This window comes from Acinonyx jubatus, chromosome D3 (genome assembly GCF_027475565.1).
Source record: "Acinonyx jubatus isolate Ajub_Pintada_27869175 chromosome D3, VMU_Ajub_asm_v1.0, whole genome shotgun sequence".
Classification (NCBI taxonomy): Eukaryota; Metazoa; Chordata; class Mammalia; order Carnivora; family Felidae; genus Acinonyx; species Acinonyx jubatus.
In genome coordinates, this window is record NC_069392.1 from 51,109,581 (window position 1) to 51,181,669 (window position 72,089).

Below are 72,089 nucleotides of genomic sequence, written 5' to 3' on the forward strand. Positions count from 1 at the left end.
CTCCACCCTGTTCTCCTGCAAATTTCTACTTCTATGTCTCTTTCTACTTTTACAGTTACTTTAACTGGGATGAATGTTACTTTAAATTTTCTTATAAGAAATGGGTATATACAATGGAATATTACCTGGCGATCAAAAAGAATGAAATCTTGCCATTTGCAACATGAATGGAACTGGAGTGAATTATGCTAAGTGAAATAAGTCAGTCAGAGAAAGACAGGTATCATATGATTTCACTCATATGTAGATTTAAGATACAAAACAGATGAACATAAGGAAGGAAAACAAAAGTAATATCAAAACAGAGAGGTAGACAAACCGTAAGAGACTCTTAAATACAGAGAACAAACTGAGGGTTGCTTGTGGGGTATTGGGTGGGGGGGGAAGGGCTGAGGGCATGAGAGGCATTAAGGAGGACAGTTGTTGGGATGAGCACTGGGTGTTATATTTAAGTGATGAATCACTAAATTCTATTCCTAAAATTATTATTACATTAAATGTTAACTCACTTGGATTTAAATTTAAAAAAATAAATAAAATTTAAAAAAAGAAATGATTACTTCAGTAAATAAATAAATAAGCAATGGGTAAAAAAATCCACAGTATTGTTTAATTTTCTACAATACCATTTCTCCTTTGTAATCATTATTTTCCTGTTTCTATATCTTTCCTCCTATTTTCTGATATTCAGGAGATTTAAGGGATTAGGCTACCTTTTAACCTCAGTTATCCTTCTGAAACTTTCTAACAATTTTTATGTGGAACTAGTCCATCCAGACAATGTGTACATTATCTTGTTCATGCCTTTAATACCTTGACTGGATAGTGATACTTGGAAGAAAAAAAATAATAAGTTTTGTTCCATTACACTTTATTGTATCTATACACTTTATTAGCTATATGACAGATTAAAACAGCCTTTCTGGATTTCTCTAGGAACTTAAACCCATTAATGATACAATGCTTGATTAGAATACAAATTGACAAACTGGGAGTTGAAATTTTTAGTAGGAGATTTTAAACCAACCGTTAATTAATAGTCTTATCAACTTTCTATTTTAAAGACAACAAAAGATCTGGGTTTTTAGTATTAAAAGAGTATCTTACACTCACTCCCTAAGTAGGAGCCTATTGACACTAAGAAGCTCATAACATGGTGATGATGGGTTTTATTCTTTCTTTGAAAGTCATGGTTTTCTGTCTGTGTACAACTTATTGCTAAGAAGTTTCTTAGAATCTAACCCTATAGCACTGTAGCTGCTGAACTAGTATTATGATCCAAAAATAATACCTGAGAATTACTTATCCTTGAACAGCAAAAGCTTACTTTATCACCTGCTTTACGAAAAGGAAGAAAGGCACAAAGGATTGGTGAAGTCACTAGACTATAATGACCTGCTTTAAATTTTCTATGATCTGGCTTAGTTTATGGATTCTATGATTTAATTCTTCATTAAAGGGAAACAAAACTGAGCTTTAGCCACATACCAGGAAGGACTCAGGGAAAGTTGAGTTGATTTGCCCGAGAGCTTTGGCAGAATCATGAGGAGCTAAGAAATGTAACTTAATTATGCATGAGTAAGGAAGAGCCAGAATTCACAGTAAAATCACGCGTCAGTGATTTAGCTCTGGCTGAAAGTTTCAGGGTCTTGGAAATGATAACTTTATGTAGGCATTTCTTTCCTCAGGACTTTTCTTTCAAGTTTTTATAGATTTGAAAAAAGTATTCAGCTGCTAAAGTACTATTCACATTTAGAGAAGAAGGATCTTAATATAACTACTGATATGGAACTATCTTCTTCACCTTAGCAGTGAAATCTCCTCATGGAAGAATCCACTGTGTTGGGGGCTGAGGAGAGTGGGGCGGTTATTTTGGTAGGCATACACAAAGACTGTGTCTCCGTTTCCTGGCCCTGGGGTAATCTTTGATAAACCTGAAAGAAAGCCTTTTCTTTGTTCCAGAAGGGCAGATGTTCACAGGAAGTACAAAAGGGATGGAGGGAAGGGGGCCTTTGAGGGAACTTAGGATTGTATGTTTTGTGTGACCTAAATTCTTATCCTTTGTCTCCCGATAATTCTTTAGTAAAATCTACATCATTCACTAGCATGTTGCAAAATCAGTTTTTTTTTAATGTTACAAAAATGTTGTTTCAGTATTGGCACAGAGGGGAAATAGAGGCTGCCTCCAGGACAGCCAACCACAACTGGATTAAATGTAGCATGAAATAAAGAGGTTGTTAAAAAGCAGCAAAGATAAATCTTAAGTCTCAAACTTGTTTGCCTGGATTTGTGGGAAAGCTGATAGCTGGAATGCTCTCTCAGCTTGGACAATAAGAATATTAAGAGCTCCTCTTATGGGTGCCTGGGTGGCTCAGTCAGTTCAGCATCCAACTTCAACTCGGTCATGATCTCATGGTTCCTGAGTTCGAGCCCCGCATCAGCTGACTGCTGTCAGTGCGGAACCCATTTCAGATTCTCTGTCCCCCACCCCTCTCTCTCTCTCTCTGCCCACCCCCCCTCAAAAATAAATAAACATTAAAAAGAAAGAGCTCTTCGGGGTGCCTGGGTGGCTCAGCCAGTTGAACTTCCGATTTCGGCTCAGGTTGTGATCTCACTGCTCATGAGTTCCAGTCCCGCGTCGGGCTCTGTGCTGACAACTCGGAGCCTGGAGCCTGCTTTGGATACTGTGTCTCCCTCTCTATGCCCCTAACCCACTCACGTCCTGTCTCTGTCTCTCTCCAAAATGCATAAACAAAGAAAGAAAGAAAGAAAGAAAGAAAGAAAGAAAGAAAGAAAGAAAGACCAAAACTGCAAAAAACACTCCTGAGAAGGTTGCAGATACATCAAAAAACGTCAGGATGATGGTGATCGAGATGGTCTTCAAGGTCCTCTCAGCTTGACTAAACTTTAGACAGATTTCTTTCTGACTATAACCCCTGATCTCCCTTTTCTTAGAGCATTTACTTTAGAAAACTTACAGTTGTAACTTCTCTCTCTGCCTCTTTGAAATATATGTAAATCTTCTCCCCATCTCTTCCAAGTTTTACAACTCAGGAAACACCTTTCTCAAAGACCTGAAAACCATCTCGTTAAATCATAAACATTATGAAAGGACTTAACACCCTCCCAGTCTCTGTGGGAGGTCAGAAGCCTACCTTGGATGAGAGTCCGTTAGCAAACACAGATGACCTAGTCATAAACACATTTACAAACTCAGGGAAAACTCAGTGCATTCCACTTATACCATTGATCAACTTCCCCACAATGTATTCCAGGTCTTTTCCACTAACTCACTTCAGCACTTAAAGAAACACTCCACCCTTTGTTTCAGCAGAATTGACTATTCAGACTTGGTCTGTGTTCTCTCCCCTCTTGCTGGCAATAATACTGGAATAACATCAACTTCTGCATACTCCTCTTTTCTGGTGCAATGTTTTCTTTAACAATGGGTAATTAGCTCTGGAAAGATACCAAACACTGAAGAGAAATGTGCTGAGAAAAAAAGAAGTGAGAAAATAACCAGCTATTTATAAGCAAGCCTCCTTGTTTTTAAATACTTGCTATAAGGCAATGTTATATTACATAACATCTTTAGAGATTATCATTTAAAAATTGTTCAAATACATTCAGAGATCTAATTCTATAGAAAGAAAATAGATGTATTTCTGACCCACCAACTTCAGAAAAGTTTAGTTCCTATCCTAACATAGCCCCCTGGGTAACACACCTGAATTGTAAGACTGAGCTTCCAAGAAACACATTTAAAAAAATAAATAAAGAAAGAAAACCATATCTAAGGACATTTAATATAGCTCAAGTCTTAGAAATCATCATTTTAAATAGTGGATCTGAGTATTAAATTTAATGATGCAGGTGAAATTTTTAGCACAGTGCTTGGCATCTAAAAGATGGTGAGAATTTAGGCAGTCATCCATCATCTATGAACCTCAGTTTCTTCATCTGTTAAAAGGGGATAGTAATAATGGCTATTTCATGATAATCATGAGGAATAAAGGAGATAGTGTGAATAAAGTACTTAGCAGATTGTTAGGCACATACTAAGGGTTACCAAATTTTTCATTGAGTTGCTATTATTAATAGGACCCTTGGACCAAAAGGAAACCAAGTCCATAACACCCATGTAGACTTAGAGATTGCTACTCCAAGCTACTTCTTGTATGAAGCAGCTCTGTTACTGGATTTGTTTTCTAACCTTATCCACCAGAGTCCATTGATACTTTCAAAAATCCTTTTATGACCCTGAGGTTCTAGGAGAGACCAAGCTACAATGTTCTTCATTCATAACTTTCTCAAAGGAAATCACAGAGCGAGGTTTACTGGGGTAAAGAAAACATATTCTCCAACTATTTCCTCTTAGAGGATAGGGATATTCAATCACTTACTCTAAAGTTCTTCCACTTTCCTTAGGTCTCACCTGTACTTAGGGATGGAATCTTACTAAGAAGAATAACTTCATTTTTCTTTACCATCGCCTTAATATTTCTTTCTTTCTTAAATATTTGTTTTTTAAATATCTTTCTTAAATATTTTGAGAGACAGAGAGAACACAAGCAGAGGCGGGGCAGAGAGAGGGAGAGAGAGAATCTCAAGCAGGCTCCATGCTATCAGTGCAGAGCCCAATGGGGGGGGGGGGAGGGGGAGCCTCAACTTCACAAAGTGAGATTATGACCTGAGCTGAAATCAAGAATTGGGCATTTAACTGACTGAGCCACCCAGGTGCCCCTGCCTTAATATTTCTGATGAAGGATTATTGGTCGCATGAAATTTTTCACCTGAGTATTTCTTTGATTCAGGGGTTCCTCATATACACCTAGAAATATGTCTATTTCATCTAGCACAGTGTTGCTTAAGCAGTGTAGGGGGTGACAGGATGGGTAGGCAGCTCCTTCTGAGCACTACAGAGTCTCCCAGAATGCTACCATGATGACAGTGTCCCTTTGGTGACTTCTGTGGTTTTAGCCACTTACAGTGCTCTGACAGCAGCATGTGGTAAAGTGGGGGAAAGGAATGCTTGGTTTCTACTTTCCCATAATGGTTTATTAATGGGCCCTCATGGTTGTATTTCTTCTGCTCCCACAGTACTGGTCATAGGCCAATAATTCAATAATACCGAAAAGGATGTACTTGAAATATCTATTCTTTTCAGAAATTCATGTTTAGTATTTATGGCTTATTCTTCCCTCTGGTTGAATGAATTTTCCTCAGAGGCTCCTCATTCCTCATGTAGCTAGAACACTGGCAACAAATCAGGATTCTGGTCTCGTCCATTTTGCTAGACATACCCAGGCCCATCTGATTTTCACTTGGTCTCCAGAGGGGTGTCTGATACTTCAAAACTAAAATTATGGAATTTTTACCTGCTGCATTTAAATGTAAAGTATTGGTCACCTTATTTTCAAACTATCTTTCATTATATCATTTCGTGTTTTAATTTAAATTATCTAAACTTAATAGATTTCATCACTTAACCAATTTTTCTTATCAATCACTTTCTTACATTCTCTACTCAATTACAGCTCAACTTGATTGTTTTAATTTCAACTTTAAAAATATGTTTATAGGGGTGTCTGGGTGACTCAGTTGGTTAAGCATCCCACTTTTGATTTCAGCTCAGGTCATAATCCCACAGTTCATGAGATGGAACCCTGAGTTGGGCTCTGTGCTATCAGCAGGGAGTCTGCTTGGGATTCTCTCTCTCTCCCTGACTCCCTGCCCCTCCCCCACTCTCTAAATAAACATTTTTTTAATAAAATAAAATAATAAAAATACATATATACTTTTGACTTCAACCCAGACACAAAAATGATAATATTAAAACTCATGTATGTGCTAATAATATTGTGCTAGTAATAAAGATGAACTCTCTAAAAACAAAAAAATATATATTGCTAAAGCCCTCTTTTAAGATATGTTTTGTTCTTTTTTTTCCTACGGGGTACTGTATAAGAACTTAAATATATTTGCTGTTAGCAAATACTTCTTTATATTTAATCATACTGATATTTGACCAGATTACTCTTCGTGTAAATATGCATAAGTGACTGCACTCTCAGATATTATATTTGTGCCAGACAATCAGAAAAAAATTGAGGCAGAAATAATTTATAGTTTTCAAAAATAGTTTATTACATAAACATATCTTGAAAATATGCTTATGGGCTCTCTCTCGGACAGTGTTTATTCGGCATCTCCAGGGCAGGGGTTCTAATTTGCTTGGTGTATCTAACCATGTGTCTAATGCTCAAGAAAATACACTCTCTAGAAGGTGGAAAAGTCCTCCTTTATTGTATCAGAAAATGTTAGCATCTTCCAATATGTGGTTAGAAATGAAATTGGTATTTTATATGATATTTTCAAGTTTTATGGAGAAGAAGGGTTTTAAGAATCAATTAATGCTGCATCCTCAAATACAACTTATCACTTTGCTTCTCTATCAGGTAAAATCAAGTGTTTGGATTAAAAATAAATACAAAATAAATAAAAGGAAAACCTCTAAAGAATAATACCGTTTAGTAGTTCTAAATCAAATCTATTTTGTCACCAAGGAAATAACATGCTTTCAACTTGTTTTTCATACCAGATGTCCATTAGGCCCATTTCCAATTTTACATAAATCTGAGACATCAATGGATCCTAATTAATCTGATTCCACACACAAAGGTGAGCATCCATGTCATAAAAATTGAAGGAACTCAACAAATAAAACCGAAGTGTAAATACTTAAAATGACATGAAGGAAAAGAAGTGCTGAAATTAAAGAAGTAAATCCTGCAATGTTATCCTAAATCCAAAATCAGCAAAGCATGAAATCCTAGGTCTTGGAAGGATTTTGAAAATGTATTTAACCCAGCAACATTCCTTGAGCTCCATTCAGACCTACTTTTGCTCTCTGGTTTACACTGTGCTAATCACATAATTTCATTTTATCTTTGCAGTAACCCACGGAAAAAGATATTATAATTACTTAGCAAGTTGGTACAGCAAGGCTGGAACATAACTGCAACCTTCAGTATCATCTTCTGCATTCTTTCCATTATATAACATAAGCAACGATTTATCCTGTCTTTATTCGGCTTCAGTGACCACACTTTAATTATCAAGGATTATTATGCACCATCTGTTATAATAAATATGTACAGATTTAGTCATGGAGGAAAGGTAACCCAGCCTAAGGGGTTTTGTGCAAGCTTGACTGTTGAAACAGGACCTGAACTCACTGAAGAATAAATAAAATATGATTAAAGGGGAAAAGAGTCTAATGAAGTTTGGGACTGGAAACTTGGAATCAAAATCAGAAATTTCTGCTAGTAGCCTTTCGTCCCTACTCTGCTACTATTAATTTGGGCTATACTTATGTAAAGGCAAATGCAAATTAAAAATAAAAGGCTTTATTCTCCCTGATAAAAATAAGGAAAGAGATTCCTCACCTCCCATATCATACCACTTATTTTAGAAAACTTATAATAAGTTCTTACTCTGTCTCTTTGAAAAATTTGTAAATCCTTTTAAAAGTTAAATTAGGCTTTTGCCACCTTAAGGACCCAAAAATGTCTTTTTCAAGGACCTGGGAAATATCCCATTAAAAAGTAAACACCAAGAAAAATAGCACTGTAGTCTCCCAGTTGCTGTGGAAGGGCATTTATTTTAATAGTTACATACTTATTTTATTTTTCCATTAGAGCAATGATAATTACTACCTCAAAACTATGATTTTATGGGCATTTGTCCTTGATTTGAGAGTTCCCCTAACTTGAGGCTAAAACAATATAGTGAGTTGGTTTAAGGTAAATTTAAAGAAAAATACAGCTATCTTTCAATGGGATCAAAAGATTTGCAATTTGGTAAACTATGGTCAATAAATTTGAAATCACATTTGTATGTTCCTCAAAACCCTAATTAATACATTTAGAGAAAAAAGGGGAGCCTGGGTGGCTCAGTTAAGTGTATGACTTAGGCTCAGGTCATGATATCAGGGTTGGTGAGTTTGAACCCCACATTGGGCTCTGTGCTGATATTTCAGAGCCTGAAGCCTGCTTGGGTTTCTGTGTCTCCTTCTCACTCTGCCCCTCCCCGTTCGGCTCTGTCTCTTGCTCTCTCTGTCTCTTGCTCTCTCTAAAAAAATGAATAAATATTTAAAAAATTAAATATATATAGAGAGAGGAAAAAAAGACGAAAGAGGAGAAATAAAATATTCTTGTAATCTTTGTATAGAATCTATTATTTTTAAATTTAGGTTAGACTTGTTTCCAAATATTTAAATTACTACACACAAAACCTAATTAAATATTATCATATGAGAGAGCTGTTTTGATTCTACCTAAAAGTCACCATAATTCATAGAAAGCTGGTGTATACAAGACGGTGTACAGGTCTTTTATTGAGCACAAAACAGTAGGTCTTGTTATTTTTACAATTGTTTAATATTCATTCATTAATTCATCCATTAATTAATCAACAAATATTCATTTTTTTAAAACTTCTCTTACACACATATAAATGTATGCAAGTCACAAGTTTTACAGCTCACTGAATTATCACAAAATAAACACACCATGGTAGCCAACGTCCAGACCAAGTACCTTTGAAGTTCACTACCTCTCCTTCCCAAAGTCATCACTGTCCTAATTTCTGACCCCAGAAGTTACTGTTTCTTGATTTTTGAGTTTTACATAAAGGGAATCACAATATGTAATTATTTTGTGTCACGCTCGCTTTATGGTAGTCCATTGTTTGAATACACCACAATTACTCCATCCAATCTACTGTTTTTGGAATTTGGGATTGGTCCAGTTTGAGACGATTATGAAGAATGTTCTTCAGACATTCTTGTATATGTCTTCCGGCGCACACATGTATACACTTTGGGGGGCACCCCTAGTTGTGGAACCGTTGGGTTTGCCAGCGTCAGCTGTAGAGAAAGTGCAGGCAGCGTTCCGAAACGGTCACACGTTCACACTCCCACCGGAGCTTCCAAAAGCTGCTCCAGATCCCGGCCAGCTCTGCAGTTTTTACTGCTCTGGCTGTGCTCGGTGCCACCTCCTGATGCTTCCGGTACGGTTTTCCCTGATGAGGAGGTGGAACACCTGTCCATCTGTCAGTGGCCTTTCTGGTACCCTCGTTTGTAAAGTGTTTTCTAGCCTTTTGCCCATTTTTTTAAATTGGGTTGCTAATTTATTTTATTTTATTTTATTTTATTTTATTTTATTTTATTTTATTATTTTTTTACTGATTTGTAGTCATTCTTTATACGCTTTATATGTCTGGATGCGAGTCCTTTGCCACTTACATGTGTTGCCAGTTACATGTGCCTCTCGCAATCTGGGTCTGGTCTTTTCATTGCCTAAATGTGTATTTTGATGAACAGAGCTTTTAATGTTAACGTTGTCCACCTTATCAATCTTTTTTATGGCTGACGCTTTTTCTATTCTGTTTAAGAAACCTTCTTTGAGGAACCTGCATGGTTCAATCTTAAGGGTAAGTATTTGACTTTTGATTTCGGCTCAGATCATAATCACACCATTCCTGAGTTGGAGCCCCCACATGGGGCTTTGTGCTGACAGTGCAGAGCCTGCTTGAGATTCTCACTCTCCCCTCTCTCTCTTCCCCTACCCCACTTGCTCTCTCTCTTAAAATAAGTAAATGGACTTAAAAAATAAAATAAGAAAGGAAAGGAAAGGAAAGGAAAGGAAAGGAAAGGAAAGGAAAGGAAAGGAAAGGAAAAGAAATCTTCTACCTTAAAATTTTAACCCCCTTCCCCTATTTTACCCATCTCCCCCACCTCCTCCTCTCTGACAACCACCAAATTATTCTCTGTATTTATGAGTCTGTTTTGTTTCAGTGAACAAATATTCTTATGTAGTTATTATAAGCCAGACACCGATCTAGTGTTAGGAATATAATGATGAATGAGAAAGACATAGAATCCGCCCACATTCTAGTATGGAAGGCATGAAATAAATAACTGAATGTCTACTTTGTTATAAAATACTACTGGGTTTTGAATTATCTATAGATTTTATACTTATATTCATTCTATTCTTGTCATTGGAATGGTTATCATGTTAGTAAATTTTTTTCATAAATGTTTTGATATAGATAATGCATTTTTGGTCAATAAGGTCAATCTGAAAGATTCAAACATGTGGGCATAGACTGTTTTTTAATATATGTATTTGTAAAATATAACAGTTAATGTGGGTTTTCAGTATTAGAATTTCAATTGTGTTAACTCAAGGAATACTAGCTACATCTGTTTCTTCTTATCAATGTTGCAACCACTTTTGTTTTAGACCTTCTATTTAAGTCATCTTTTAATCAGTTCTTATTTAAAGAGCAGAGAACACTTCATTTGTAGTCTTATCAAAAAAGCACAATTTCTTTCTTCTAAAGAGCTCAGAACAATGATCTTTTAGTCCTGTGTCACTCTGATATAACTGTTTAATTTTGATTTTAGACTGCCTCTTTTCAGAATGAATACAAAAGTTAGAAAAAAAAACAATTTTTTATAAACTCATCTTTATTTTTTATTGTCCTTAAAAAAAAAGAGGCTCAACCACTGCCCCAAATTTAAACTTAGAAAAATAGGTGGGACACAACTTTGCACATATAAATCCTGATTTGGTAGAATTGATTAGTGAAAAACAAACATTTCAGAGCATTTCAGAGAACTGATGGACATATGTAGTGCCACACTACTGCCTTAAATTCAAGTAAGGAAAAGTAATTTTCTTTAAAGAGCTATCTGTCATAGAAGTGAACATAGCCAATGAATTATTTTCTTAATTGCCACTATTTCCACCATTAAGATTTTGTTGCCAAGAAACCAATTTTAGGAAAGCCTAAACTTTGATCAGATGAAGTTATTTTCTTCAGCTCACCAACTTCAGGTTACCTTGATGTCCTGGATGTATTTCTTCAATTTGCTCACTACAGTAATTGGGATTTTTGTGATAATTCCAATACAAACTAAGAGCTAGACAAGGAGCTTACAGTATTGATTTCACTCAAGAGAATTATGATAATGTTGGGCAAAGAAGTACTATTTCTGTCAGAAATTGCCAATGTAATGACTTGAGAGATTGATTTATAGAACTCTTCCAGAAAAATCAGTAAGACAATTGATTATGCGTATGTGGAAGTTAAGGCACTTTTTGTTTAGCAAAGGTAGGAAGATTGTGCTGAGTCTTCTGAGTTTTACAACATGACGCACTGTATATTAAAATCTAAATCGGTGTGATCCGGAGAGCTTTAGTCATTTAGGAGATCTTCATGGAGAAGGTAAGACCACATATGGCTAAAGAAGAAGCAGGAGATGGGGGGCAGGTAGGTGAAATAGATAAAGGAGCTTAAGAGGCACAAACTTCTAGTTATAAAATAAGTCACAGAGATGAAAACTACAGCATATGGAATATAGCCGATAATGTGGTAATAACGTATAACAACAACCACTGCACTTATAGCGGCGAGCCCTGAGTAATATATAGAGATGATGAATCAATATTTGTACACCTTAAAACTAATATAACCTTGCATGTTAATTGTACTCCAATACATTTTTAAATAAAAATTAAATGATCTTAAAGAAAAAAAAGAATCAGTAGACCAAAGTATTCTAAATATCAGAGGACATAGCAATGGTAACAAAATGTGAAAGCATAAGAAACCCAGAGCATTGGGTTTGTGTAGAAAAGTGGTGGTTGTTTTAAAAACAGGGTTAGAATTCTGCATAAAATGCTAAGAAACTTAATGTAATACATAGGAATAGAAAACTTGATTTTTTTTTATTTTTTGGCTGGGGAATTAATTTAGAAGATAAACGTGTGTTAAAGAATATCAAAGTGATACTTCTAAATAATGACTCATGACCAAAAGTTTATTTTTTTCTATTTCTCTAAGAGTATGTAGTAACTGTCCTCTTTGCCTATTGGGAGGACCGCCATATCGTGATGGAGCCAGCTAAGTGGGCAGGGTCACATTCTGCCTTTTGGAAAGCAAATTCATTGGGATGAACAAGTTCTATTTCGGGCTTGAGCCACAGGCTAAGAATTTGGGTATCCTGAGGATGGGCACATGGACTCTGTCTGGGAACTCAGAGCTTGGAGCTGCAGTGCAAAGTCCTAAATCCACAGCACAGTCATTGTCCGCTCTGGCATTCAGAAAGCAAGTATTTTAGAATAAATGCTTCAGTCAAAAATAAATTTGGCGAGGGCTCATGCGTCGCTCAGTCCCTTAAGCGACTGACTGTTCGTTTTGGCTCAGGTCATGATCTCATGGTTTGTGAGTTTGAGCCCTGCCTTGGGCTCCACGCTGACAGCACAGGGCCTGCTTGGGATTCTCTCTCTGCCTCTGTCTCTGCCCTTCCCCTGCTCGCATACACAAGCTCTCTCCCTCTCTCTCTTTCTCTCTCTCCCTCCCTCCCTCAAAAATAAATAAACTTAAGGGGCGCCTGGGTGGCTCAGTCGGTTGGGCATCCGACTTCGGCTCAGGTCATGATCTCACGGTCCGTGAGTTTGAGACCCGCGTCGGGCTCTGTGCTGACAGCTCAGAGCCTGGAGCCTGTTTCAGATTCTGTGTCTCCCTCTATGTCTGACCCTCCCCCATTCATGCTCTGTCTCTCTCTGTCTCAAAAATAAATAAACATTAAAACAATTTTTTAAATAAATAAATAAATTTAAAAGTTTTGGAAAAAGAAGCAATCAATACGAGTGAAAAATCCAGAGATTTTAGAGAAGAAAAAAAAAGTCCCCAAACATGAACAGGAATATGAAAAATATGGAGAGGTTTGACAGCACGTGTGCAGAAACGGATAGTGGAGACAAACTCTGCTCAATACAATGCTGGTGAACTAAAGGATAAATAAATCTTGTTAACTTAGAAACTTTCACAGATAGGAAAACCTTTCTTGCCAGAACAGTATTTCTACACTGCTCTGATATGTTAAACTGGTGAAAAATATTCCTGATCTTGTATCCCCAGAGTGGAATGAAACCAGAAGAAATCTCTAAAAGGCAATGTCTCCATCTCCATAATAGCTATGCATTTACAATTTCACCATTTTCTGTTCATCAACGCAGTCAGAACTTTATATTAGTTCATGCAGAGAGCCTCATTCCCCTCAAGTCTTGGCACAAGAATCTGGACTTATCTTTGTGTTGCATAAAGGTTTTCCTGACAGACTGTTACCCTAGGGGAATCCAATATTCCAAATGTAAGGCCCTGGATTGAACCACCTGGTCTCAATTTCAAAACCTTCAAGTTAATATCTGTAAAAAATTCAAAGTTTTGGATAACAAATTGTACAGGCTAAACTTTCCAAGATCCAGAAAGGAAATAAGAAAAGGGAAAAAAATCATTCATTTAACAAATAGTTGTTGAGCTTGATTCGCATAGAAATAGTCCTCCCATATAAACCTCATATGTATCTCATCTTACAAGTTTTCTCCTCTGGTCAGTTTTTGATATTTGCTATTACATGCCAGAAATATTTGCCTGATTACATGCCAGAAATTTCCATTTAGGTTGAAACAGAATTGTATAAATATGACTCGTGTCCATGACCAATTTGGAAAGCAGGGAGTAATACATCCATAGGGGAAAATTTTTCACGGGGCTATAGAGGGAAGGAAGTCACTAAGAGGTAGCACAAAGGTTCACCTTTCAAGATGCATGGCCTACCTCAGAGGTGAGGACAGGACGTCCCAAGCCATCTTGTAGACTGAGATATGGAATTGAGCATCCTTTCAGTTACTTCGCTGCACGTCTCTGAAGTGTTCAAAGAAATAGCACATCTGAAAGTTATGAAGCTGGAGATTTGGGGACTGCAACGCTACCCTCGGGCATTGAGACTGCAGGAGAGACGTAGAGGAAGCTCTCCTCCCGTCTGTCACCCAGCACACAAGAGAAATGAAGGAGCACATTTCTCATTTCTGATGTAGAGACCAGAAAAGAAATACTTCAAATTTAGATCATTGCTTCGTGTTTAGCATTCCTGCACGTGTATCACTTTGGTCCTATCAAACCTGATTGAATACTCAAAAATAAAATCCTCAAGTATGACTAGTCGAGAATGTCTAGTTAAGGAAAAACAATTTATTGTTTACCTCAGTCTTGCCTGTATGCAGAACTAAGTTTAGATCGTGTTTGCTTTAATAACTTTTAAACTTTTAAGCTTTAAGGTTTAAACTTTAAACTTTTAAACTTTTAACTTCTGAGTTGAAATATAGTTAAAATGTGATGAATGTAACTGACTATACAGTTATTGACGATGCAGATGGAATGAAATTATTAGAAATTTTCCAAAATGGTAGAAACATCCTGAATTAAGAAAATGTAGGACTTCTGGGAAAGGTGGCAGTGTAAGGGAGGACCCTACACTGACCTTTTCCCATGGATACAACTAGATAACACCCACATTAGCATAAATAACTTAGAAAATGACCCAAAGGCTGGCAGAACAGACTCTCCACAGCAACATAGAGAGAGGTCACATCAAAAATGGTAGGAAAGGCTGAGACACAGTCGGGAACCGAGCTGACATTTTATTCAACATAGTACTGGAAGTCCTAGCCACAGGAATCAGACAACGAACAGAAATAAAAGGCCTCCAAATTGGTAAAGAAGAAGTAAAACTCACTATTTGCAGATGATGTAATACCATGTATAAAAAAACCCTAAGGAATCACCAAAAAGCTACTGGAACCACTAATTGAATTCAGTAAGGTCGCAGGATATAAAATCAATGTAAAGATATCGCTTGCATTTCTATACACAAATAATGAAGAAGCAGAGAGAGAAATTAAGAAAGCAATTCAATTTACAATTGCACCAAAAAGAATAAAATACCTAAGACTAAACTTAGTCAAGGAGGTGAAAGACCTGCACTCTGAAAACTATAAAACATTGATATAAGAAATTAAAGATAACACCAACAAATGGAAAAATATTCCGTGCTTATAGATTGGGAAACAAAATATTGCTAAAAAGTCCATACTATCCAATACAATCCTTATCAAAATACAAACATCATTTATCACAGAGCTAGAAAAAATAATTCTAAAATTTGTATGGAGGCACAAAAGATCCCAAAAGTCTTGAAAAAGAAGAACAAGGGGTGCCTGGGTGGCTCAACTGGTTAAGTGTCTTTCTCTTGATTTTGACTGAGCCCATATTGGGCTCTGGACTGACAGCACAAAGCCTGCTTGGGATTCTCTCTCTCCCTCTCTCTCTGCCCCTACCCTGTTCTCTCTCTCTCTCCCTCTCTCTCTCTTTTTCAAAATAAATGAAAAAAAATTTAAGAGGAAAAAGGAGAGCAAACATAGAGGTATCACAATCCCAAATTTCAAGGTGTACAATAAAGCTGTAGTATGGTATTGACACAAAAATAGCACATCGATCAATAGAACAGAATAGAGAGCTCAGAAGTAAACCCACAATTAAATGTTTATGTTTGTTGGTCAAATATGTTTATATTTGACAAAACAGGAAAGACTTTCCAGTGGGAAAAAGTCTCTTCAACAAATGGTGTTGGGAAAACTGGATAGCTACCTGCAAAAGAATGAAACGAGACCACCATCTATCACCATACACAGAAATAAACTCAAAATGGATTAAAGACCTAAATATGAGACCTGAAACCATAAATCCTAGAAGAGAGCACAGACAGTAGTTTCTGTGACATTGGCCATAGCAAAATACTTCTAAGCATGTCTCCTGAGACCAGGGAAACAAAAGCAAAAATAAACTGTAGGGACAACATCAAAATAAAAAGCTACTGCACAGCAAAGGACATAATCAACAAAGCATTAAGACAACCTACTGATTTCTACCAAACATTTAAAGAGGAGTTAATACCTATTTTTCTCAAACTATTCCAAAAATGGAAGGAAAACTTCCAAGTTAATTCTATGAGATCAGCATTACTCTGATACCAAAACCGGACAAAGACATTATAGCAGAAAAGAGAGTAATACAAGCCAATATCTCTGATGAATATTGATGCAAAAATCCTCAACAAAATAATAGCAAACTGAATCCAACAATACATTTAAAAAAATTAATTCACCATGATCAAAAGGAATTTATTTCCAGGATGCCAGTGTAGTTCAATATTCACAAATCAATCAGTGTGATGCATCGCATCAACAAGAGAAAGAATAAAATCCATATGATCATTTCAGTAGAAGCAGAAAAAGCATTTGACAAAGTACAACATCCATTCATGATAAAAAACACTCAACGAAGTAGGTTAAGACGAAACATAGCTCAACATAAAAAGGTTTTATATGAAAAACCTATAGCTAACATCATTCTCACTGGGAAAAAATAAAGCTTTTCCCCTAAGGTTTTTGCATTAAATTAACCTAACACTTAGTGGCTTAACATAACATTTTTACTGCACCATTTCTGTGAGTCAGGAATCTAGGCATAGTTTGTCTTATTCCTCTGGCTCTGGGCCTCTCACAAGGCTGCAATGAAGGTGTTGGACAAAACTGTAGTCTTACTTTTAAAATTATTTTTAGTAGTTTTATTGAGGCACAATTTACACACAACTGTACATATTAAATGTGTACAGGTTGATGAGTTTAGACGTAAGCAAACACCTGTGATACCATGATTGCAATTAAGGTAAATATACACATCACCTCCAAAAATTATCTCATGTCCCTGTTTCTGTTTTTATTTTTGTAGCAAGAACAGTTAACACGTGATCTACCCTCTTAACCACATTTTGAAGCTCACAATACCTCAATTGCGAACTGTAGGTACTGTGTTGTATAGTAGAATTCTGGAACTTAGTCATCTAGTATAGCAGAAACTATGTCCTTTGAAAAGCAGCTGTCCATATCCGCCTCATCTCAGTCCCTGTTACTATTGTCTTCTCTGCCTCTATGAGTTTGACCATTTTAGATACCTCACACAAGTGGAATCATACAGTGTTTGTCCTTCTATGCCTGGCTTATTTCACTTACCGTAATGTCCTCCAGCTTCATCCGTGTTGCTGAAAATGGCAGGATTTCCTTCTTTCCTTCCTTTTTTATGCCTGAAAGATATTTTATTGTATGTATATACCATATTATCTTTACTTATTGGTTGACACATACAAGTCATTTCCATATATTGGCTATTGTGAATAATACTGCACTGAACATGGAAAAGAGACATGGTGTCTCTTTAAGATTTGATTTCAGTTCTTTTGAATATACACTCAAAAGAGGGATTATTGGATCATATGGTAGTTCTATTTTTAATTTTTTAAGAACCCTCCCTACTGCCTTCCAAGGCTGCCACAGCATTTTATGTTCCCACAAACAGTATACAACTGATTTACAATAGCATCAAAAAAATATGATACTTAGGAAAAACTTAACCAAAGAAGTGAAAGATTTCTAAACTAAAAACTATAAATATTTATAAAAGAAATTAAAGGAAACACAACTGAATGGAAAGATATTCCCTGTTTATGAACTGGAAGATTTAATATTGTTACTGTCCATACCACCTAAAGCGATCTATAGATTCAATGCTACCCCTATTAAAATCCCAATGGTATATTGTACATAAATGAAAAAAAAAGTACAGAATTCATATGGAATGATAAAATTCCCAGTGTATCCAAAGTAATCTTGAGAAAAGCTTGAGGCAGCACACTCCCTGATTTCAAAGTTATAGAGCTATAGTAATTAAAACAGTATGGCACTGGCATAAAGATACACATAGAGCCCAATGGAACAGGTTAGAGAGTCTAGGAATCAGCTCATCCATATAAGGTCAGCTGATCTTTGACAAAAGTTGATCTTTGACAAGAGAGCCAAGAATACACACTGGGAAAGGACGGTTTCCAATAAGTGGGATAGAAAAAACTCCGGATATCCACATGCAAAAATAAATAAATAAACAAAATTGGACCACAAGATTGCACAAAAATCTACTCACATTGGGAGTGCCTGGATGGCTCAGTTGGTTAAGCATCCTACTTTTGCTCAGGTCATGATCTCACAGTTTGTGGGTTCAAGCTCCATATTGGGCTCTATGCTGATAGCTCAGAGCCTGGAGACTGCTTCAGATTCTGTGTCTCCCTCTCTCTTTCTACCCCCCCCCACTCATGCTCTGTCTCTGTCTGTCTCTCAAAAATAAATAAAACATTAAAAAGTTGTTTTAAAACTCAAATGGCTGAGAACTGAAATGTAAGACCTGAAGCTGTAAAAATCTTGGAAGAAAAGAAAAAGTAAAAGCTTCTTGACATTAGTCTTAGCAATGATGTTATTGGAGGACATCAAAATAAATCACAGACAATAAAAGCAAAAATACACATCAAACAAAAAAGTTTCTGCACAGCAAAGAAAACAATAAACAAAATGAATGGCAAACTATGGGATGGAAGAAAATATTTGTAAGCCATGCACCTGATAAGAGATTAATATCCAAAATATATAAGGAAATCCTACAACTCAATAGCAACAAACAAACAAAAAATAGCTTAAAATGGGGAAAAGACTTGAACAGACATTCCTCCAAAAATGGCATCCAAATGGCCAACAGGTATACGAAAAGATGTTCAACATCATTAATTATCAGGGAAATGCAAATGAAAACCACAATAAGACACTACTTTACACTGTTAAGATGGCAATTAATCCTGTGAAGATATAGTCTTGTTTTAAGACTTGAATTGGAGTGAATTCACAATAATGGTTTTGATAAGATTCAGCGCCTCACAAGCTTTTGGCTTCAGATCCTTTTTTCCCTGCCATGGAGAACATACTACTATGTAAGCAAAGGGGAGAGGGAAAATAAGTAACAAGACAGAAGTCACTATATTCTTTAATTTGATCTAGGAACCAACATCCTATAATTTTTGCCATGTGCTATTCATAAAAAGTAGGTCACTAAGCCTATACCTTACACAAGGGCATAAATACCAGTAGACAGAGATCACTGGGAGCTATTTTAGATTCAGCCTACCATATATTAGAAAATAAAACTGTGCTTCACTGAATCTTAGGAATAAAACTATGCATACTTTTTCAAATTGTTTTTTTTTACTGTTTTCTTACTTATTTGTAGGTTTTCTTTAAAAATTACTGCTCAACTACTTTCCACACTTTGGTTCCTGAACTCAATAGTTTACCATTGCTTATTTATTTAGAGTGTATACTTAATCCTGAAAGACAATATCCTTTCTTTTAGGGTAATGTCTCAAACTGGCACATCAGCAGAATATTGAAAAGACCATTCAACTATTTTATCAGGTTGGCAACTTCAGAGTGTGGTATGTGATAGACCAGTGTGGAACCCACGCTCTTCTGCCCATTGTTGTGCCTCTTTGCTAAGAAGTGGATGCCTTAGTTTGAGATGATGTTGTGAAGCATTCAGTGTCAATGGCTGAAAGTCTTATAAGTCCTCAAACAAAGTTCGGGAAGCAAAGGAAAATGCATACTTGGAATGTGTTTTATAAATGTTCGTGTTCCCTCCAATTCATATGTTGAAATATCAACGTGATGGTATTAGGAGGTGGGGCCTTTGAGAAGTGCTTAGGTCCTTAAAGCCATCATGAATGGAATTAGTGACCTTATAGAAGAGGTCCCAGAGACCTAGCTCAATCCTTTCCCATATGAGGACACAACAAGAAGTCACAGTCTACAGCACAGAAGAGGACCGTCACCAGTACCTGACCATACTGTCATCCCAATCTTGGACTTCCAATTTCCAGAACGTGAGAAATAAAGTCCTATTGTTTAAAAATTACCCAGTCTTTTTTATTTTACTATAGCATCCCAAACAGACTAAGACAATGTGTGAATCTCAATCAAGAGCAATTGATTTCAGGGGTGCCTAGGTGGCTCTGTCGCTTAAGCATCCGGCTCTTGGTCTCGGCTCAGGTCATGATCTCACAGTTTGTGGGATGGAGCCCCCTGTGGGGCTCTGCGTTGTGGGTGTGGGGTTTGCTTGGGATTCTGTCTCTCGCTCTCTCTCTCTCTGCCCCTCTCCTGCTGGTGCTCTATTTGTCTCAAAATAAATAAATAAACGAGTTTTTTTTTTTTTTTTAAAGAGGAATTGCTTTCAGGGTAGAAGGGGCTCAAGAGAATATATTGCCACCAAATTGGCCTTCTTAAGATGGTGCCATATCAGGGGCTTACCACTGGTCTCTGTTGCTGGCAATTGGGATAGTCAGCAGTGATGAGTAGCAGTCTTCATGAGGTGATCCAGGCTTTCGGGTTTATGTATAGCCCTCGTCCCTGTCATCATGGTTACTGCATCCATTTGTTTAATTTGCCAGCAATGGTTTGCCAATAGCTAACTACGCTGTACAGTGTAATTTTATCTACTTGGTTATTTAGTACTTCTTCTATTGGTAAAGGTGGATCAATTCTACAAGGCACTCATTTATATGAGTGATACAAAAACTTTACACACTTTGTACCCACTCCTATCTGTCCATCCACACACCTCTTCACAGCCCTCCTTACCCTTATCTTCCAAACTTTATCCTCCAGTCCCCTGACTAATCTGTCTACATTCTTGCTTTAGGCACATCTCTTGCTCCACCATGTTGATGACTACGTGCATAGTGTGGAAACTTTTGTACAGATTCTCCTTCTGCATCATCGTTCAGAGCCACTACTAAGTATGAGTATTGCGCATCAGCATTCCATTTTCAGTTAGCCCCAACACACCAAACTGACATATCTATGAACCAGCCTTGATTTTTTCCCATTTCTGTCAGCTTGTTGTAAGAGAACTCACTCCATTTTGGCATAGGTATAAGATGAAGATAGGCAGATAAGCAGCATGAAACTGTGGTGGATGACTATAGTTAAGGCCTGGCCCATCTGCTAATGCAACTTCTTGTACCTTTTTTGTTTAAGCTTATTTATTTATTTTGTGAAAAAGAGAGCATGCATGCACACAGACTAGTGGAGGAGGGACAGAGAGAGAGGCTGAGAGAGAGAATCCCAAGCAGGCACTGCATTGTCAGCACGGACCCTGACGTGGAACTTGAACTCACGAACTGTGATCAGAACCTGATCTGAAATCAAGAGTTGGACACTCAACCAACTGAGCCACCCAGGCACCCCATCTTCTTGTGCTTTTGACATTGATCATGCTTATCCTAGACATATCACTTTTATCTAACAGGGGATTGCTACTGAGCCTACCTAAATTTACGATTTGATTCATTTTACCCATGATGGATATCTCTGATGGCATAGATGCTTGATGTCTCATGGTTACACAGTTCATCAGTATTAGTTCTTAACAAAACAACAGAATGCTTTATGCTTTATGAGTGGTGCTACAGATGGCATGGGGACTTTCTCTAGAAACACAAAAGTATTTGTTATAACTTTTCTATTACAGCTTGCATGACATCTTTTCCCACCACACATACAAAAAGGCTTCCTATATCTGTGACTCAAGAGACAGAGCTCCTTGCAACATACCTTGGATCTGCCTCAGAGCCATACTGGAAGCTAGTTCTCAGCCTTCCATGTCACTGGGTAAATTAGTTGGAGTAATATTCTCAAGTACACAATATGCTACTTTCAGAACTTGAAGATGCCTAACAAATGTTCTCTGCCTCTTCCTCAAAGTATACCTGAGAGATGTCCTCTCAGCCATAATAACACACACTTATCCCACATGCAAAAAAAAAAAAAAAAAAAAAAAAAAAACCTCATCCCCACTCTATCCAAAAATCCTTGAAAGTCTTAACGAAACATAATATCAGGCTTAAATTCTTGGATCTGGTAAAGTATATCAAGTCTAAACATGTATTCTCTTGATTTAGAGACCTATAAATTTAATGAGAGAGAGAGAAAAGCAAACATACAAGTAAATTTTTTGACCTCATGCATACATCACATAGTTTTGGAAATAGAAACCAGAGAACTCTCTAAAACACACTCCCATTTGAAGAAAAAAAAAGTGCATAGAAGTCACTACTCCTTGGCAACTCAGAATTCCTGCTATGCAAGTGTTTCCATGCCTCTGTCCTCTGGAAGTCAAAAATGTTCTTTGATTAGGTCCCAGTTCTGCTTCCTGGGAGTGGTTCTCAGCCACCTAAGGGGATTAGTCTTTTGTCATCATCTTTCTCCAGTTCTAAAGAGGTTGTTAAAGGATGCGCCCTCTTTCCTTTGACTAATTTCTGCCTGCAAAATTGGGAACCCAAAAGTTATTTTAGATATTAAACAGCTTCAGTCCATTTTAGCCCTGGCTAGTGGTACTTTAGCCAAGCATCCCCAAATCCAGGGGTTTTATTTACTTGATCCCAGTCAACTACATTTACAAAAGAACAAATGTGTGGGCTTTATCATGTATTCTGTTTCCATGAACCGTATTTCTAAGGCCACAGACCTTTGGGTGCTTTGAGTAGTATGGCCCATTAGGAGTCTGCGGGGCTATGCTTTCTAGAGGCCCTTTTATTCTCTGCAAGACATACTAGGTCTCACCCTAAATCTTTTAAATAGTTTAGGAAAGCACAGGAGGACTACTCCTTAGGGTCTACATCCCTAAGCTACATCTTAAAGGCCCTTGATTTTTTCTTTGCCCCCAAACTGCATCTATCTTAATTTGATAATATTTTACTGGTTTGCAGGGTTAGAGAGCCTGAAGAATTTTAAAGAGTTTTATAAACCAGTGCATTGTGGAAACTCTCTATTGCCCCTTCATTCTGTTTACTAACTGGATAGTCCTCTACTGAGCTCATGTCTCACTTTCATTACCTGATTACATCCACCTAAATGAAGTTAGATCTCTCATTCTGCACTCTGCCTGGAGTCCATCTTATCCATATCTACAAATTATTACATGTGATATCAGTCTTCCCAAGAATCAAAAAGGGCACGTTTTACAAACATTTAATGACAGCATCATATGGGCTATCATTTTCTAAGCCTCCTATATCAGCTTCTTTCTCTTGCCATCCAGGCTTAAAATCAGTGCCCCATATTTTAGTTTTTTTATCAGCATTCCACTTCAAGTACCACTTTTTGCATCAGATGACTTTTGCTTTATAACAACCACAAAAATCAGCGAGATACCAAAACAATAATTTACTTCTCACACATCTTACCAGGTTCCTTCTACTTTTGCCAGTTGAATTCATTCACACGTCAGTGGAACTACTGAGTTTGGGTAGTGCTACTTCAAACATAGGTCCCTGGAGTGGCTTTTCTACATGATTCTCACAACCTCGTTGGACCAGCAAGCTAGCCAGGGCATGGTATTCTCATGGAAATAATAAAATTGCCAAAGCATATGTTCAAGCACATTTCAGTCCCTACATGCTGAAAAAGCTCTTGCTTTTAGCCTCCCATTGGCCACACCAAGTTACTTTTATTAGCTAGCCCAGAATCCAAGGGGGCAAATATACTTTGTGTTTTGGGGGAGGATTTGCAAAATTACATGGAAACAATGCCATCTGAGGAAGCAATGATACCTACTTTACTACTAAAGTAGTTTTGCAGAAAAGATAATGAATATGATGCATTTTATACTCAAAAATACATATAAACATCCAGGGTATATCCAGGAGGCAACTGAGGTCAAAGACTTGGTGATATCAAAGCTAGAGAAGTAGATTTGGGCAACACTGGTATATGGATATGCAACAATTTTGCAGTACATACAAAATCATTAGGATAAAAAGATTGTATGTTATAATAAATACAAATTCATTGGGGTAGACAGTAGATGACAAGGCAGAAGAGGATGCTAAAGTGTATAAAGTACAAGTGAGTATATGGTGGGCACCAGAAATAAAAGAGTTTGAGAGAAGAAGTTGTAAGATGTACAGAAAGGTAAATAAGGCTGAAACCCAGAAATAGATAATTACGTTTGACAAGTAAGAGGTCTAATTTCCATGTTACAGACGTATGAAATAATCACATAATTTATACGTGGGTTTAATGATATCTAAATACAAATCATGCATCATAGCATCTGACTTTAGGGCTGCCTGCCCTAAGATGAATTTAATAAACATAAGACCTTGCTCATCATATTCCTAGGGGCAAATTAAATATTAAAATTCTTTGATATCTACATCTAAGAAACTCTTATAATTAGATGCATATGGAAGGAGAGTAATTCAAATGACAAAAGCTGAAAAAAAATTAGTATGGCAATGCCTCTTCAGCCTGTCTCGTTTACAATATGAGTAATAAAAAATATAATTAGAATAAAGCACTTTAGGAAGAACAAATTCCCCAAGCCTACCCTACAAGTTTCAACTCTGTGTTCCAGGGGAACTTATCTAAATGAGCAAAAAGAAAATGCAACCCACAGGGAATAACAAAATCATAAGTAATGTCAGTAAAGTTGTTTGCTCCCCACAAGAGCACACTCAATAATATCAGTTGGAATTCCATACAAGAAGAGATAAAGTGTTAGATTCTGGTCCATTAGGAATAATTTGCTATCTATCCGATTCTAACTTGTTCAGATAGATTAAATAGTTAAAGAATGCTATAATGAAAATGCCTAGCAAAGCTTTATCTATTTTTTTTACAAACATGGCACAAAACAAAATTATTTTGATCACACAGTTTGATTTTGTGTATGCAAGTATTATAAGTTGAACTGTGTGTTCCCCAAAAGGATATATTAAAGTCATATTCCCCAGTACCTAAGAATGTAAATTTATGGGACGGGGGGGGGCACCTGGGTGGCTCAGTTGGTTGATCATCTGACTTTGACTCAGCTCATAATTTCACAGCTTGTGAGTTCAAGCCCCACATCAGGCTCTGTGCTGACAGCTCAGAGCCTGAAGCCTGCTTTGGATTCTCTCTCTCTGCCTGTCCCTTGCTTGTGTACACACATTCTCTCTCTCTGTCTCTCAAAAGGAAGAAAGAAAGAAAGAAAGAAAGAAAGAAAGAAAGAAAGAAAGAAAGAAAGAAAGAAAGTTATTGCAGATGTAACTAATTAAGATGAAGTCATGCTGGAGTAGAGTGGGCCTTCAGTATAACATCACTGTTGTACATATAAGATGGTCCCTTGAAGATGGAGACACAGAGAGAAGACCATGTGAAACAGAGGACTGGAGTGACACATGGATAAGCCAAGAAACATCCAGGATTGCCAGCAAACCACCAGAAGCTAGAAAGAGGCAAGGGATGACTCCTCTATATATTTCAGAGCCAGCATCGTTCTACCAACATCTTGACTTGAGACTTCCAGCTCCTAGAACTGGTAGAAAATAAATTTCTATTGTTTTGAGCCACCCAGTCCATGGTAGGTATTCTGTCATGGCTGCCCTAGACAGCTAACACAGCACGTCTCAATCTGACTGAATATAAGCAACTTACACATACATTTATATCCTATATGAAGATTTGGTGGCGACTTTAAAGGTGCCCATTTCATAAAATAATTAGCCAGACACAAATTTTTAAAAAGCAAGATTAGCAACATTACTGGTGAATATTCAAAAGGGGAGGATGTAGATTAGCAATTGTTTAAATGACTTAACAGAAAAATACACCCTGTTGATAAGGAGGCAAATTTTAATAAGATATGATGTTTGGTGGCTTTAAAGTCAGGCAATCTTGATGTAAAAACATCCAGTTCCACCATTAACTAACTGCTTGAGGTCAAGCAGTTTATTTGATTTTCCCAAGAGCCAGTTTCCTTATGTGTAGAATGAAGATTATAATAATATCTGTCCCACAGAGTTTTCATAAAGACTTAAGTATATTTTCTTTAAAGCATAGTTCCAGTGCATAATGAGGGTGTTATTCTTATTCTCTTACCTGATAAACTTTTGTATCTTTTTAGAAATCCTCATTCCTCACTAATGCAAATGAGAATATTTGCCTTTTATTTTCTTTTTTTAAATGTTTTTTATTTATTTTGAGAGAGTGTGTGTGTGCACAAATCAGGGAGGGGCCGAGAGAGAGGGAGATAGAGAATCTTATGCAAGTTCCACGCTCATTGCAGAGCTCGACAAGGGGCTTGATTTCACGTGTCATTTTATTTTATCATCATATTTCCACATCCTCTAGCCAACCTGCACTTCAAAGATGAAATGTATGCTCTACCCTATCAGTGATTAGGTGTAAAAATGTACAGTCTCTACCGTCAGACAAATCTAGTTTTCCTCCCAGTCCGGGAAGACTCAGACAATGCATCTAAACTCTCAAAGTATCTATTTGTTGTGCTATATAATAACATTATAATAATGTGTACCTCATATTAAGTGCAAAATATACACAGAGTGTCTGAAACATAGAAGCTCAAAAGTTTCTGGGGCGGACCTCTCCAGCCCCTCAATTCATTCGGGCACCAGTTTCAATTCAGGTTATCTCCATGGTTTTTAGCTTTACCAGGGCCTCAGCCCTCATTGCCTCACGACAGAATCACTCAAACACTTTTCTAAACTAACTCCCTCAGCTTTGATCTCTCCACCCAGTCCTACGCATCCAGCATACTAGTAATGGAATGAACTTTATGGTGCTATTATGCCTTAAAAAAAAAAGACACCTGTTCACCATTGATAATCCTTCTTTCTGACTTGCCATAGTCGTTATAATCTAGTTTCACCCCACTGCAATCAACACTGTAATACACCACCCAGATCCCTACCGATGAAGGAGTACATCATTGAAGTTGCCCCAGTTACAGAGTGCTGACAGTAGACAGCTCTCAACTTCCAGGAACATCAGAGATTGCCTTATTGCACAGAGTCACTGCAGATGTTATGCCCCCTTCCCAGGCTTCCCAACACCCAATGGCTCATCAACGAAGGCATACAGAGTCCGGATCAAGTTGGCCTATAAAGCTGAAAGGTCATTCTAGCTCCAGAGCTCTCTCCATGGGTTTGGCAGAGGCTATGATTGGAATTTCATTCTCAACATCTCCTTCTTCCCGCTCCTGCCTGAGTGCCTTTCTTTCACAACTGTGGATCCCAAGGGCTGCCCCTAAAAATCACCCTTCTTAACAAATTCCATCTCACAGTTGACTTTCCAGGATATGAATCTGACACATCCACCTAAGCCAGCTTTGTTTCAAAGAAGCCATCACTATAAATGGTTGTCAAGGTCGGCTTTTCTTCTCTCTTTAGCAAACTAATCACACACATACAATCATTTGTTCATCTATGCCTTCATTTTTTGAAAATGAGTAGAGCATGCTTCCTTCCCTGTAGGCTTCTTTCCTGTAGACTAGGAGGGGAACATAAGCATTTAAAATAAATGTGATGAAAACAGGATAGTAGCTCTTCTAGAGGTAGGTGTGACGTCCATATGAGCGCACATAAGGTGCTAGAAATTATTATTGCTGTGCTGGTTCATAGGTAATTCTGCGGCATCTTTTTTCTTCTCTCTGTTAATGACAAACTCAATATTCACCTCTTTGAGGGAGTTCCTCCTGGCAAGTCTTCTCACGCCATTTATTTAGATTTTTTGCTGCCACTTATGTACATCTTTCTGGTGAAAATATCATTACTTTTACTTTTAATTTAAAACATGTGCCTACAATAGGCAAATGTATAAAGAACAGAGTTTTGCAGAATTGATTGGGGAGATGATATGTGTAAGTTAGGCATTTTCCCAGATACCCCAGCTGTCAGTCTGAACAACTCTCTGGAATGTATGGAAATGGCAATAAGAGATTTCAAGATAAAACATACAGGTTCCATTGAGACAGGGTTCACTATTTTCAAAAATAAAATAATATTGATCTCTACAGCTCTGCTAAAATGTTCTCTCTTTCCATATCTCCAAATAAAGGCAGGGAAGTTTTTTAAAAAGCTGGGAACACAACAAAAGTTAACTTTCACTTTACCCAGGAATTCTTCACTTATTACTCCAATACTAAGATGTTCTACCTATGTCAAAATGACACCCTATCACCTTACCCAGAACCCATAGAACAAGTTAGGAGCTCAATAAACATGTAAAATGAATACTTGATGAATAAATTAGTAAGTTACCTGCAGCTTCTTTTCCATTAAAAATCTGAAAAGCATACTCTTTGAAAAGCATTTTTGCATGCATATACTGTAAAGATATTATAAGGCTTTGCCTCTAAATTTCTAGAGTTAAAGGAATAAAAAATAGAGTGTTAAGATAAAACCAAATAGGCAAGTAAGAAGCCAAGTGACATAGGATTGTAGAATCACTACCATATCCCAAAAGAAAGAGTAACATACACAGAAGTTCTAATTTGCACCTTTTTCGGTGGGTAATTGCATTTTCAGGACTTATATATTTAAAGTTATTCTGTACTATTTGCTTTATAGAATTTTTCAGTGATAATTATGCCAAAAGTCATGTCTAAATCACCACTTTTGTATGAACTTGCTCTAAATTTAATACTGTACTCAATAGCTGTTCCTATGTTTTCTTAGCAACATTTCAATGATTTAAAAAGAGAGTATTTTAAAAAGTTGTAGATATTCTATTTGGGATGAACATACTAATCAATTATTCTTTCCAAGACACTTAAGTATACTTCAAATAAAAATTCTTGACTTTTTCATTATAGGTGTGGGTAACATTAATCGCTTTGAAATAACAAATTGCAGTGAGCTGATTACTTCACCACGATTACACTACCATAAATTACAGGAAGGAGGAACCCAAGGCTTAACCTCCTGCGTGTTTCTCCTACAATGAGATTCTTACTTATTGTCCAAGACTTTTAAGGAAGCACTGATATTAAAATATTTAGTGTGAGCGCTGTAGGATATTGGATCAAATGGAGAATTTAAGGTTGGAACAACACAACTGGATTTGGGATAAAGCAGTAACAGGAGGTGGTGGACTTAAATCTAATTCTAACATTTAAACTCAAATGTGATCCTTCCTAAGCAAAGATGGCAAAAACATTTGCTTGTTTCATGTATGTATATATATATATATATATATATATATATATATGCATGTGTGTGTGTACAATTGCATATACTATGTATGCAATTGCATATGCTGTATATATAATTGCAAATATGTTTTGCATATTCATATTAAATTTCAACCTTCTTTCCACTTCTGAACTTCTGTCCCCCTTTACCCTGCTCTGCTCTTTTGATAGGACTTATCCCCTCCAATTACATAGAATTGACTGGTTGTTGTTACTGATTGTCTGTCTCCCTTAGAATGTAAGCTTGAGGAAGACCAGGATTTGTAGAAATTTGTGTGCCTTTTGTTCATTGAAGTATCCCAAGCACTTACAGCTGTACCTGGCACATAGTGGGTGCTCAATAAATATTTTGTGGGTAAATACCAAAAAAAAAAAAAATCTCAAATGTGATCCAATACTAATCTCTCTGGCATTTTATCACCTACAGTTACATTAACCTAGAAAATCAATCATTAAATGCAACAAAGAAAGGTACATTTCTATATAAACTGGACAAGTTGACAACAATTCATCATATGCTTTTTTATATATTCTGCATTTATTAATTTTAGTACATTTGTATACACAGAAAAAAATCTTACTAAGAGCATCTTCAAGGGCAGAACTGCAAACTGGTTGAGTATATTTAATTTGCTGATGCTTAATTGCAGGAGATGTGAAAGCAGGATGATGAAAGAGAATAGGAAAAATATAAAAAGATAAAGAAAACGCCCTTCCTAAAAAGATTTTAGTCCTTCCTTCCCATTTTTTCATGTCTAGAGGCTGGAACACTATGTTTCATTCTTTGGTTGACCTTTCTTTCCCACTTAATAACTAATGAAGCAAAATCTACAAGGCATGTTTTACAGAATTAAAATTTTGTGAGTATAAATAACTGTGAGTATAAATAACAAGCAAAACATATAAGGAGTTCGCTGTAAATATCTCCCCAAGATATGTTAATCTTGAAAATGAGTATAAAGCGTATTAAATTTTATAAATTCTTTACTCTTGGTATCTCTTTATAGTGAAAGATTTTACACAACACTTAAGTGTTACCTAAGCTCTTCCTGTTATCAAGCCTAAGATCTTTGAGGGAGGATATTATATATGATTTAGTTTGTCCATTTATAATGTGTGTGTGTGTGTGTGTGTGTGTGTGTGTCTGTGTGTGTGAAGTAAAAAGAGAGTAAACAGAGAAAAAGAGTGAAACAGAATAAAAAGAACCAGAAAAAGATCAGGCTTGGGCAGGCTGGTCTCTTTTAGGTAACCATCATAACTGCAGAAATGAAGATAGAAATAATGAATGTTTAGCTTTGGTATAAAAAGTTTAAAAATCAAACTTTTGGCAGATTATTTAGCTTTTTAAGTCACAAGAAGCTAGATCCTTACAGCATCAAAAGCCAAGTTCTTGCTATCAATATAGGCATAGAGTGAATAGATAATTGATCAGTAAGTGATATCTCCAGACACTTGAAACTGCAAGTTGGGAAGAAGTCAGAAGAGTCGGAGAGTGAGTCATTGAAGGAGCACTGAATCTTGCCCTACCTAATGTTAAGTTCACCATGTATGCACACATGAGGGGTAGATTGGTCTCACTGATGCTTCAGGAGGAGACATGTTTCTTGAATGTCAGGAAGCAATCTGAGGCAGTGTCAGGAGAGTCCTCACATGCTCTGATAGGACATAAGGAGCACGCAGTCCCTCAGACCCTTCTATGCTCCTTGGCTGGGAGTGTCCAGGTGCGACACCCGAAGCTGGTTGGCTGAAAAAGATTTGCAGTGGTTACAAAGACATGCGTTGGTGGCCATGGAGAATGAATCAGATGAGAGGTCTCTCAGCACAAGCTAATGGGAAAGATGTCAATAGCAGTGACTGGGTGCCTCCCACTCCTTCAGATATGATGATATTTTTGGTACATCTAGGAAAAATGTCTCCCCCAAAAATGCAAAATTGAGGAAGAACCTAAATTCATTTTTTTAAATCTCAAATTGACTAAGTTTATATGAATTGACTAAGAAATATTATGTTTTCTCTCATCAAATTGAATGGGAACATTTCTATTGAAAAACAAAAATGTCACCATTGAGCACATTTGACTCATAGCCTGGAACTGTGTTCATACTACATACATCTTTCTTTTTGTGAGCTTTCCATGATTCTCTTAGGTTGTCTTTGAAAAAATCTAGTCTAGTCTTTTATTCAATTTACCTGTCCTTGTTATAACTCTGAAATCTTGAATTGGGCTTATGGCATTAAATTGGCACTCAATAAACATACAAGAAGGAAGGAAGGAAGGAAGGAAGGAAGGAAGGAAGGAAGGAAGGGTAGAAGGAAGAAAGCTATAAAACTAATGCCTCCCTATATCTTACTCAATATTTCCAAATGCATTGGAAATTCACTAATTATTTTGCCATCATATTTGTTATATGATCTACTTGTTCCATTTAAAGAATAACAGGTAAATTACATTTGGGAAGGAAAAAGATACTAGTAAAGACAAGTGCTCCCAAGAGAGGGAATTCTGTCCAGGCATCTGACTTAAACTACATGTATTATGGTTTTTCAGGGCTCTAGAAGAATGTTTTAGGTTACTATTTTTTAAATCATGGTGAAGGGGTGAATTTTCTAAAACATGAAACCAATACAGATATCATTAAGAGAAATATTTTAGGTTATATAATAAAATAAGTAATTGAAAGGTAGACTTCAAATAGAGAAAATTATTGTGTGCATAGGACAAAAGATTATTGTAATAAATCTTTTAAGTCAAATAGAGAAATATAAAATTAAAAAGAGAGAGAGAAAGAGGGGAGAAAATAGATAATGAGAATGTGTAGGACATAATTATGAGATCATTTTTAAAATATAGTCATTAAAATATGAGTAATATACAACTTCACTAGCCATTCAATAAGTGCAAATTAAATTAGTTTTTTCTGAAAATAAGATTGGCAAATAAAAAATTGATAATAAAAAACAAAAAGACATAATAAAAATGATAGTAAAAATGATAGCACCCCAATGCCAGTTGCAACATTTTGGAGGGCAGTTTAACAATAGGCATCATGGTATTTAATGTGTGGATACTTTGACCTATAAATGTCACTTCTGAAAATTTAACCTAAATAATCAGACATATTATAAGGAAAGGGTGCAAGGATTTGTACACCTGAGTTGTTTAGAGTAGTGCAAAATAACATTAGCTTAAATGGTCATCAACAGTATTTAGATACATAGTCTAGATGCATACAATAAAAAAATACTCTGTGGAAATTAAAAATGATTATGTAGTTGGCTTTTGGATGTGTTCAAACTATAGTAAGTGAAAAATGAAAGTCCTAAAAAAATGCAACATATGAAGGTTATTTTTGTTTTAGAAGCTGAAGAGGAGGGAAAGAGAAAGGGATGGGGCAGGAAAAGAAGGGGAGAAAGAAAAACAACAGAAACTAGAAAGACATTCTGCAAATATATTGAAAATGATTACTCTTGGATTGTGGGTAATTATAATCTTCTTCATTAAAATTTTTATTTAAAAATTTTATTTAATAGCTTACAATGAAGGTGCATTAGGTTCAATGTCAGAAGAACAAGCTAATAAAGACATTTCTATTCTGGAAAAATAGAATTAATTAATAAGTTAATTGTTTATGGAAAAATAAGGTCCTTGACATCAAAATGACTGCGTCAGAGTAAAGGGTGGCACTGGCAGCTGGAGGTCTTTGGGTGCAAGCTGAAAGCACTCTGAGGCTGGCCAGAGGAGCTCCCATGGGTGGGAGACTGGGAAGTGAATAACCATTATTTGAAGGGCCAATAAGTGCACAGTGATAGGAGGCTCTGGATTCCTGGGGCAGCACGCGGTGGAGCAGTTTCTAGCCAGCTACTCTATCAATGTATTTGATATGCAGCAAGGGTTTCACAATCCCTGGGTGCAGTTCTTTCTGGGCGACCCCTGTAGCTAATAGGATCTGTACCCAACTCTTAAAGGTATAGGACAGTTGTCCACTGTGTGTCACCCCCACCAACCAGTAACAACAAAAACTCTTTTATAGAGTGAATTGCGTTGGCACGAAGAATGCCATTGAAACTTGCACAGAGGCTGGGGTTCAAAACTCAATTTAACCAGAAGTACCAGTGTCATCTTTGAGGGTGTCAACATCAAAAATGGAACTGAAGATCTCCCTTGTCCCATGGAACCCGCAGACCACTACACAAAGACCAAATCTTACAGGAGAGAGCAGTCCTGGGCATCAACAATCCTGAGAGGCATTTCTTAGCCATGGCCACCTGCTGTCATGGCATTTTCAGCCCAAGAGACCCCCATTTGGTCCCCATCCTCATCAAGATGGCTGGGAAAGGCAAGGTGAAGTTTGTGATTGGAAATGGAGAGAACTTGGTGGACCTCACTTTTGTGGAGAACCCAGTGCACAGACATATCTTGGCTGCAGAGTACCTCTCCTGAGATGTGGCTGAGTGAGAAGGCACTTCACATCATCAACCAACCATGAAGTCACCCTTTCTGGACATTCCTGTCCCACATCCTGACAGACCTCAACTATAAGGCCCCCAAGTACCACATCCCCTACTGGGTGGCCTGCTACCTGGCCCCCCTGCTTTCCCTCCTGGTGATGGCAATCAGTCCTGTCATCCAGCTCCAGCCCACTTTCATACCAATGCCAGTCGCATTGGCCAGTACATTCCACTATTACAGCTGTGAGAGCCAAAAAGGTCATGGGCAACCAGCCACTGGTCACCATGGATGAAGCCATAGAAAGGACCATGCAGAACTTTCACAACTTGTGTAAGGTTGAGTGAAGCACCCCAGAGTCTGGACCCTCTCAGTGCATTCCCTGGCTGCTAACTTTCCCGTGTGGACCAACAAACTAACCCTCTTCACATGAGTTTCTTCTGAGCTTAGGTCTCCTCCTGCCAGTTAGATGAGAGCCGACTCAGCTCTTCCGTGACCACAAAGTGGGAGAAAACAGCAGACATTTCTCCTTTTGTAGGCTTGGATTTGAATTTCTTAAAGCAAGCAACTTCATATTCTACTATTTTGTGTTTTCTCCTTCCTTCCTCACTTTTTCTCTCCCTCCTTCCTTCTCTCCCACTCCTCCTCTCTCCTGGGATACTCATCATTCCAATGTCCTTGCATTTAATCAAGGAAGCTATAGGAAAAAAACAACTCATTTGCTGATTAATGATGGGAAACTAAATTTACTTCCAAGGAAACCCACACTAGAGGAGAAGCCTAGTTCAAAGAAACACATATTACAAATATCTTAGAAAAAAAAATCAGAAGTTACAAACACTTCAAATGTACATTTCAAATAGATGCAGAATTTAGAGCAAAAACTTTGAAAAAGTTTCAGTAATTATAGCCACACCACCACCACCACCAATCTCCAGAAGGAAAAGACTGCTGGTTGTTCACCTCCTTCCATGCTTCCAAGTTCCCTCTCATGTACAGCTGGTGTGCCTGCCTGCATTGTTTTTCATAAAGCATTCTCTCACAGACACATCTCTGTTTATCAGTGGAGCCCCATTGTCCTTTTTCATTGCAAGATTGTAGCCTGCCCCAGTGGCCTGCCATTTTAGCTGTATAGCTCCTCTTCTGACATGGGACGTGGGGCTGGTTGACGGTAAGCCATTGAAAAGGTCAGAGAGAAGAACCTCCTTCATCTGCTTGGAGTTTAGGCAGAAACTCCATGAGATGATGCAGAAAGGGCTGTTTCTCTACAGCTCATGCTCACAGAACCCTTCAGGCCAGTTTCCAAAAGGTAAATTACATAAAATGCAGTGTTCTCTATTTTCTGGTGACGATCTGCTTACAGAACGTGGTTTTTTTCCCAGACTAATCAAAATGCAATGTTCAAAAAAATAAAAATGATTTTATTAAAATGATGACTCCATTTGCTATTTTAGCAAATTCACTTCTATATGTTCTTTAAATATTGTTTATGTGTTACAAATATTTTTGGAGTTTGTTGTCTCTTTCTCATTTTCTGATGTGTTTCGGTAATGGCATGTCTATTTTATTGTCATATATTCTTTCTGTAGGAATTTTTTGTTTTATAGTATCTTTAAAATGATAACCAGCACTCAAAAAATGGGAAACTAAATTATGTTTTCTTCTAGCATTTCTATTGTTTACTTATACATGTAAATTGATACAGAGTTAATTCTGATGCAAGTAGCAACATATTTGGGTTATAGCTTTTAATCTGTTATTTAATTGTCCATAAATTGGATAAGATATTTGCAAATGACATAGCAGATAAAGGGTTAGTATCCAAAATCTATAAAACAAACTTATGAAACTCAACACCCAAAAAACACATAATCCAGTAAAGAAATGGACCAAAGACATGAACAGACACTTTTCTAAGGAAGACATCCAGATGGCTAACAGACACATTAAAAGATGCTCAACATCATTCATCATCAGGGAAATACAAACCAAAACCTCAATGAGATGTCACTTTACACCTGTCAGAATGGCTAAAATTAACAACTCAGGAAACAACAGATGTTGGCGAGGATGCGGGAAAAGGGGAACTTTTTCACTGCTGGTGGGAATGCAAAATGGTGCAGTCACTCTGGAGAACAGTATGGACGTTCTTCAAAAAATTAAAAATAGAGCTATGCTATGATCCAGCAATTACACTACTAGGTATTTATGCAAAGGATACAAAAATTCTGATTCAAAGGACCACATGCACCCCAATGTTTATAATGGTGCTATCAACAATAGCCAAATTATGGAAAGAGCCCAAATGTCCAACGACTGATGAAGATAAAGAAGATGTGGTATATATGTACAATGGAATATTACTCAGCAATCATAAAGAATGAAATCTTGCCATTTGCAACAATGTGGATGGAACTAGAGTGTATTTGCTAAGTGAATTAAGCCAGTCAGAGAAAGATAAATGTCATATGATTTTACTCATATGTGGAATCTAAGAAACACAACAGATGAACATAGGGGAAGGGAAGGAAAATAAGACAAAAACAGACAGGGAAGCAAATCATAAGCAACTCTTAAATACAGAGAACAGAGGGTTACTGGAGGGGTGCTGTGTAGGGAATGGGCTAAATGAATGATGGGCACTACAGAGGGCACTTGGGATGAGCACTGGGTGTTGTATGTAAATGATGAATCACTAAATTCTACTTCTGAAACGACTACACTATATGTTAACTAGTTTAGATGTAATAAAATATAAAATAAAGTAAAATGAAGCAAAACAAAGCAAAACAAAATGAAATAAAATAAAATAAAATAAAATAAAATAAAATAAAATAAAATAAAATAAAATAAAATAAAATAAAATAAAATAAAATAAAAACAGCCCATAATATCCCTATTGACTCCAAATGACACACTTATCCAATGTTATGATAAACATAGGCTACTCCTGGGCTTTGTATCCTAATCTGTTGATCTGTCATTTTATTTTTTTAACTTCTTTCAATGTTTATTTTTGAGAGAGAGAGAGAGAGAGAGAGCACGCGCGCGAGTATGAGTGGGGAAGGGGCAGAGAAAGAGAGGGAGACACAGAATCCGAAGCAGGCTCTAGGCTCTGAGCTGTCAGCATAGAGCGCAACGTGGTGCTTGAACTCACAAACCACAAGATCATGACCTAAGCTGAAGTCGGACGCTTAACTGACTGAGCCACCCAAGTGCCTCTCTGTCATTTTTTTTTTTAGCATTCTGTTTTAATTACCTAGTACCATTCTCTCTGTTCTCCTGAATTCACATGTTTATTTCTTATTTTTTATGGTCATTTCATGTAAGGAGATATTTTGAATATGAGCATATTTCAGTAAAAAATTATTCTAATGTAGAAAATTATGTATAGTTTTGCAATGTTGACAACTCTTGCCTATACAAAAGGAGAGCTAGAGTCATAGGACTAATCTATTATTAAACTACTCTTACTAATCAATAATATTTCTTAAATCTCATTTAAAGAAAATGCAAATTATATGAATAACAATTTCACAAAAAATAAAAACAAGATGGGAATAAATTTAGAAACGGTCAGATCATTCACACACATACACACACAAAAAAATATATACTATCAAACAGCAACAATGCCCCATTTCCAAACTGCCAAAATGATACCAGACAAAATATTTTATAAGATCTTATGTTAGTGAAGCTATGACAGAATAGGTATTGTCATTTTTATAGATGGAAATGTCTATTTTTGGAAAGCAATTTAGAAGTATAGATACAAAAATTCATATTGCAAATCAACACATCCACAAGCCCACTATAAGGAAATACCCAACAGCTTTCTCAAAGATAAAAATATTTGAAAATTCAACTGACAATGTTAATATCAAGAAGTAGGAGACAGATCTAGTAAACTACTATAAAGCTGTACAATGGAGTATTATGCAAGGGATTAAGAAAAATATGGTAAATTGACATGAAAAGGCACAAAAAGCTGATTGTAATAAGTGACCAGTAAACATAAAATGAAGGGCCAATCACAGAATGGTAGGTTAAGAATGATTCAATTGTATAAATTAAGTTATTTATAAGCCATGTTTCTATCATACAAAACTGACTAATTGTGGGAAAGGGAAGCGATAATCATAAAGACTGACTTTTTTAACCATTATTCATATAATGTACCTTCTGTATCTTTCTCTGTGTGCCATTATTTTATCATATACTGAAACATGTATTACCACTTTTTCAATAGACCATTTTAAATTGTGAAATATTTAAATAAAAGATGTCAAGCAGTGTGGTAAAACTAGTAACCTTTTGTGTTATGGTTAGATTTCGATTTCTATACTTATTCAAATATAAAAGCCATTACCAAATGGCTTTTAAAATTCAAAACAGAATAATACAGCCTAATAAATTGATGCTTTTATAACTTTATGTCTTAATATTCTTAATGCTAAAAAGGCATAAAATTAAAGTATTTTGTGTCATAAATGTAAAGTAATTGTTAGTACTAATGTAATAATAGTATTTATAATATCCAACATTTTTTAAGTTGTCAAGGGCTTGTACTGTACATTATTATCTTATTTGAGCTTCATAACAGCCCTATAAATTATAGATGAATATAATAAAATTTTAATGGAAATTACCCCCAAATCCCCGATATTCCACAAATATAAACATCTTAGGGACGAAATGTTGCATTTTAAAATGCATTGTAAATATTAGCTGAAACACAGATTTCAAAAATATACCAATCTTACAATTGACCTCACTAAAGATCCAGACAAATAAAAGGACCACATTAGCATCTCCTATGTACAACAGTAAATTGTTTATCCGTATTGAAAACCAATGCTTGGGGGAAAATAAATAAATAAAACCAATGCTTGGAATTGTTTTCGTAACTACTAGTTTGCTCCACATGCAGAGAATTGTATAAACTCGGGTAAAAACAAAATTCCCTTCTTCCTCACTGCAGCCATGTCTGAGGCTGCTGCCAGCCATAGTTTCCACCTGGAACACCACACAAGTCTGACTCTCAGATGCCATCATGAAATTTATTTACTTTTCTTCCGCTCTTCGTACACACCCTTTCAGTGAGGTTTAATTTTCTCCTTTTCTGGATGAATCCTCAAGCAGAGCCCATAACTTTTCCAGCCATTATCTGCTTTATAAAAGCCTCCTGTCACATTAATGGCTCCAATGGATGCAAATGATCCATTTCAGTAACTGTTGTGTTCGGGCAGAGTAATAACCAAACTCCACATTTTTCTAAAATGCACAATTACTCCCTCCCACTCCTTGGGTCTGCTGAAGGCAGAAGGGGATGGGGGGGAGGCTCTTTGACACTTCTCTTTCTTCTTCTCCTCCTTCTCCCTCTTCCTCCTTCCAGCTAGAAGAAGCAAGGGGTCAAGAGAGTCTTACTTTTGTCTACTGTGAGAATATGGTAAGTTGTCCACGGATTCCCTCCCACTTCCTGGGAAATATGTCTCCTATCTAGACGTTCTGGTCCCTCCAACATACTTCATGTCACTCCAAATGACTATTGAATGGGAAATATAGTATATGTTTCCTTCTAATTTGTCAACGTGAAACACTGGGGAGAAGCATAAGAGTGAACATGGCTGGTGATGTCAGTGCCTAGACAAGGAAAGGGAATCTCTAAACACATAAACCAAATGCAACTGTTTGGGAGAATCATTTTCACATATGACTACACCTAAGCCAGCATGTGTGCTTGAACTCTGAAAGTTTTTGTAAAAATTTAGTATCCAATTTAATCTTACTCATACTACTTCTCAAACACCCATCCTCTTATTTTAATCTTGACTATAATTACATTTATGTGTCTATACTTAAAGATATGTGTATGTTAAAGATATGTGATGGCTTTAGGCTTTTTAAAACTAACTTAACTTTGTTTTTTGCATTGGGTGGTACATAAGAAATTTTTTAAAATATTCTCTGGATCAGGAAAGATCCAAGAGTAAATTATTTTAATGATATTTCTCCTATGTATGCATAGATTTAGTTTATCAGGAGGATGATAACAATTAGCAAAAGAGGCAATTTGTCAGGTGAGGAATCTTCAAGTCATAGTTAGTTGACACTATCACTTTGTATTAAAATGTTGGTGAAATTTGCCACTTCAAATAAAAGAAATTCAAGTTTCATATTTATTAACAAAACTAATATAAGGATGCATAAAACGATGCTCACTTTTACATCCCTAACAACCACCTAACTCTATGTTATCTCATCAGGAAATTCACTATCCACCTGCTATAATCAAAATCTATGTTTTTGAAATTGATACGTATCTTGTCCTATTCCTTGCAGGGGAAAACAGAGATGAGTATCTTATCATTCATTTAATGCCTTAGGGAGATAAAATGTACGTTTCTACTACAATTTGGGTGTCACAGAACAAGTATAAATATTTGAATTTAGGATTTCTACATTTTAATAGATAAGATTTTCTACCTGATGGTCTCACAACCAGTGGGGAGCAATTCCCTTATTACTGTTTATCACCATTGGCAAAAATTGTGGAAATCTCAGCATTTTGTTGTACTTTGTTTCTTGAAAAAAACAAACAAACAAATCATTTTAAGACCTAGGGATCATAATGCAGTTATGAATGAGGAATTATTTAATATTAATCACACTTTGGAAAACCTATAATGTCTTTTTATATTTTTGGAGCCATACAAGAGATTATTTGGCAAATTTGTTTATTTGTACTGTACAAGTTTGTTTTATTTGTACAAATTTGTACCTGTTCTACTCCATTCAAGCTGTATATTAGGTACTCAGGACACAAATATGGGGGGCAGGATTGGCCTCTACCTTCTAGGACTTTATAGAATGGAGATAGAAAGTATAGGCACATTGACCAAAATTATTATGCAATGTATTCTTGCTATATTAAAGTTATATGCCAGATGCAGGAAGAACTTAAGGCAGATTGCTGATTGTTATCTGAGAGAATCCAAGATGTATTTAAGGAGCAGAGGAGCCTTGAGCTAAGACTGACAGGATGAAGAGCACTTGGGTGACAATCAGCAGCAGACATGACAGATGAAAGGAATATCAGGTATGAAAGCATGAGTTTGACAAGGTCTGTGAACACTAAGTAATTCAGAAGGGGAAAATGGAATGTTGAATCAGTTGAGATAAAACATTTAAGGAAGCCTCACGCTAAGAAAAATTTGATATATTTTGCAAAACATCACATTATTCTCTAATTAAGTTTTCCAAAATTATATTTCCATTCTTAGTTGACCAGTCAGATATCTGTGTTGGAGAGACATCTTAGAGATGATATCGAGCATGGACTAGAGAAATATAAGCGTAGAGAAAGAAAGATAATTTAAAATTTTTTAATGTTTTTTAAATTTATTTTTTAGGAAGAGAGAGCATGAGCAGAGCAGAGAGAGGGGGAGACACAGAATCCGAAGCGGGCTCCAGGCTCTGAGCTGTCAGCACAGAGCCCCCGACAAAGGGCTTAAACCCATGAACCATGAAATCATGACCTGAGCCAAAGTTGGATACTTAACCAACTGAGCCACCCAGGCGCCCTGAGAAAAAGAAGATAATTAAGGAGAGCAATACAATTAATCAACTGAGAAGAATAAAGGAAGAGAATTAGGGTAGGTAGGTACAGTGAGGATGAAGAGGAGGGGACCAAGAAGAGAGATTTTTAAGACTGGGAAAGTGCCAAGTTACTGACTCTGGAAGGTAACGAAGAGGAGAAATCTAGGATCAAGTTCTTCTGATGAAGAAGAACTAATGAAAGGACAATGTTAACAAGATTAGAAATATAAAATGGATATAAGTTTGGTTTGAGTTTTAGTGAGAGTTTGAGGGAAAGAAAGTTATACTGAATTGGAAGTTCCTATGAAAAGCTTTATGGATTTTCCCATTGTGGAATAAAAAATATTTTTAAGTCTATTTTTCTCTCTGTTTTACATTATTGGAGATTTTCATGAAATTACTACAGATGATTAAATAAGGTTGGTACCAAATGTTAATATTTAAATCACAGATATTAAGGTAATTGAACCAGAAGCTGTCTTAGAACTACATAGTTTAAAGAAAATATAAAGTAGTGATTCCCTATGCCTTGAAAAAGACTATTAATGCCAAGGTGACCTTTGTAGTATCACTCTCCAAGGCTTTGCTTCTCAAATATTTTTGAACAAGGCTCCCCTAATGTACCTTTTCACACTTTCCACTGGAGTCAAAGGGGGGTAAAAGTGAGAAAATTCAGTGATAATAAGAGTGTCACCCCTTCCACCAAATTATACCAAGCTGGAAGGAAATGGACACGGACCCTGGAGTGTAGTAGGATGGACAACAGTGTGCTTACCAAAACTCATCTTAAGCAGAATATTGGATGTAGCTGAAAGGAAGATATTGATAAATCATGTAGGGTCAGAGTGGAGGTTAATGAGAATCCCATGGACCATTCTTGAACCATAACAGATGGACACTAAACGGTCTTTCGAGAAAGATGAGTCCCATTATATTCAAGTTCTTTCTTGAAAAAAAGCATGCAACTTCTCAGACAGAACTAATTTCTTAGTTACAATATAGGAAACCATGATTCTATCTCCATGGGTCCTGCCATTCTGCCTTGGCCTCAGCCTCTAGGTCAAAAACAGTCTAACTTGTGTTTAGAAGGGTGGCATCTTACTTGGCTTGTGTGAGGCACCCAATTATTAATATTCCTACAGCGCCCATACATTAATCCCCTTAGTCCAAAAATATTAATTTAAAATATTCTTATTTCCTACCCCCACAAAAAAAGCCTTTAAAGGGCTCAAAGATTTTGTCTTTCCATTTTTTTTAACCTCTACCATTTATTATTATGTATTCTATGTTTGAATGTGAGAGAAACACCTCTTTTAGGGTCAGAGTGTTTTATATTGTCATGTTTACCTCTAGTATCCAAACTTGAACAGTTTTATGATTATGAAAAAGAGGCAATATGCTGGGGATATTAGTACATAAATCATTGTCAGGAAACCAATGCTGTGTTTCAAAGCAGGAAAAAGCTTTTAAAGTATTGATATAGGTCCAACCAAAAGGGCATGCAGAATTTTCTCTTTTGTTCTAACTTGATATTTCCTAAGCACGTGGCTTTTAAGTCAGGAGAAACTCAGCTGATTAAACATTCTTATAAGTAGATTCATTTAATGGACCTTAATTAAAGAAAGGCTGTCAAAACTGCATTTCTCTTCTTAATATCTGCCATTTTACACATCATTTTTTAAACGTTAGAGTTAGAAATGTAAATTGTTCTTTTAGAATTAAAGCACTTACCCCAAACAACAACTGAAGCATTTTTCTAAAACAGCAGGAACAAAGACAATCATTATAATCCATGTTAAGAATATAGAAGAAAAGGAGTAAAGATTTATTATTAAATTCTAACATGTCAATTATGCTGAGACATGCAAATAGTGTATTTTTAAAGCATCATTCAAAAAGTCTCCATTAAGATGTTTACATTTAGCTTATAATTTCATCCCTTGACTTTATGAAACAAGTTTTATGGGTGATGTAATAAAAATGATCTAAATGATGATGTTAAATAGAACTTTTAGGTCTCAATTTCTCTACCTTATTATGAAAATATTTTCACATTTTCTCTGTATGTAGGACATGCTCAGAAGAGGAAAATATTTTTATTTTTATTTATTTTTTAAATGTTTTTAATATTTATTTATTTATTTATTTATTTAAACTTTCTTAAAGAGTTTTATTTTTTATTTTATTTTTTGTTAATATGAAATTTATTGTCAAATTGGTATCCATACAACACCCAGTGCTCATCCCAACAAGTGCCCTCCTTAATATCCATTACCCACCCTCCCCACCCTCCCACTCCCCCATCAACCCTCAGTTTATTCTCAGTTTTTAAGAGTCTCTTATGGTTTGGCTCCCTTCCTCTCTAACTTTTTTTTTCCTTCCCCTCCCCCATGGTCTTCTGTTAAGTTTCTCAGGATCCACATAAGAGTGAAAACATATGGTATCTGTCTTCCTCTGTATGGCTTATTTCACTTAGCATCACACTCTCCAGTTCCATCCACGTTGCTACAAAGGGCCATATTTCATTCTTTCTCACTGCCACGTAGTACTCCATTGTGTATATAAACCACAATTTCTTTATCCATTCATCAGTTGATGAACATTTAGGCTCTTTCCATAATTTGGCTATTGTTGAGAGTGCTGCTATAAACATTGGGGTACAAGTGCCCCTATGCATCAGCACTCCTGTATCCCTTGGCTAAATTCCTAGCAGTGCTATTGCTGGGTCACAGGGTAGATCTATTTTTAATTTTTTCAGGAACCTCCACGCCGTTTTCCAGAGCGGCGGCACCAGTTTGCATTCCCACCAACAGTGCAACAGTTCCTGTTTCTCCACATCCTCTCCAGCATCTATAGTCTCCTGATTTGTTCATTTTGGCCACTCTGACTGGCGTGAGGTGATATCTCAGTGTGGTTTTGGTTTGTATTTCCCTGATGAGAAGTGACGTTGAGCATCTTTTCATGTGCCTGTTGGCCATCTGGATCTCTTCTTTAGAGAAGCGTCTATTCATGTTTTCTGCCCATTTCTTCACTGGATTATTTGTTTTTCGGGTGTGGAGTTTGGTGAGTTCTTTATAGATTTGGATACTAGCCCTTTGTCCTATATGTCATTTGCAAATATCTTTTCCCATTCCGTTGGTTGCCTTTTAGTTTTGTTGATTGTTTCCTTTGCAGTGCAGAAGCTTTTATCTTCATGAGGTCCCAATAGTTCATTTTTGCTTTTAATTACCTTGCCTTTGGAGATGTGTCAAGTAAGAAATTGCTGTGGCTGAGGTCAGAGAGGTTTTTTCCTGCTTTCTCCTCTAGGGTTTTGATGGTTTCCTGTCTCACATTCAGGTCCTTCATCTATTTTGAGTTTATTTTTGTAAATGGTGTGAGAAAGTGATCTAGTTTCATTCTTCTGCATGTTGCTGTCCAGTTCTCCCAGCACCATTTGTTAAAGAGACTGTCTTTTTTCCATTGGATGTTCTTTCCTGCTTTGTCAAGGATTAGTTGGACATACTTTTGTGGGTCCAATTCTGGAGTCTCTTCTCTATTCCATTGGTCTATGTGTCTGTTTTTGTGTCAATACCATACTGTCTTGGTGATTACAGCTTTGTAGTAGAGGCTAAAGTCTGGGATTGTGATGCCTCCTGCTTTGGTCTTCTTCTTCAATATTACTTTGGCTATTCGGGGTCTTTTGTGGTTCTATACAAATTTTAGGATTGCTTGTCCTAGCTTCGAGAAGAATGCTGGTGCAATTTTGATTGGGATTGCATTGAATGTGTACATAGCTTTGGGTAGTATTGACATTTTAACAACATTCATTCTTCCAATCCATGAGCACAGAATGTTTTTCCATTTCTTTGTATCTTCTTTAATTTCCTTCATAAGCTTTCTATAGTTTTCAGCATACAGATCTTTTACATCTCTGGTTAGGTTTATTCCTAGGTATTTTATGATTCTTGGTGCAATTGTGAATGAGATCAGTTTCTTTATTTGTCTTTCTGTTGCCTCATTATTAGTGTATAAGAATGCAGCTGATTTCTCTACATTGATTTTGTATCCTGCGACTTTGCTGAATTCATGTATCAGTTCTAGCAGACTTTTGGTGGAGTCTGTCGGGTTTTCCATGTATAATATCATGTCATCTGCAAAAAGTGAATATGGATGCAGAAATTCTCAGTAAGATACTAGCAAACCGAATTCAACAGCATATAAAAAGAATTATTCACCATGAACAAGTGGGATTCATTCCTGGGCTGCAGGGCTGGTTCAACATTCACAAATCAATCCATGTGATACATCACATTAATAAAATAAAAGATAAGAAACATATGATCCTGTCGATCGATGCAGAAAAAGCATTTGACAAAACTCAGCATCCTTTCTTCATAAAAACCCAAGAAACTCGGGGTAGAAGGAACATACTTAAACATCATAAAAGCCATTTATGAAAAGCCCACAGCTAATATCATCCTCAATGGGGAAAAACTGAGAGCTTTCCCCCTGAGATCAGGAGCACGACAGGGATGTCCACTCTCACCACTGTTGTTTAACATAGTGTTGGAAGTTCTAGCATCAGCAATCAGACAACAAAAGGAAATCAAAGGCATCAAAATTGGCAATGTTTATTTATTTTTGAGAGACAGAGACAGAGTGTGAGCAGGGAAGGGTCAGAGAGAGAGGGAGACACAGAATCTGAAGCAGGCTCTAGGCTCTGAGCCAACAGCATAGAGCCTATTGCAGGGCTTGAACTCACGGACTGTGAGATCATGACCTGAGCTGAAGTTAGATGTTCAACCAACTGAGCCACCCAGGTGCTCCGGAAAATATTTTTAAATGTCGAATTAAATTAAATTAATTTTCTAAAAATCATTGAAATTCGAGTCAAAAGAATTGAGACCTGGTTCTGTTGTGGGTTATTTGCATCTTGACTCCAAACAACTTTTAAATCTTTGGATCTCAACCTTTCCCAAAAACAAATGAGTGGGAAAAAGTAAAACTATTTGTACACACTCACTCTTTTCCACTGTTCTATGGCTCTATGATAAAATAAGTTTAAACAATGAATTATTACACTATTTCCTAATTTTATATACTTCTACAAATTATCTGACAATTATTTTTTTCTTTAAAGTAACAACACTATTCTATATGACGAAGTAAAACACTTTGACAACAAATTTACCTTCACCTGAATAGACACCACAGTTATTTCTGTGGAAACCTAGTGTACGAAAAGAAACCCACATCAAAGAAAGCATTGGAAGAAGTGGAAAGAAACGAAATATGAACTGGAAACATTTCCTGCCCAGATGTAATATATGCTACAACAGCATGGTCACCAGATGATGGAAATCGACCTAAATTTGAATTATGATACTGTAATACTATAGCTTCCGAATTGTATGACCTCAATCAGATAAATTACCCATCCCTTTAAACTTCAGTTTTCTAATCTGAGCAATGGGGTTAAAAATAAAAAGCAACTCTTGAAGTTGCTTTGAGGGTTAGATTAAATACTATGTTAACGTTGCTTAGCACAGTGCCCAGCATGCGTTCAATGACTGGAATGGGTCTCAAGCATTCTGTGTTATTGGCTGGAGATCTTCAAGTAATGATCCCAGTTGAATGATATGTTACCTTTAAGTAGCTACCCCCAAACTGTGAGAAATACTTAGCCTTTTGCTGTATGTTTGGTGGTGTTTGCTTCTAATAAAGATGTTGCCTGTCCTTTCAAATATTGTCTTTTGTATCAAATCCAAATGCCCTTAAATGGGATTATTACTGTCATCAAATTAGAACAAAAAAACAATATCCAAGGAAAATTTTAGTTGAAGTGAGATTTTTAACATTAACTCTAATTTTGAGGGGATGAAAGTTTTTAGTGAATTGTATGTTGTTAAATTCAGCTTTTCTTAGTCTTGGCAAAGTGAATTAGAACAACAGGCAACTGTCCAAACTTCTAAATGTAACATTCTTGGAAACAAGCCCTCTGTTTTGCTTGGTTTGTTATTGCCCATTCACGCCATGACTATAGTAAACACTTTATATGTGTTTTGTTGAATGAGTCTTGACCAAATCCATACCAACACCATATAAATCATGGAGACGAAGGGACATTTATTTATATTGCAATATCTGAAGTGATTTTCTACACTTATCTAATTAAGGAGATAATTGGTTTTTTTGTCCTTTTCATTCTGTCTAGTAGATTGTTTTCACCCTCTCCTCCTTCGTTGTTATGGGGTTTTTTTGAAGGGTGGAGTTTGGGGGAGCTCATATTACAAATTGAAACTTTTTAGACCATTGAACAAGTAGTAAGTATAAGTAGTAGAAAGCTAATAAAATCATTGTGAATTAAATGACCATCAGTTTTGAATAACAAGAGCAGCAACAAATATATATATACATATATACGTATATATATATATACATATATGTACGTACATGTATACTTATATACATATATATACATACATATACATACATGTATACATATCATATGTATATATGATCCATAAGTGGGAGTACTTGGATGTTGCTGTCTAGAAAGGCATTCGAATTATTGCACAAGCTTAAACAATGAACACACTGACAATGCCAGGTTTATTCCTATCTTTTGGAAATTTCAAAACATGAAACAAATACATGCCATCGTAGTCTTTAAACTATTGAAATGAAAGAGTTTGGGAAAACATAAAGTTAACATTTTGTAACTTAGGGAGTCTACAATAATCATTAACACTGTGATAAATTTGTGAATTCACGGTAACACTTGTGACCAACTCAGTGATCAAAGTTAAAAGGTCAGCATGAAGAAAAAGCTACAAAATTCAGATTGACATAAATATCCAATGAGCTTGAGAAGAAGGGCAAAGAAGAAAGGCCAGTATAGTTTTAGGTCGCCAGCAGCTCGGGAAATAAACGTTTAGGACATAGGGAAAATCTTCGTCTACAGAGCTGGGTACAAGGGCATGACTTATAACAGTGTAGCATAATCCAATAAGAGAGGAGACTACTAGGAGATCTTCAACCATACTAACGTTAGGAGGCATTCTCAGATCACTCAGCAGTAATTACAAAGTATCCATCGACTGCTCAGACCAAAAATGAAACTACACCATGAATTAACTTTGACAACATTATGCTGAGTGAAAGAAGCCAGTCACAAAAGACCACGTATTATATTTTTTCATTTATATGAAGGATCAAAAATGGGCAAATCTAGCGACTGCCTTGGTCTGTAAAGGACTGGGATTAGAAAAACATGAGGAGTGATCACCAATGGGTTCCTCTGGGGGTGATGAAATAGTCCTGCGAAGTTAGGTAGTGAAGATGGTTCCATAATTCCTTGAATACATTAAAAAACATAGAATTGCACATTCTAAATGGGTAAACTATATGATGGCTGAATTATATTTCAATAAAGCTGTTATAAAAAATGAAAATGAAGAAAAGGCTTCCCACAATCTTGGAAGAGATCTGAGAGGTAATTGGAGTGCTCCCTGCTAAAATGATTCCTGTGGTTGGGAAAATAACAGCATGGGTTGGCAAAGCCTACATATTGCAAATCTATGCATAAGACCAGGGATAGAATCAGTTTCTAAAGAACCACACAGATCTCCAAAGGCAATTCAGGAGTTTGTGAAAGGAGAGAATGGGGGGTAAATCATGCTATTGAGGCATTTGTAAGTGTTATCAAATATAGTAGTCGTTTTTTTCTTTTTATTAATTTTTTCTTTTTTTATTTAAATTCAAGTTAGTTAACATATCGTGTAGTATTGGTTTCAGGAGTAGAATTTAGTGATTCATCACTTACATAGAACACCCAGTGCTCATCCCAACAAGTGCCCTCCTTAATGCCCATCACCCATTTAGCCCACCCCCTCACTCACACCTCCCTTCCAGCAACCCTCAGTTTGTTCTCTGTATTTAAGAGTCTCTTACAGTTCACCTCCCCTGTGTTTTTATCTTATTTTTCCTTCCCTTCCCCTATGTGTATGTGTTTTGTTTCTTAAATTCCACATATGAGTGAAATCATATGATATTTGTCTTTTTCTGACTGACTTATTTCACTTAGCATAATACACTCTAGTTCCATCCACATTGTTAATCTTTTCTTGACTAAAGGAGGGATTATTCTACTTCTTTGTAAGGAGAGATAATCCCACACATTGCTTTCTTGAAGCTTCACAAAAACTTAGCTATATAAAATATTTCTTTAATTCCCATTTTGTGGATGAGTAACTAAAAAAGTAGAGACAGAATGATGTGAACAATCCAGAGTCAGTAGAAGGAAAAGCCAAAATTGGAGTGTGAGCCTTTTAGCCCTGAATCCTATGGTCTTCCCATATGCCACGTTACCTGTCTCTCAAGATTCTGCTGACTTATCAGATTTGGAGCTCTATCTTGTTTTGAAACCAATAACCCTTGGGAAATGACTGCAGAGAGGAAACATTCCCCTTTTTTTGAAGTTCTTACTTAGTTGGTATAGTAGAATGACCATAATTTGAAGAAGATGACTGCAGTTAAATACATGTTGTATTCTGTGCCTACCTATTTTCATAAAAAGTGAAAATAATAATAATATTCCAAGGAGGCTACACTTCTTTTGGAAGTAAAGTTGGTACGGTCACTTGGAAAATCTGTCAACATTGACTTGAGGTGAACAAATGCACACTCTGCAGCCAAGCAATTCTACTCCTAACATGGTTGCCAGATGGCATATCCAAGAATGTCCATAGCAACCTATTCTTAATACACCCCAAACCTGGAAATGGTCCAAATGGAACACACTTGCTCTATTCAATTAGTGGAATACTATGGAGCAATCCCCCCAAATATGTAGCTATACACAACATGGACAAATCTTGAAAAACATGCAATGGAGGAAAGGCCATAAGCAAATGAGTACACACAGCACAAATCTGTTTACAAAAAGTTCAAAGCCAGAAAAACTAACCTAATCTCCTAGAAGTGAGGATAATGGTTATCCCTGGGAGTGGGAGAGAGGTAATAGTAGCTGGAGGGGCAAAACGGTGTGGTTTCTCAGGAGCCAGCAACGCTCTGTTTCTTAATATGGATACCGGTTCACGGGTATGTAGACGCAATAAAAACCGACCAAGATACACGTTCATGATTTTGTATTTTTATGTGTGTAAAAGGATGCATATTCAAATATATATTTTGTGAGCTCCTGAAGGAAAGTTATCCTGAATTTCCAGATTTTTGCATAACAAAATATCTTATCTAAAATATGTATGTGACAGATTTTCTCCCTACACAGTACAGCAGGCCCTGGGAGAAATCCCCCCACTATACAGGGCTATCTATTCACCCGTTTGTTTCCAACCAGCACTTTTTACACAATCACACAACATGGTCCTTTGCACTAATGACAGATGGCTCCGGGGCATCCACCTGAGGAGGACTGATGTCATCTGAGAGGTGGTTTTGAAACCAAAAAGATATAATGTTGTAAAAGCAACCAATGAATCCTTGTGAAAATACTCCAGGAAGCGTTCATGAGCAGGTGGCTTTGAGGAGGTGTCATTTAACAAGAAAGAGCTAACAGTGTGAAGCACTCAGGCCAGAGCTTTCTCGCCAAGAAGGAACAGTAAATGCCAAGCCCCGAGGTGAGAACGAACATGGAATTCATGAAAAATAGAACAAGGACCAGTTGCTGGCTACAGTGGAGGTACAGAGAAGTGACAGAGATGGTCGGACAAGCAGGCTCACGTTGGGTGGCTCCGGTCAATGCAGCTAAGGAAAATGGATTTTAGTGCAACTCTGTAGCCATTGGAAGGTTAAAACAGGTCAATAACATGATCTAATTGGCATTTTTAAAAGTTCACTCTGACTGCTCTACAGAAAATGGATTGTAGGAGGGGAAATAGCAGAAAACCATTACAAGGTTACTGCTGGCGTCCCAACGAGAGCTTGATAGGAGGCGCTGAGAGATTGCATGTAGGGGTAAAGGACATAGAAGAATCAAGTGTTCAAGGGCTTGAACAAGTCAAAGGAGGGTGGTTCCATTCCCTCCGAAAACTTGGAAAGGCCAAGATCAATTGAAGAAATGCATACAGAGCATTTAACACAAAGCGTGAAAATGTTTAATTAATGTCCTTTTTGTTGTTGTTAGCACTATCACATTGGCTGTTTGGGTAGTTATAAAACTCTTAAAATAAAACATGATTTATGCACTTGACTACGGCAGCCATAAGAAGTCCCATTCAAGATTCCTCAACATCAGTATTTAAACTTACAAGGAATTCTGAAATAAGCTCGCCTTTTTACAGGTAATGAAATTAAATATTAGTGAGCTAAATGATTTTTCTCAAGGCTGACTTTACTCTCAAAGGCACAGAGTCCTGAAATCTGCTCTTATGAACATGAAATATCTTTAAATTGCTATATAGTGGAGCGGAAATATTATTTATAACAAAATGGCAGGGCAGTAGTACAGCTCATGTGAGCTGGGAATTCATCTTTATTCTGCAAATGCCCAAACTGCTTCTAGTTCTTCTGTGCCGCTAAATGATGGGATCTAAAGCAGATAATTTATCTGTTTTTGAGCAGAGCACATTAATGATCCTTCTTTAGGGGAAGGTAGAATCAGAAGGAGTAAAGAACTAAACTTCTTTGTATGTTAGAGCAAATGGAATGGAGTTTGCAAGAAACTTACTCTTTGGTAGTGAAAGGGCGGACCTACGCCGGCCGACTCCATCTTGTTCTGTGTCCTCCACCTTGAGTGACTATGTCCCCGACATGACCCCTTTCAGGGAAAATCGCAGAAACCTCAGACCACACCTCCTCCCCTTGAGTAACCTCCCGCTCACCCGTTCAAACTTCCCGATCAAAACACGCCCGGCGACCTGCGTAACAGGACTCCGACCCTTCCCCAGCCAATCGGCCGAGGCCACGACCCTTCCCCAGCCAATCGGCTGAGGCCACAGCCATTACCTCACCAACTGCCCCTAGACCCCAATAAAACCTTTGTGCTTTTGAAACTCGCTCTCTCTCCGGTATCTCACCACTGCGTCAGTGCAGGTAGGGGACTGAGCTCGAGCTAGCTCGAATAAAGGCTCTTTTGCTTTTGCATCGGACTCGGCTCCCTGGTGGTCTTTGGGGATCACGAATTCTGGGCATAACAGTAGAAAAGCCCACCCACAAATATTTGCATGTAAATTTTATTTATTTATTTTTTTGGAGGTTAAAAATGGGTTGATAATTCCATAGATGGTTGGATAGAAAGCAGAGAAAATGAGGCAGTGGATATACAGAAAATGCCTCGCAGAAAATGAGACAGTTGGTAGTTAGAGGCTAAGTAATAAATTGTACTAATTTGAAACACACATACATATGCACACACAAACACACACATACGTGTGTGTTTAATTAATTAAATTTGGCAGTGACTCTAGCACTTGTTTATTACTCAGACCAAAGATATTTTCAGGGAGGAGATGTTTTATTATTGACAATATTTAGAATTATTGACATATGTCAATAAAAATATCGATTTTGAGTTGGTTTTATTATTTTTTTTAATTATCTAAAGACAATGCCTATATCAAGGATAGACCACACCCATCTTCCCTGGGTATGCCACAGTAGGGAAAGAATATGTAGATTAAGATAGTTACTAAAATTAGCATGTGTATATATTCATATACACATCATAGACGTGTTACTATGTGTATATGTTATGTCACGTATTCCTCATACGTATATATTTCTCAAGGCACTGACATCTGTGACACAGTGAGAATGTATTAAATATGAAAGACTAACATCTATCAAAGGTCAATAATTTCTAGGAGATGCAGAAGTACAAGCCTGAAATATAAACATCTTTCTTAAAAGGGTAAATTTCACATTTATACAGAATAGGTTGGCTTTCAAAATGCAATCTGACTTTGTAAGCAGGATTCAAATATAAAAGCTTACACTGTAGACCTAATATCAGACTCCATATGAAGATAATCATTTCCCATGTTTATATGAAATGACTGTAACAAAATTTTTAATTATGGAAATTCATATAAAAATGACAGAAGATGCCCTATGTACAAAAAAATGTGCAAGTTCTCATAATTCTGAAAATCGTACGTTTTTTCATAAAGAACAATGATGTCTTCAGATCAGCTTCCTAAACTTCAAACTCTGCTGTTTCCCTCCTTTTGTGATCATGTAAACGACACGCACACCCTTATGCCATGAGACAAAATGAAGAACTTGCTTAAAATGTAGTTTAATCTATCTGTGTAAAGTGTTGCTTTACATAAACAAAACATTCAGTCAACATATCACACCAGCAGTAAATCTTCTGGAAGTTTCTCCTCATGTGGACAAGTTTTCCCAGGGAGGCTTTCACAGTTATTCCGTGCTGTCCTTTACATTTCCATCATAATTTGGGGAATATGTAAAACAAATGCCTAGAAATCTAGACTGATACAATACATTTGATAAGAAAACAATTGAAAGTGGTCAAGATATCTTTATGCCATTGTACCAACCAGGCACACATGTATTCAAAATGGTGTGACATAAAATCAATAAAATGCATTAAGCCTGACTTGGTTCCACTAGTTAAAAAATAAATAAATAAAAATGAAAGCAAAACCTATCATTCCATTCAAAATCCTTGCTACCTACATGGTCTCAATCCACACTAAGTTTTGCTATAACTGTAAATAGTATTGATTTTCTTCAAACAGCTGAGAAATATTTGATGTAAATCTTATTTGGCCCATGACAAAGAAGTGCCAGATTTGATCCAAATTGTTAACATATTGCATTAAGGACTAACTACTTTTTTAAATCCCAGTTCTGGTTAGTTTCTTTGTACTCAGCATCAACCAAAGCTATCCTGCAAAAAGCAGTTACTTTGCAGAGACACTTCTAAAGGAGAAACTTTGCCCAGGGCTGATCCTATGTGTACTGAGTCGCTATCTCAAAGAGATGTTTGGTGTTCTCTCTTGCAAAAGCTACTGCTTTTTTGTGGATCCACCTGCTGTTTTAGACTCTGCTTGGTCCTTTGGTCACAGGTGGTTATCTATTGCTCAGATGTGAAAGAAAGCATTTTGTTTCTGCGCAGTTTGGTGTAGATCCTTCAATTTGCAGACATTCTGAAACCATCATTACTTTGTTGGCTTTCGTTTCCTATTAGCCTGCAGAGAGTATACAAAATTTCTTTTGCCACCATGTGCCTGGTATAGAAGTAGAAACCCTGCTTCCCTTCAGCTTCCAGCTTCAGCGAGCTTAGTAGACCCATCTGCAATTTGCTACATGAATCCTGATGGACTGTGTTTGTTTCATGATCATGGCAATATCAACTTGTCACATAATGACAAAGTTTGTTCCAGAACTCTGTGTCCTTGAGCATAACTGTTGCATGTCAGAAGGTCTCCAATTACTCATTGGTACAATGAAGGAGGGAAGGGGTAGACATATTCATGTGCTTTTCTAAATGTGAAAAAAGAATAAATCATGATCATCTCTGGTAGGTCAGTCGTTCAGAAAAAAAAAAAAGTATTGGTTACTCATACATTCATTCGTGTATTCATTTACCCATTGAAATACAAACTCCATGCCAACAAGAGACTTTTCTACTCTGGGGATCCAGTACCAAAAACAGAGTCTGGCACATACACCAAAAGATATATTAAAAGAAATAAAATAATGGTAACTTCCTGCTCCCAAAGATCTTACCACTCCATAGGCATTTCAGCTGTGTTATAGTGAAAACAAGTTCAGCGGTAGGGACTCAGAAAACCAGAATTCCTCCTTCCACTTTGAAATCGACTTGCTAGATGCTCATTGACATCATTTAAGCTCTAGGGCCTCAGTTTGGTCACCTGAAAATGGAACAATACACACAGGATAAGGATAATATATGGAGCTCACCCGTATATAACAGAAAACCCAAGTAATAGAGGCTTAATAAACAAGATGAGTATGGGGCACCTGGGCGGCTCAGTCAGGTAAGCATCTGACTTCAGCTTGGGTCATGATCTCATAGTTCGTGACTTTGAGCCTGGCATCAGGTTCTGTGCTGACAGCTCAGAGCCTGGAGCCTGCTTCAGGTTCTGTGTCTCCTTCTCTCTGCCCCTCCCCTACTTGCTCTCCATCACTCTCTTTCTCTCAAAAATAAATAAACATTAAAAACATAAATAAATAAATAAATAAATAAATAAATAAATAAACAAACAACAAACAAACCAGATAAGTGTGTGTTTTCTTCAAGCAATGAAAATTCCATAATGAGCAACTGCAATCAGGCTTAACACCTCCATGATACCATCAAAGACTCAGTTTCTTTTTGTCTCCCTGCTCAGCTATCGAGCATGTGCATCTCATTTTATGGTGACAGGTGGCTATTAGAGCCCTAATATCACAACCATATTCCAACCATATTCCAGGGAGAACAAGAGGCCAAAGGGTCATTCTGGCTGAACTGGCTTCCTTTTAAGGAGTTAGGTACATGCCAGAACTATATCAGATATTTACCAAAAAATGCTAGAAAATGTAGTTTTGTAACTCATCACTTGTATGTCCAACAAAATCAAAACTGTTAGTAAAGAGATAAGGATGGATAAATATTGAATAATAAACTGTTTTAGTCACAAGTGAAATCTATTTATTTATACAATAAACAATTTTTTGCATACACATTTAAGATTAAGATTTTACAATGGTGGAAATGGAGAGAAAGGAGTGTCCATCACTGAATTAAATGCTTGCTCTAGCCTGTATGTTTGTGTCATATGTTGAAACGTAATCCCCATTGTAATGGTAGGAGGCAGTGAGGTCTTTGAGCCGTGATTAGGTCATGAGAGTAGAGCCCTCGTGAATAGGATTAGTGCCCATGTAAAAGAAAACCCTAGGAGTTCCCTCACTCTTTCCACCATGTGAGGACACAGAACTGTCTGTGAATGAGAAAGAGGGCTATCACCAGACACTGGATCTGTTGGAGCCTTGATCCTGGACTACTCAGCCTCTAGACTGTGGGAAACAAATGTCTGGTGTTTAAGGCACCCAGTTTACAGTATTTTGTTATAGGAGCCCAAGTTAAGACAGTGCTGTTCTCAATGTCTTGAAAAAGGAGATGAGAAAATAATATTTATGAATCTTTTTTTCCATCAACAAGTCTATTTTAAAAGCCTGATGAAAACTTAGTGCAGAAGTCCCAAAGTTAGCCTGTATTTAAGAGATGGGGAAGCTAACTCTACCTCTGAGTTGGAAAAGCATGGTAGGAATTGCTACAACCATCTTTGAAAACAATTTCATAAGGTCATCAATGTTATTTTAGTAGGCTCAGTGGCTAACTGCCTGCTAAGCTAGCTTTCTTTACCACAGTCAAAATTCTCTAAAGTACGCATTCACTAGGAAATAGTTCCTAAGACTTTACTAATTTTAAACTATCCCATAAAAAAGCATAAAATTCTCTACTATTCTACTTTGTTCCATTTAGCCCAGTTCTGTGAGTTTAAAATTGGGTATCTTGGCTATGACTGCTAATGTTTCCTCATGCTTAAAGTTGTAATAATTACATACACCTTCTTAACCAAGAAAGCTTACATATCAGATGATCTAATGGATGTTAGAGTTCTTCACCAGCTGAAAATACTATACAAACATGAATTCTTGTTATTGTCATACTTTGCTTTGGCTCATTTTACCCTGCTCTGTGAATATCATTCCTTCTCCCACACAAAATTCTTTGCTCAGTCATGATTTCATAACAACATATCATCTTCTTAGGTCATGGCAATCCTTTTATACTTAAAGTCAAAGTACAAATGGTTAAATAAAGAAACAAAATTATTTCCTCCTGAAATTCTCCTTTGATTTGACATCCTCCTTACTACCTCTGCATCTCACTGCACTAACCAGTGTGAATTTCAAAGTATGTTTGAATATTAGAATAATTATTCATTTCTATAATTTATACTCTTTGTTGTACGCAGCCTTATTCAAATAATTTATTTACAGGAAATTCACCTATCTGGTAATGAAGGGAAGTAGCACGTTGATAATCTAAAAGTGGTAAGGGCAGTTTATATTTGTTTTGGGAATGCAGTTTTTTCAGGGGATTTGCTTTCATAATTACATTTTTTTCTTGCTAGAATTAAAATTATTTGCATTCCTTAAGCAGGGAAGCAGGAGATTCTGAGTAGAATTGTGAGTACAGAGAGAGATGATCTGGATATAAACAAAACTCCGTCGTGAAGAAGACACACGGTTTTAAAATATACTAATCACTGAGAGTTGATCACATAACACATTTGCTTTTGTTCATTTCTCTACCACACTATAAAGTGGAGGATCCAGCTGCAATCAAATTCTATAAATATTAAAGTGAAAAGTACCATACCAAACCCTTCCTCTGAATATTAAATGGCTCTTAGTGGCAAGAATATAGTTACCTAATGCTGGGGCTGACCTAAAAGCATATAGGTCGATGTGATTTTATTGTGTCTTTTATCCTCTCTCTTTATATACCAATATTTGCCTGTGTGTGTGTGTGTGTGTGTGTGTGTGTGTGTGTGTGTGTGTATGCATGTGTATGCGTGAAGAAAGAAAGGCAGAGAGAGAGGAGAGGGGAAATTGAATAGAATAATGAGAAAAAATGATGTTCTAACTAACTTTGCTTTAACGCCAAGATTCATAGCAGCATAACGAATGATTTCATGGGAGAAAAAAAATAAGATAAACATTTAAATCTTATATTTCATAAATATAAAGTGATTTTTGGAGTTTACCTCAATGAATGTAACGGACCACTTATTGCTTTTATTTAATTTAGAACAAGATCTGCATTAGCTGTCTCTTAGCTAGGTTCATTTATAAACTATTAATGATTTCATTTGCATTTTTACCAAGCAAAAAAAAAAAAAAAAAAAAAACCCATAGTATTGCATAGGTCTCTTTTTCTCCAGACAATGAGTCATTATTTAATTAAGCACTGTTAATAGTTTTACATACCACATTTGCATTTTTATCTAGGTGCTGCAATTGAGTAAACATATATTTAATTTATCATCTCATATATTTTTTAATCTAGGCAGATGAAGATCATTAGCTTCTCTTATAATGTCATGTTTTCTTTAAATTCTTTAACTCACAGACAATAGTTTCACTTCCTTTTCTTTGAAAATAGTGTTGTTAAAAAGTTGGAGACCAATGAAAACCAAAATATTCTGACAGTCTTTCAGTGACCTAGTTTACAGATTCTATTTTTAAAGTAATTGCATTTTTACTGTATATTGTGTGGTGTTTTCAATTACTTTTTCACACAGACTTGATTTTCCCACTGCACGTCTTCTTTCAAGAGCTATATTAGTAGTTAACCATGTTTTGAAAATTCTGCAAAATCCTTAATAAAGCATAAGCTAATATAAGAGATCATTATCAAAATGGAAGAAATGGATATAATATATAAACTCAGGAGGCCGTTATCATTATCTACAATTATAGGAAGAATTTCAGGAAACAGAAGTATAACATTACAAAATGAAAATTGATTTTGAATATTAGGAAAACAGTACGAAAGCCCTTAAACTCTATGAAACTCTTCTGAGCTAGGTAAAATAATTCCCTTGTGTAGAAGGGTTTTATTGGCACTTCTTTATTTTTTTTTTTAATTTTTTTTTCAACGTTTATTTATTTTGGGGGGGGGGGCAGAGAGAGACAGAGCATGAACGGGGGAGGGACACAGAGAGAGGGAGACACAGAATCACAGAATCGGAAACAGGCTCCAGGCTCTGAGCCATCAGCCCAGAGCCTGACGCGGGGCTCGAACTCACGGACCGCGAGATCGTGACCTGGCCGAAGTCGGACGCTCAACCGACCGCGCCACCCAGGCGCCCTATTGGCACTTCTTTAAAAGAACATGAAAGCAAAGTGCCAGAAAAAAAATCTATAGCTATCTCTGTATCTATCTTTCATCTCTCTATCTCTCTACCTGTCTACATATGTATCCAACATCTATCGTATATCATCTCTGTCTCTATATCTATAGTGCATGTGTTTAAAAGGAAGATTGAAAAACTCACCAACACTTCACCAGAATGGTGATGTCTCCCAGTCACATTCATTCTTTATACCACTGCTCTCTTCACCAATGGTAGGAAAAATCTCCATGCTCCATTTTCCCAAAACAAACAAACAAAAACAAACCTAAGCAGGTTTAGAGGATTGCGAATCAGAACTTCAGTAGCCTGGAGTTGGAGCATCGGAAAACTGGACTTAGATATGAGGCTGAGAGTCTGAGAGGCAGAGAGACTAATACAGAGAAGCAAAGAGTTGGAGTAGACAAGTTGGTGGCTGACCTGAGTCTCCATGCCCTTCGTGATATGACTATAGGAAGAGTAGTGAGTATGGAAGCTGAACTTGAGACATCTCTTCCAAGTTAGTAGGGTGCCGAAATAGTTGTAGATTAGTATTAGCCACTCTCAGAATTAGAAACTATATCTGGAGGAATGTTTGCTCAAATAGCTGCAGGATTAAGATCCTATGTGAAAATTGCCAAATAAACTAGGAGCCAAATCTCTATGATGATAAACAACAGAAAAAGATACAAAGGCTTGACAGTAAGTACTACAGATTTGGGAATTGTCAGAGAGGACAGAATAGCTTTGTAAAAAATTTAAGGGAGAAATGCAATTATAAAGCAACTACAGCATCCTATTTTTGAAATAGTGGCTATCCTAAAATGAGGGCGGTGGGAGAAAATGGGATAGGGAGGAGAACATCCAAAGATACATGTTACAAGCGTGTTGAATTTTTGATACGTGTGTTGGTTCATGGCTTTACATTGTATCATAAGAAAAAAAGCAAGCATGCATAGACCGAGATAATAGTACATTGTTAACCAAGGACTCTGTTAAAATACCAAACAAAAATAATCTCCATCAATTAAGTAATCGAACATAAGAAATACATAATGACATAAAAATAATCAGCACTATTATTTACCTGCTCATAATAATCTTTAAAAAGCTACCAAAGAAAAATAGCTGTTGAGTTTATGGATGTACTGTGTGAATAGTCTTTCTCATCAACACCAATAGCTTTTCTTCCCTCAGGGTTGAGACAGAAAGCACAGCTACAGAATGATTTCCTAGCATCATGGACTCTGAATCTTTTTTTCTATTACACACAGAAAAACACCTATCCTCAAATAAATAGTTACTAATCTGCTTCTAATGGTTCCACACAGGGTCAGAAAGAAATAGGGCGAAGTTGAAATGCTGCATTAAGTATAGGAGTCATAATACATGGAAAATAGCTTAAGGGTAATATCAAATATAAATTGCCTGGAGGTAAATGATTCGGTATTACTATGTTCATGAAAGTTCTCTGATTTTATTTTGCAGATTATTGAGCGGTATTATTTTAGGTCATGATGTGTTTTGAACTACTGTCTCCATTCGATCCCTATCATTTAATATTTGTTCTATCATCACCTTAGCCCCATGTAGCAGCAGAATAGAGAAGTAAGACATTGATTTGGATCGGAGTCCTGCCAGGATTTGCTGATTTCATGATGGCTACTGACATCATTGGAATAAGGCTGTAGATAAATTCAGCGAAGCTTAAAGGATACATTTTTTGGCCAACATATATATTAACTAAACACACATTTCCAATTTGTTTTTCATTATAATCACCATGTCCTTTTTAAGACAAGTTTATAGGCATTGTGTTTACTGTTAGTTTTTATTTGTTTGTTTTACTATGGAACACTTGGTGAATTTGCATGCCATTCTTGCCTAGAAGTCATGCTACTCTTTATATTGTTCCAATTTCAGTGTGTGTGTTGTCAAAACAAACACTATTCGCTTTTAATATGCATTGTCAAAGACCTATATTAAGCCCTTACGTATTCTAAATTGCATTTATTAAATCAACTAGTTTTTCATAAATGAAAATATAGATCTCAAATCTATAGATATGTTGCTAATATAGATATTAGCATGTTGTTGAACTAGAAAATCTTTGAGGAGATTTAATAGAAGTAAATACATTCCTAGAAAGTTTAAGTTATATATTCTTTCAGCAAACAGTCCTACTTCATATAAAAACAGACTTGAAATAAATCTGGTGCATATATAATAATCTTTAATGATAGCAGCTGACACAAGAAGAATAGGCTATAAATAAGTTCAGCTGAGCTGAAAGAAAACACATTTTATCATGTAGCTTCCAGGATTTCTAAGATCATTAAAGATTTCAAAGCAACAACCAATAAATAAATAAAACAATCAATGCTTGCATTATACTGTAACAAGCACTTAAATAGCTCTATAGAAGTATAATATTTAGGCTAATAAGGCATACAGGCATAAATAAATATAACAAGTGAGGCACATTAGTCATTGCAAGAATATATTTAGCTTCCAGATTCATCCATGTTGTCACGCATGGTAGGGTATCCTCCTTTTCTAAGACCGAATAGTATTTCATTGTGTGTATACACCACTTTTCTTTATCCATTCTTTTGTCAGTGGACATTTAGGTTGCTTTCACGTCTTGGCTTCTGTGAATAATGCTTTAATGGGTATGGGAGTTCAGATATCCTTTGAAGATCCTGACAGCAATTATTTTATAGGTATACACAGAAGTGGGATTAATGGATTGTATGGTCTTTCTGGTTTTAATTTTTTGAAGAGCCTTCATAGTGTTTTTTAGCAGTTTCATCAATCTAGATTCTCATGAAAAGCGTGCAAGGGTTCTCTTTTCTCCACATTCTTGCCAACACTTGCTGCTTTGTCTACTTGTTGATAGTTCTTCTAACAGCTATGAGATGGTATCTCATTACCACTTTGATTTAAATTTCCTCGATCATTAGTGATGTTGAATACCTTTTCATATACTTGTTGGTCATTTGTATCATCTTCTTTGTTGGTTTTTTTTTTGTTTTTTTTTTTTTTTTTAGGAATTACGATTACAATTTTACTGAAAAAGAAATAGCTCAAAGACATATTGACTTGATCAAGATAAGTTAATGAGAGGAATAAAGGCTTGGATCCTGGTTTTCTGATAACAAGTCAGTTTTTACCTATACAATTATCTTTAGAGAAGATTTCAGGAGTCCTGAAATACGGATGGCTATTCCAAAGTTTACCCACGTGGAAATTCGATTGTCCCTCTGGTCAGTGCGCGCTACAGAAGAGAAGGAAAATCAACAGGGAGGTAATGAATTCGTGGTAGAAATGATCTAAGTGGCGTATTCAACATGCCATTTATGTTTTCCTTCAAGTCTCTACTGGAACCTAATTGATTATAAAACAGCAAGATCTAAATTGGTAATTCACACCAAAAAATAAACCCCTTTGTATGCCATCTCATCTTCAGGAAGATTTCATGAACCGAATTGATAATTGTCAACATTAAGTTATTTTCAGTCCAACAAGAGTGAAGGAAACTCAAATGTAAAATTCAGTGCCAGGGCACCTGAGTGGCTCAGTCGGTTAAGCGACCGACTTCGGCGCAGGTCATGATCTCACAGTTCGTGGGTTCAAGCTCTGTGTTGGGCTCTGTATCATCTTCTTTGAAGAAATGTTGAGTCAGTTCCTTTGCTCATATATTACTTGGATTATTTGTTTTCTCACTATTGAGTTTTAAGAGTTGCCTATATATTTTGGATACTAATTCTTTATAAGAATTAGTTTGCAAATATTTTCTACCATCCTGTAGGTTATCTTGTAATTTTCTTGATGGTTTCTTTTGTTGTTAAGAAGCTTTTTTTGAATTGTTCTTTACTTCCCTTTATTTTATTGAGGTATGATTAACATACAAAAAGCTATGCATATTTAATTTAAACAATTTGATGAGTTTGGAGATTAAGTACACATCTGTGGAACTATCATCACAATCCAGGCTTTTTATTTGTGAGGAATTTATTTTTTATTTGTGAGGAATTGATAAGTCTTTATTTTATGGGAAATCTAAAATAGCCAAATTCATAGAAGCAGAGAGTAGAGTAGTGGTTGCTGAGGATGGGTGGAGGAGGAAATAGAGTGATATTAATCAAAGGGTACAAAGTTCCAGTTATTCAAGATAAGGTAGTCTTAGAGATCTACTGCACAGTGTAGTACCATTGGTTAATAACATTGCATTATATACTTTAAAAAATTACTAAGGTAGGTCTTATGTTAAGCTTTATTATATCATAATAATAATAAAGCGGTTGGAAGGAAACTTTTGAAGATGATAGATACGTTCATGGCATACATTGCAGGGACGGTTTCACGGGTATATATCTATGTCCAAACTCATCAAGTTTATACATTAGTTATGTATAGTTCTTGTATATCAATCTTATCTCCATGAAGTGCTTTTTTAAAGCGATGGTATATTTTCCCCAAAATAAACCCTACTTTTTTTCTCTATGGTTCCATATACATATCCAAAGATCTCTAGTATCACCAACTGAATTATGATCCCTTTGTTTACTGTAATAGATTAAATGTTTGGAGAAGATCTCAAATATGATGCAATATCTTTGGAGAGATGCAATATAGAATATGGGTTTGTAAATATAAACACTTAAGACAAATGTCATTCTGTCTATGAACATGAGCATAAGACGTGCAACTGAGACTGAAACTTGGTGCAACTGTTCCTAGCTGGGGACTTTGTGCAAGTTATCAGCAAATAAAGATGGTAACAACCATAGAGGTCGATTTTTAGCATTAAATGATAAATGCATATCAAGATTTCACAGAAGATCTGTCATTTAATAAGCATTCAGTAAATTGTCATTATGTCACTAACCTAGATTGAAGGGTAGCATAGGATGAGAGATGGAAAATAAATGCCAATCCACGTGCTGAGAATCTAAATATTCAGTGGATTTAATAAAATTCAGCATTTAGGCTGAGAAAACTTAATTAAATATATTCATTCTCTCATTGCCTTTCCCACATAATTCAATTTTGGAAGAAATCTGATTATTTTTGAGGAGATGGACTCTACTCTTTTTGCAAGTTCTTGCTTGAGCCTCATGATGTGAAACAGCAAAGCAGATATAATGCTAGGAAATATGAGCTGGAAGAGTGCAAATTTGGTGGGCCAAATAGAATTTCTGTGGGTGTAATGATTTTTAGAAACTGACAACAAGCTGTCTAATATCATATTTCCATATTCATCCTCAAGTAGCATGAACCACAAAATTCCTAGCTCAAAGCCTTCCTGGTTGGCTGGGTTATAACTCTGGGAAGCTTTACAGCTGAACTTTAAAATAAATCCACATGATTCTGGGCTTCAAATTCAACGTTTGGAATATTAATCTAAGAGAACAACAGACATTTATTCTGTCCAAATGTGCCATTGGATGTCTGAAAACCATGCTGCACAATTCTTCTGTGAATGATTGAGAACTTTAGATCGCCTTCTTGTCACCATAAGTTCTATGAAAGGCAGTAACTCTTTAATGGATATTTGTTAACCTGTCTCATCTATTCCAATAAAAAGCTGAAACAAATATATACTTGAATTCTCGAGGATTTATCCACAGAGAAATTATCTGTCAGGAAGTTAGTTATATCCATGAGATATTCATCTCTTCTCTGTATGTAATAGGGCCACCAGATGGTAGCTCTCCACAGCTCTCGTAGGCTGTGAATTGGCACTAATGGAAACATCAACACTCACTTCAAGGCTCCTATAGAGAAACCACGTCCCCAGATCTCCAAATCCTCCTAACCACGAACTTAGAGTGTCCTGCATTTAATGCTATTGTTTTTATTTTGCAAAAAAATCAATAACATCTTCCCAGAAAATGCTCCACGTGTGGTGGGAAAAATTCCTTGAAATTTTGTCATTTACATTTTACATAATTTTGTCCTGATTCTAAAGTGTCCCAAAGACCATTTTTTTACAAAATGGTGTAAAACATTGTGTGCAGTGGATTTCACCCTAAGAAGAATATTATTTTGAACACTTTGATTCCATTGAAGACACAGATGGAATTTATTGATGGGAAATAAAACCAGATTACTATTTTATTATCTCCTGTATCATTTTCATGGCCATGAGGTAGACAGACAAAAGCACACTTAAATGGATAATAGCTTCACAAATAAATAAGGCTTCCCCCCCACCATCTCATTATTTTCCCAGCAAATATTTTACATTGGTCGAGTTTCTAATGATTGACAATATACTATTATAAAACCTTGATTCAATTTAGCAAATATTTATCGAAAACTCACATGGGCTATTCATTGTGCTAGGTTTGGTGGAAGAATAAATATGGCTCTGAAATAATATCTGACAATTTGAAGCTTCCTTTCCAATGAGAGAAACCACCATGGATGCAAACACAAGGAATGATCTCAGAAAAATAGTGGTTACAGTAGAAGCACAAAGAATAACTTGTCCTAGGAAGAATCAGGAAAAACTTGGAATCTAATGAAAAATAAATTGGATTAGATGAAATGAAGAAGGGCAGGGACATTCCAGAAAGAGTGAACAAAGTTATCAGGTTATAAAATATAAAAATAGTCAGTGAGGCCAATTCCAGAAAAGAAGTTCAGTAAACTGAATAAAATCAGAAATGGACTCCACTCTGGAAGTTAACTGCTGACTTTACGTGAATATGGCTTTTCACTGACACGGACTTTTCTTAATATTATTAGGAAGGATAATTATTTTTATCCTGAGATAAAGGACTCTTCTTGTATCTCAAAGGAAGTTCATTGTTACATCGCACAGCCTTTCCTCAGTATAAAATGGTGAAGCTGAAAATCAGATTACAAAGGAATCAAAGACTAAATGGTAACCAAGTAGATCAGCATAGGAAATGTTGATGGTATGGCATGTGAGTAAACATCAGCAGTTACAGATTAGATAGCATGCAGAAAGAAAATATCATGGTTAAGGGAATTCTGTTTTTGATTAATTGGTTATATTTCCCACAGACTTGATTTAGCAAAGAGATTAACCTGAGCACAGAAAATCAGAGCTTGAGAAATTCTGGGAGGCTAATGAGAATAGCACAGTGGAAGACGTTAAGAACACAAATATTGGAGCCAGCAGATCTGTGTTCGAATCCAAAGTCTGGTTGTAGAACCTCCTGCAAGTTCTTCAATGACCCTGCTTTCCCTTTGTAACAAGGTTACTGATGGCTACTTTAAAGTGACGCTTGCAGATACATTAAACAATACATATTAAACGCTCAGAATGGTTCTGACATACATATAGCAAGAGCTAGTAAAGGACTGCTATAAAAAAGATCATGGTTAACAAACTGGATAAGCAAGTGAAAAACTGATTAGAAAAATAAAATTAACTGCTAAAGGAATCTACAACTTCCTCTTCTTGTACATCAAAAAGGATTGGGTTGTTTTGTTTGTTTGTTTGTTTTTGTTTTTGTTTTTAATAAAAGGTTCTTTCAGAGTTTAATTTCCACCAATCATTCAATATCTCCTCAGAGGGGACAGCTATGACAGCGACATGCCCCTAAGAGTATTTTGAGTGACATTAGTTACTTTAAATAATTTTTCAAAAAATTATTTAGTATATATTTAGTGTCTGCAGGAGTCCTAAAGGTCAATGGGTTGAACTGTAAAATACATTGCAGGGATTCCAAGGACCAATACTGATGCAGGTCTTCAGTCAGGTTTGTTGGCCTCAATCACAGGATCCGGATCAATCTCCCGCTCTCTGTCTCTCTCTCTTTGTCTCTCTTTCTCTATCTTTATCTCCTCTGCCCCTATCCACCTGCATTCTCTAGTAGTCTGGATACCAAGTGGGTCTCATCAACAGGATTATTGCTTCAGATCCGGGATGTAACAGTTTCACAGAGTTCATCTCATTCAGTCAATACTTAGAATGTTATGTTCCACAGGCATTTAAAAATGGGAATGCTTTTAGAATTGTCAGTTAAAATAAGTTGAGTGGTTTGTGACAGCAAAGAATCAGAGATATATGTGTCTCACATCTCTGAACTGAAGAAATAATTCCTGTAATAAGTAGAGGTGAAAATAACAATGAATTGATTTGTTTGAATAAGTTTCTACACAGAATATTATTAAACTTCAAAAGTCAAAGTTGTAACACCATTACGCATCAATCAACTTTGCATGCTATGCAACATTGTTTCTTATCATCTTTACTGCATTTATGGCACAATGTATTTTTTCTATATAAAATGAGTATTGAGGGGCACCCGGGTGCCTCAGTCGGTTAAGAGTCTGATTTCCGCTCAGGTCATGATCTCATGGTTCATGAGTTCAAGCCCTGCATTGGGCTCTGTGCTGACAGCTCAGAGCCTGGAACCTGCTTCAGATTCTCTGTCTCCCTCTTTCTGCCCCTCCTCTATTCACGCTCCATCTCTGTCTTTCAAAAATAAATTAAAAAAATAGAAAAAATTAAAAAAAAACAAATATTGCAGGCTACTTCAAAAAACCAGAAAAACATTTTGAAGGCATTTTGTGTAGAGGTCAAGAAATTCTGATTGCCTTGTCACTAATCCCAGCATTATCACTTTCTACCGTCTACCATGGTCTTTCAAGTAAGAACAAGAAGCAGGTTATGGCAAATATCAATTAAGAGAACAGGTGCCAGGGGCACCTGGGTGGCTCAGTCCAGTAAGCTTCCAACTCTTGATTTTGGCACAGATCGTGATCTCATGGTTTGTGGGATGGAGCCCCACGTTGGGCTCTGCGCTGATAGCACTCCTGGGATTCTCTGTCAAGAGTACGTACACATAAAATCTGTAGTTTAAAGAATAAGAAATAACATTCATGAGCTTACCACCCACCTAAAGGAATTAAACAGTATCATTACGTTTGAATGTGTTTGTATTGTCTTCCTTCTTTCCTTCTTCATGTCTCTCTCAGACATAACCACTACCCTTGAATTGTAGGCTGATTGTTCTCTTGCATTTCTGTACACTTTTACCAAAGATGTAGGTGCACCCAAGATATATACAATCATTTTTTGTCTAGTATTTTTTACCTTTATATATAATAATAATAATAATAGGTATTTTCCAAAGACTTGCTTCTTCTACTCAATATTAAAGTTTTGAAGTTTAATCATGTGTATTCATATTGTTATTAATTTTTTTCAACTATGTTACATACCATTCTATAAATATACCTCAACTTATTTATTTATACATTCTTCATCCAACAGATTTTGGGGTCACTTCCTAGTGGTTTTCTATTACAGAAATGTTACTATAAACACTCCCAGCATATCCTTCAGTGCACTCATGCAAGAGTTTCTCTAGGTAGCATATCTAGGATTTTAATTTCTCAGTCAAAGGATACGTGCATCTTCAATGTTACCGCATAATGCCAAATTCTTCCTCAAATTACTTGCACCAATTTACATGCCTACAAACATTCAACAAAAGTTCTGGTTATTACATAGCTCTTCTAATATATGATATTTTTGGACCTCTTCATTTTTCACATGAATCTATACTTTCAAACAGATTCATATTTATTGAACAAAAGAAAGCAAAATGATCATAACATTTTAGTCCTGGTGAATAGATCTTTTTTATTATTTATGACTGTAAATGATATTTGGAAGGGATCCTTGTAATGACATGCATTCAAATGTACTCTGATTTTTCGTCAGTAGCTAGGATTATAAGTAGTCAGCTCTTTAGGGGTTTTGCTAATTAAGAAGGAAAGAATAACCAATGATAGTAATATAGCACAGAAAAATTCAAAAATTCCTTCTACAGTTGAGCCTTGAACAACACAGGTTTGAACTGACCTGGTACACTTACATGCCATTTTTCAAAATAAATACAATACAGTACTTTAAACATATTTTCTCTTCCTTATGAATTTCTTAATAACATTTTCTTTTCTCTAGCTTGATTTATTGTAAGAATACAGTATATTATACACACAACATACAACCAACTGCTTATGTTATTGGTGAGGCTTCCTGCCAACATGGGCTATTATTAGTAGCTACGTTTTGGGGGAGTCAGAAGTCACACATGGATTTTCAACCGCACAGAGGTTAGTGCCCCAGCCCACCATATGTGCTCAGACACATACACAATCTTCCCATATTGTGACAAATGAGTATTTATACACCTCTTCAATGCTTAGCCTCTGTCCCTGAAGCTCAAAATATACTAAATGCTACTGATAATGTGATGTGATAACAGAATAAATTTAATCACTTGATAAAAACAATAAGATTGTGTTACATAATTATTTCAAAATAACCGGGCATTTGTACCCTTGCATATGAGGGACACCACGTATTACCGTACCATAGGCTTTGCACTGATCGACTTTTCAACTCTATTTCCAATTGGTGAGCAGTAAACAGTATTACTAAGATCACAGAGACTTTATAAGTTTAATGTTTCTAGTAGCCCAATTTAATCCTGAGGAGATAAAATATTTAAAGGTTGATTGATTACTTCGAACCATAATGTATCTTGGAAAACTGTGGAGCTAGGATGCTGGGAAGTTAGGGAAATTGCTATTAATTTTAAATGGATTGAGTTCATTTCCCAGTTGTATGTCTGCTTTAGAGGCTTTTGTTTAGATGTAACGTAGAGAGAGAACAACTATTTAAGCTTTTTATTCCTTTTTCCTTTGTTGTACAATGAATGTTTTAAGTTATGTTCGAAATTCTTTAAGTATCTCACTGGCCTACTTTGCATAAGTACTTTGCCTATATTGTCCGCATCGCCTCCGTGTGTTTTTCGTGGTTCTCATCGCCAAAATTAGGACAGAATCTATATAAATCTATAAAATCCTTCATCACTAACACCATTTCCCTCAGATTAAACTCCAATTCAGTCACGAAAATACTAATGAATGCTAATATGGTTCCATGAAAAGTCTTAACTGTGACGGTCCTGAATGTGTGACCAGTGTGCGCACCAAGCAGATTGAACCGTTCTTTTTAACAATAGCTTTTGAGTTTGGTGTAGGAAAGGAAAGAACCTGCTTTTACACAATGCCAAACCTTGAATAGTTCCAATTTCAGCCTAATCACACTGTCCTTAAAATTTCACTCTGCTTGAATAATGAAAAAGGGTGATATGAAAATTGTATGAAACTAGCATGCCCCAGGACAGGTAGTGTAGGATGTAATTACATATGCTTCAACAGCTGGGGCAATGTGCTGTAAGAAAGGCTTTTAAGGTGACAGGAGTTAATTGCATAGGTTTTAGGACAGAAGAAAATGTATGGGAAGAAGCAGAGAAGGACGCAAACCCCAAGTGTCAGATTTCGAAATGTGAGAGAGAAAAGATTATGCCACATTAGAAATGGACACAAAAAGGTAAATGGTAAGCCACTTTTTCCAAGAGATGAAATAAAAAGGAGAATCTTGGCTAGGTAGGAAGCGGTGTATTCCTAGCTAGCCTCCCAAGCATAAAGCTCTTTATGATGTACCTGCATATAAAATAGGACAGCCTCCCATAAACCAGGCTGTGATATTTCCCCAATGACACTAGTCCACAAGGCAGCTCAGTAAGAAATAGCACATTTTCCTGCAATACCTGTAATGACAGCGGCGTCTATCTTGGACTAGAAATTGTAGGGCCATAGAAACCACGATGCATTCAGTCTTGACTCCAGCTGAAAAACACAAAGCTTTTGAAAGACACCCTTTGGGTGGCATTTCTGTAATGAAGGCTGAATCACTTTTTGCAAGCTGTGTGAGTTTGTCAAAAGAACAGAAAGGGACTGTATATGATAGTAGGTGTCACGTTGAAAATAAAACTTTCAAAAGGAAAAAGGGAGTAAGTTGTGGTATCAATCTTGGTCTTATCCATCTTCCCCACGGGGCTACCTTTTTACAGAACTAGTTGGACATGAGCTATGCTGCTCATTCCTGGTGGGTGCAGAATAAACACAATATCTTACCTCCATATGCTTTGCTTGCTGAATGATTTCAGGAATAGTGTGTGATAAATCACCAAAAAAGAAACTTCCTCGGATTTTGTGTAATTATGATCTCTTCTAGAAATCCAGAGAGGTATAGAGGTATTTTAATAAGCCTGATATTGTAAGTTATAACACTTCCTCAAGGATGTCACCACTCGATCTTTAATTGATACTAATAAATTAATTGTATGACCCTAAAATACACTGAGGCTTGCTCAGAGAATGAAAGTTTATTGTTGAATTTTAATGCATAATTCAAATATATTGATTTAATTGCTCATTCTTCCCCATTCTTTGGACACTTCATTTTGATTAGCTAAATGTGTTTTGAAGACATTTCTTCAGTTTTCTGAAAAAGTCAAAATCTTTCCTAAGCTAGAATGTAAACACAAACACTAAATCATTTACTAAATATCTGTCAGCAATTTACAATCCCATAACCTCATTTCAAATTAAAATCTCTTAATGCTCCATCATTACCCCGGGGGAGATCAGCTTGAAATTCTCAAGGCAAATACAAATTTCTTCTCCAGATTCAACTTAATCCTGATTTCTCATTAGAAGGCTTATTTAGAGTAACATGATGTAATCTGCTTTCTCATTATGGACAGCTGTGTTTATCAGCCTCCAGACATATTAAAGGTACAGATATATTCATTTATGATTGAAAAAAAAATAAAGCTCTTTCAGTCATTTTTGTATGTCTTTTGTATATTTTCCAGGACAGATTTTACCTTAATTTTGTATTTGGTCAAGTTCATTTTCCTCTTACCATTATACTGTTTCTTAAAAAAAGAACAAAACAAAACAAAAAAAAACAAACAAAAAAAAATGAGGGTGTTTAGGAAGGAGAGTATAACCCAGATTTTATTTGTCCTTAAAGTGTTTTTAATGAATGAATCTGTACACATATGTACAAAATTAAGAAGTCATACCACATTTATGTATAATATACACAGATATTTGTGAGATTCATGGAGGAAAGGTAGTTGAAGTGAATTAAAGATCATCTTTAAACTATGTTCCAGTCTCTAGGAAAGACTGTACTTAAGTCATACCAGAGGAAATTTTTAAAGAAGTTTTTAAGAAGACCTCCAAAGAAATTCACTCACTGTCCTATTTCCAAAAGAGCCTTTGGGTATACATGAAATCCAGCATAGTGAAAGGACATTTTCCCTTTTTTTTTTTCTTGGTACTGATGAAGAATAATGAGTACAATTTCAAAATAATAATCTTTCTCAGGCCAGACATCCTGCAAAAGGGGTCAGGGATCAGTTACA

At 36.3% G+C, this 72,089-nt stretch overlaps 1 long non-coding RNA gene and 1 pseudogene across 1 annotated transcript; one reads left to right on the top strand and one right to left on the bottom strand.

The window, feature by feature from the left end:
* Positions 1–7,168: 7,168 nt before the first annotated feature.
* On the top strand, positions 7,169–33,675 carry LOC106983817 (sterol-4-alpha-carboxylate 3-dehydrogenase, decarboxylating-like; annotated as a pseudogene).
* Positions 33,676–44,770: 11,095 nt separating this feature from the next.
* Positions 44,771–52,077, bottom strand: LOC128312484 (uncharacterized). Its single transcript, XR_008291853.1, has 2 exons — positions 51,600–52,077; positions 44,771–45,060 (listed from the first exon to the last, which is right to left on the bottom strand). It is a non-coding gene; the product is annotated as an uncharacterized LOC128312484 (long non-coding RNA).
* Positions 52,078–72,089: the final 20,012 nt, after the last annotated feature.